We start from the raw sequence: 72,089 nt of genomic DNA, 5'->3' as shown, positions 1-72,089 counted from the left end.
AAGGAAGATCAATAAAGGCAAGAAATTATACATATTCTTCTAAATAAAGAGGTACTGTTCACTGCTGTTACATTATTGAATAATTTCATAATGCTTTGATTTTCACTGTTATGGAGATGATGATGACTCTGCCCATTTTTCTCGAACATCTGAAATGGGTAGACTTAACTCCTTGTTATTTTCTTATTATACAATTTTGTGGTTATGCATCATTGAGCAGTTGCACTTAAGAATATTTACATTGGTACCGTGATAAGAGCCTGACTTGCAAGAAGCATCTAATATCTCATCTATTCAGATTGTTAGCTGTTCTAACTAATTCAGAAGCATGTGGTTAGGTTGCCATTTGAATGGATTTTTTCAATTGCATAGTTTGTATATATCTGAGATATGATTCTAGAACAAATTACTCCATTATTTTTCCATATAACTGAAAAATTAGGTAACTTTGCTGTGACAAAAACAAGTTGGGCATATATGCCACTGTTACTTCGAGAAACTGAGATATCAGATCAATTATGCTTATTATATCTTATAGATAACTTTGCTATGACAAAAACAAGTTGGGCATATATGCCACTGTTATTGCGAGAAACTGAGATATCAGATCGATTATTCTTATTATATCTTATAGATATTGTTCCTGTTTCTTGATACCATTTTGTAGCAAAGTGATGACACTTGCACTTCTTTTATGCGAGACACTTGCACCCTTTTACAAGTTCATTTATGTCCACTGCAGGGTAACCTTGAAGAGAAGGTTGCAACTTAAGCTGTAACAAAACATTATGAAAAGAGGTCTCACGCTGTGAATATTTAGTTGATGCACTAGTGTTTTTAGATGTTGCGCCTCTGTTTTCATTGTCCTTTGATTCATGTATGCAAGTTCGATGGAATTGTATCCGAAGCATGTGAATTTGTAACTCTATGGTTGATGGAAGCTATTGATAGTGATGTTTCTCTGTTCTAAACATTCAGAGTAATGAAATGGCTATGTTAAGATTTTTCTTTGTTCATTGGATTCATTTTTTCCTGGCGGTTATGTACGACAGGGATATGCAATTTACCTGGTTTGCCAAACCTGACGACTATGTATCCCTGTGAGGCCAAAACCGTCAGGGAAACAATGAAAACCGACAGGAATAACGTTCCTGTCGGCTGGCCGACAGGCATATGAAAATTTCCCTGTCAGGCTATGCCTGACGGCTAACCCTGACGGTTGGCCGACAGGAAATACTTTCCCTGTCTGTAAGCCCTATTTTCCTGTCGGGTTTGGGCTCACAGGAATATTTCAGTTTCTGGTAGTGATGGCATGAAGATGTGGTGTGGGAGACGTTTATACCCATAGACACCGATGCAATATTGAGAATTCCACTCTGCACAAGAAATATAATGGTTTTTTGGGCTTGGCATGAAGATCCAAAAGGCCGGTTCACGGTCAGGTCGGCTTACAATCTAATTATCAACTTGAAGATGGGCCGAGAAGGCTGGCTAGAGGAGATCCAGGGTAGCTCGAACCTTGAGGGTGAGAGGAAAGGTTGGTCCTCCCCGTGGAAGAAAGATATTCCATCGAAGCTGAACTTATTCACCTTAAGGTTCGCCCGGCAGTCATTACCAATAGGTGATGTTCTCCATCATCGGAATATGGCACCTACGCATGTGTGTGCACTATGTGGTGCGGCAAATAGCTGGAGGCATTCTTTGCTTAGCTGCACTATGTCTCGCTGTGTATGGGCGTTATCAAAAGAGGACATGGTCGAACACATGTGGAAAAGCCAGAGTGAGGACGACAAAGATTGGCTCTTTTCCATGAACGAGACTTTGCCCCATGAAGACTACACTAGGATGGTGGTGACACTATGGGCGATCTGGGCAGCTCGGCTGAAGGTGAGCCATGAAGACATTTATCTAACTCCGTATGCGACAGATTGCCTCATCAACTCCTTCATGGATGAAATAAAGATCTTGCAGAAGCCAACGGTGATTTCGGCCTCTACTCAATCGACACCCAGGCCAAGCTGCTGGCAGCCTCCATGTGCGGGACATGCTAAAATAAATGTTGACACAACAGTGTTTAGAGCCGGAGGCCTTGGAGCTGTGGCAGCTATATGCCGAGACCAGGCGGGTGTATACCAGGGGTCCTATGCTATTGGGTTCAACCACTTAGATGACCCAACTACATTGGAAACTTTGGCAATAAGGGAGGCGCTTGCATTGGTTGACGATTTGTATATCCGGAGGATCACCATGGCATCAGACTATAAAGTAGCTATGGAAGCAATAAAGGATGGTAACGAAGCATCGTATGCAGCAGTAATACATGAAATAATAGATACAGCTAAAGTTTTTTTATTCTTGTATCTTTATTCATGAGTTTAAGACCTCAAATAATGTCGAGGCTCACAGTCTCGCAAAGCATCCACTTACTTCAGTGGTTGGCCACCATCTTTGTTAGGCCATCCTGGAGATCTTTTATTTGTCCGTATAAACGTTGTGACGTCTTAATAAAGCTTGTGAGTTTGCCTAAAAAAAGTAGTGTTCTATGTAACATGGGATTTTTCATCGTGCTTTCCCCTTGGAGCTATGATGAGTGTGATGGTTGGGTAATAGCATCTTTTTTTAAGGTATTTATTCTAGAAAACATGTACGTACTTTGCAACGGGAGAGAAAAGAACTTAAAACACTCTTATCCCAGTAATCATATCGCTCATGAACACCCCCTTCCCCAATTCCCCCAAGTCAGCATCCTTTATTTTGACACCGCACTCCACACATGTCGTTGCTTATCTTCTTCCCTGTGGTCGCCAATGATGGCCGCGTTGCGAACACTTGTGCTTCGCTATGGAGAAATGCCGGTTGCAACCGCTAGTAAGACAAACAGAATAGTAGGCGATCATTTTCGTATATGTCTATGTATTGTATATATTAAGAAAGTAGTATTGTATTCCTCAACAAAACAATAATAAATTTAAGAAGGAAAGAAATACAAAAATTCACTACCCACATGAGACCATGAGAAGCCATGCTTTTCTGGAACCCTAGCCGCCGCCAGGAGGCCATCTTCAGCGCCGTCCTCCGGCGGCTCCCCTCCGTCGGTGACCTCGGTCGTCAGTGGTAGGGGGGGGGGGTCACCAGATCCACGCATGTGAATCATTTTTACTCCCTTGTAGTCTAGGTATTTAGGTTGTTCATCGTCTTGGCTTCGGCGACGATGATGGTGGCGCTGAATAAAGATTCTTCGGATCCTTCCCTGACGAGGTCATCGGTTCTATGGTTGGGGATGGATTTAGAAACTAGTTTGTTCAAGCAAGGATAGCATGGCGGCGGCTGCATCCTCGTGGTGGACCCGTGTCATCGGGCTTCGCCGTTGCGACAGCGTTTGCTCCAGCGTCGGCGCGGAGCTTGGGAGGTAGTCCAGGAGCGAATGCAGATTGTGGTCATCGACGACATCTGGAAGACGGAACGTGTACTGGGTTCGTGGTTCGTGGATGGCAGGTATGGTTTCCTTCTTTGGCGTCTTAGTCGTGGTGGGGTGCCATATCTGGAGTTTGATGGGCGCATCCGGGGTGTTGCCCCGGTCTGATTAATTCAACAGCAATGGCTTCATTTTTGGGGAGCCACAGTGGAGGTCTGCAAAGTTGCATATCAGTGATGGAGCCGCGTCGAGCTGGGGTGAGGAGGTGATCCGTTATTCTTTTCTTCGGTGGCTGTAGTGATGGTGCCGGAGGCAGGTGACGGACGCTGGTGTCAAGCTCAGAGATGTTCTGTTATCTTTTCAATATTGTCATGTTGGTCCTTACGTGACTTGCACTTTGTTCTTTATCAGACTTTGTTCTTTATGATATAAATTAGACACGTATTACCATGAAAAAAAGGGCTGCGACAAATCAGCCGGATGATTTCTAATCATCCGTCTGGATAGCCGTCCAATCTAGCGCTAAGTGGCCATTTGAACCAAGCAACACAGCCTCGCCTCACTTTCCTCGTCTGATCCCATTTCATTAGAGCAACACAGCACCCATCCTCGCACATCCGTCGTGCGGCCTCGTGGCACCGGAGTCGTCGGAAGCGATGCAACGCAGTTCCAAGAGCCGCCACCAACCACTGCATCACCGTGCAGCACTCCGGGAGATCCGGCATATAGCACCGGCATGCTGCTTCATTGCAGCCATGGCCATGGCAACACCAAGCACAAAAAAGCATTGACGCCACGCCGACGACGTCTCCAACGAAGCTTCATTGAAGCCAAGGCGGCCCTCCATCGCAGCACCTAGACGGCCGCTACATGCTTCACTGCAGCTCCCCACCGCGCGGCTGCCGTCGCACCTCCCATTGCAGGATCCATGGCCGCCGGCGAAGCTTCAGTGCAGCGTCGCCATCGGCACGGCCGTGCTCCTTCATAGCACCCCGACGGCCGTGGCATATGTTTCACTGCAGCCCCCCATCGCATGGCCGCCGACTAAGCTTTAGTGCAGCACCGCCACTGGCGCGACATTGCTACATGCACCCGATGGTCGCCGCATGCTTCATTGCAGCGCCCCACCGTGCGGGTGTTCCTCCATTGCAGCACCGGCTTCCGTCACATCTCCCATCGCAGCACCTCCGATTGGCCGCCGGCGAAGCTTAGCTTCAATGTCACGCCGCCACCAGCGCAGCGGTGCTCCATCGCAGCACCGGCACTACCAGAATAAATGGCTACCCCGACGGCCTACTCTATGCCGACGGTCGCTGTCGGCATAGATGGAGCTATGCCGACGGCCTAGGGAACGTCGTAGGCGTAGAAAGGCCGTCGCCATACCTTAGACTATGCCGACGGAAGCCGTCGGCATACCTCCACCTACGCAGACGGCAGCCGTCGGTACAGTGAGGCCGTTGGCATATAGGTGGCCCTGGCGACCTGGTCTCAGACGGCAGCCTAACACCGCCAAATCTATGCTGACGGCCCTGACGGCGGCTGTCGGCATATGTTTTATCTGTTATTTTTTCCAGGAACTGCCACATGGCAATACTATGCCGACGGCCTTGCCGTAGGCATAGATATTATATGATTTTTTATTTTTTATATTTAAAAATTAAAATTTGATTAATTTAAATCTGACTTATCAAAACTATGCCGACGGCCTTGCCTTAGGCATAGATTTTTTTCTTTTAAATTATTTTTATTTGTTAAATGTTAGAATTTGATTAATTTAAATCTGACTTATCTAAACTTAAACATCCACAAATTATATATCGATTTGGGGTAGAATTTTCCATACATTATGTATATCCGGTATGTTTTTGTTTTTGAGCAAGTTGGAAATGTGACCTCATGTACTTTTGTGTGTAGGTACTTATAATAAGTAATAACAATACTAAAGGGGGAAGCATTTGATTTTTCATGTTTTTTTACACTGCCTCCTGCGCCCTCGGCGAACCCTCCTTGGAGATCAGCACATTGATCGGTATGAAATATTGGGCATATGTTTCATTTCATATGCATCAGGGCAGAAAACATGGTTTTGTTGTTGTCAATTCCAGCAGCACAGGGGGGTTTTCATGGTCTAGGTGGTGAAAGTTCAACAATTTAGTTATATAGATGTTGTATTTCTTGAAATTCCACAAATTTCGGCGCTAGTAATTTATTAAAATCACAAGTAATTGATACTTGCATCGATTTTGAATTTCATATGTTTTTTTATCAGAATCTTGAAAGGACGGCGGCTCCGAAGTGTGACCACTTCATGGACGCGCTGCCGCCAACACTTGGAGGGGGGAAATGTCCATGTCGGGTCGACGCGGAGGCAGTCTTGTGGTCGGTAGGGCGTGGACCTTGTTTTGGAGTCTTTCCAAGGGCTGACCTATCACAACAAGGTGGAGAACTCCATTGGTCAAAGCCCGTCCAGCGAAAGTCAAAGCCGTAGATCTCCTGGTCAACTGGTCCAGGGTTAGACCGGCTGGGGGCCTTAGAGGGTAGCAATGCCACCGAACCATCGCACCGGGTCCTCATACATGTCTTAAGTTGTGGTGGTATGTCTGAAGAGCCAATACGCGGCTCCGTGGTGTGGCCCCCCTCACGGACGGCGTTGACACCGAAGTAACGTTCTACAGTTTTGGTGTTGCATGAATATTTCTGAACACTCGGAGCGTGATAAACTCATGAATTTTTTACACAGTGTAGCGACATGTCATATAAGATGCATGGCAAATTCTTATATTTTTTAAAGATGCAGGTGTATGCGCAAACATCCCCCGCTATGTATTGTTCTTCGCGTGTCTACGAGTGTGGTCGGTGGCCTTTGGGGGCTAGCTATGCCACCAAATATTGTGTTGGGTCCTCTTACATGTCTGGAAGTGTGGCGGAAAGTGCAAACACCTGGCGCATGGCTCCAAAGTGTGACCCCCTTCATGGATGGCGCTGCCGCCGACACTTGGAAGGGGGAAACGTTTGCTTCGGGTCGACGCAGAGGGAATCTTGTGGTGGGTAGGCCTCGGACCTTGTTCTGGAGTCTTCCCATGGGCTGACCTATCACAACCAGGTGGAGAAGTCCATTGGTCAAAGCCCGTCCGGCGAAAACCAAATGCATAGTTCTCTTGGTCAACTAGTCCAGTGTCAGGCCGGCCGGGGGCCTTAGGGAGGGGGGTAGCAATGCCACCAAACCATCGCACCGGGTCCTCATATATGTCTTAAGTTGTGGTGGCATGTCTGAAGAGGCAATACGTGGCTCTGGGGTGTGGTGCCATGCATATCTGCAATTTCCCGCATTGAAACCCTACGAATGCAATAAATGTCTCAAATATTGCAGGCGCGCCTGAAAATGCCATATCCTGGCACGTGTCATGCAATGGACCCCTTTGAGAGGACAAGAAGTTTCGAGGTCAACGGAGCAACGTGAAGTGGACTTCCTTCACAAACCGGACAAATTCTCTCGATAGCCGGATACTACATCGGAGATGGTGCAGTTTACAAGCGGCCTTCGGCCAGGCTCCTGCGAAATGCGCTCAAACTTTTAGCACACCCTGCAAGGGCCATATGATGACACCATGCCAGGTCCCGAGGATATCCGGCATTGTAAGATTTTCTATGGATAATAACGGCTAGATCCAGCATGCCGCCGAGGTACATCCCCCCCCCCCCCCCCCGATGATGGGGCCAACCCCTCCTTTGGTTGCACTAGGTCTACACATACCCCAAAGACATCATACATGATTTTACAAACCACTTATGGACATCATTTTAGGTGACCGCCGTGCAGATCTGCAATTTATCGCACTGAACCCTACGGATGCAATAAATGTCTCAAATATTGCAGGCGGGCCCGAAAAATGCCATGTCCTGGCACGTGTTATGCAATGGCCCCCTTTGAGAGCACGAGAAGTTTCGAGGTCAACGGAGCAACGTGAAGCGCACTTTCTTCACAAACCGGACACGTTCTCTCTCGATAGCGAGATACTACCTCAGAGAAGTTGTAGTTTACAAGCAGCCTCCGATCAGGCTCCAGCGAAATGAGCTCAAACTTTTACCACACCCTACGAGGGCCATATGACGACACCATGCCTGGTCCCAAGGATTTCCGGTATCGTATGATTTTCCATGGATATTAATGGTTAGACCCAACATGCCGCCGAGGTACATTCGCCCCCTGGTGATGGGGCCTACCCCTCCTTTGGTTGCACTAGGCCTACACATATCCCAAAGATATCATATATGATTTTACAAACCATTTTACGTACAATTTCCCAAATAATTGTAGGCAAAATGAGTTTATCGTCTTTTTAATTCTAAAAATTTCTAAAAATCTTGAAAAACATGAAATTTGGCAGGATATCACTTTATGATTCATAGAGGGTGTAGAAAAAGTTTGAAAAGATTTCATAAAAAACCCTACTAAATCTAGCAAAACAAAAATGTAAAGAAGCACAAAAAAATGAAGACTTCCTATTGGATGACCACCCAGTCACGCGGATCAGTGACGTGGATGTCTGGGCGCATGCCCCACCCCACGTTCCACCGCACGTTATCCTCTCCCCTCGATCGCTCTCTCTCTCTCTCTCTCTCTCTCTCTTTCGTTCTTGTTGACACCTGATTTTGGCAAGATACAGATTGCAATGAAGATGGTCTCGAGTGAATGAGTTTTCAGCATAAAAATATTCACGTCACCGAGTGGAACCACTTTGATGTTTCGGTTATATTCATTCGACTTTATCTTACGGACCGAAACTATACTCCGAGTGGCATAGTTCAATGTTCCGAGTGGTTTTTGGCCAATCACGTCTTCAAGATGACCTCGGATGAAGGAGCACTCTTAAGAAATTGTCTTCGTCTCGTCGAAGCAATCGATTTTGATATATAAATCATCTCAATCCGAGTTCATATGCAAAAGTTAGAGGCAATATACTGCAGACTGAACCTCAACGGAAATATGGCGCGAGGTGCCAACACTTGTCTGATAGGTTGCGCGAGTAATTCGGACATCAATACGGCCTTGAATCGAAAAACCTTCAACATGGAAAAGTTTCGTCTCGTCGAGCCGATCGATTTTCATATATAATTCGTCTCAATCCGAGATCATATGAGGCCTCGAGAGACAAATCAAGATCGGGCTATGTTTTCAGTCGGAAATCCGAGTGAAAGTTTATGGTTGAGTAAAAGTTTACGGTCGAGTGAAATTGTACGGTCGAGTGAAAGTTTGCTGACCGGATGAACTTATTATTATCCAAGTGGAAATATAGTCATCCGAGTGAAAATATGATCATCCGAGTGAAATTGTCGTCCAGGTGAAAATATTCCGAGTGAAAAGATTACCATCGGGACGAAAACTTGCCGATTGAATAAGATAGTGCCTTCCGAGTGGAAATATAGTCATTCGAGTGGAAATATAGTCATCCGAGTGGAAATATAGTCATCCGAGTGAAAGATTGTCTTCCGAGTGAAAAAGTCCAATCGGACGATCCGAGTGAAAGTATCTAATATCCGAGTGGATGAGCTCAAGTCCGAGTGAAATTGAACATGTGCTCGAAAGTTTATCAAAATGACCTTGGATGAAGAAGTGTTCAATACAGAAGTTGTGCGTATCATCAAGACGGTAAATTTTGATTTTGGAGTCATCATCATCAGAGATAATATATAGCCTACAAATTCACTACGAGACTTGGATAATCCAGTCTACTGCAAAACCGAGTCCGACTGGAAGATAAAGATGACCTCGAAAAGTATTCAAGATGGCCTTATTTGAAAAAATGATCAACATGAGAGTTGTTCGTATCGTCAAGGCGCACAAGTTTGATATTTGGGCCGTCTCGATCGGAGATCATATGCAAGCCCGGTGGCCCGTGCAAGAAGGAAGACAGAGTTTGGGCCAGATTCAGACTGAATCCGAGTTGGAATAGAATTAGGACTCTAGGACGTGAATTGATGTAATTTTTCTTGTAAGGAAAGCCTAGATGAATCCTTTACTTGTACGGGAAGTCCAGCCGCCTCTTATATATGTTGGGGGTGACAGCCGATTGAACAACACACAATCGAACAAATCAATATACTACTTTTTCATCTACGTTTTATCTCGCCACCGTTTTTCTATCTCATTCTTCGCTGTTCTTCGTGTTTGAGAGCTGCGAATTCCGAGGCTCTAGGGGCGAGTGAATCGACCTAGGGCAGCCCATAGCCGCCGCACTCCCTGACGGGGTCCCTCCCAGGGGTGTGGGGTTTTTGGGTTTGCAAAAGCGCCTGTCGACTGTCTTGCGTATCACGCTGTCGGTCGGGTCTCCTTCGACGTGAGCTGCGGTGCATCACCCCCGGCGTCGAGGGTACATGTGACGTGTTCGTGTGTCAACAGTTCTCTCGTCCCTCTCTCGCTCGTCTCTCTCGCTCGTCTCTAGCTGGAGCCCCTACCGGACGAAGCCGCCGCCGCCGCTCGTCCCTGCGGATCCGCCGCCGCCTGGCCCCACCGCCATCGCGCCCCAATGGCCGCTTGCCCCCACTTGCCACACGCCTCGACCGTCGAGGGAGCCGTGGAGCCCCACCGACCGTTCGCCTTGGCCGCTCGCCTCCACCGCAGTGGGAGTCGTGGTGCCCCACCGGCCGTTCGCCTCCAGCGTCGAGGGAGCCGTGATGCCCGAGTGCCTAGCGAGCTCTGCGAGGTCTGAGACCCGCCGAACCCTAGGCCACAACGACCAAGGTCCGAGGTGGACGAGCAGCATCGCCGAGGGAGTCGTGGTGCCTCTCGCCAGAGCTCTGCTCGCAGGACGCGCTGCTCGCCGAAAACCTTGGACGCCGGAGCCGCAAAACACGCTGCTCATTGGAGCCGCAAGAAGCGCTGCTCGTCGGAGCCGCATGACGGCTGACCTCTGGACGCACACGACTTGTGCATTGCTGTCCCTGCTCGCCAGCTAACCGTGCTGACTGGCTGTCGGGCAGCCATTATTTTCATACATGTTCCAAGCTATGCCTACGGCTTTGCGGTCGGCATAGGTGGGTTACCAGGAGGCGAACCAAAGGGGGACACGTGGCTCTGATATGCCGACGGTTACGCCATCGACATATCCCTAAATCTATGCCGACAGCTTAACTATCGGCATATCAGCGCCACATGTCGTCTACTTACTGGATGGACTTAGCAACGGCGCCGTTAGCTGACGATCAAGCTATGCCGACGGTCGTACGGAGAGTTGACGGCATAGGCAGCTACGCCGATGGCTTTTCTTTGCCGACGGCTCATCCAGGATGTGCCGACGCATATGTTGCCGACGGCTCTATGCCTACGGCCGCCGTCGGCATAGGCCTATCCTGACGGGGTTTGGGCCTATGCCGACGGCCGGCATAGCTCTTGATTCCGGTAGTGCGGGTGCCTCCTCCTGTTGGGGAACGTAGCAGAAATTCAAAATTTTCTACGCAACACCAAGATCAATCTATGGAGTAATCTAGCAACGAGGGAAGGAGAGTGCATCTACATACCCTTGTAGATCGCTAAGCGGAAGCGTTCAAGAGAACGGGGTTGATGGAGTCGTACTCGTCGTGATCCAAATCACCGATGATCCTAGTGCTGAACGGACAGCACCTCCGCGTTCAACACACGTACAGCCCGGTGACGTCTCCCATGCCTTGATCCAGCAAGGAGAGAGGGAGAGGTTGAGGAAGACTCCATCCAGCAGCAGCACAACGGCGTGGTGGTGATGGAGGATCGTGGCAATCCTGCAGGGCTTCGCCAAGCACCACAGAAGAGGAGGAAGAAGAGATGCATGGCTGCACCAACGAGAGATCGAATCACGTGTGTTATGGGGCAGCCCTTGGCCTCATTTATATAGGGGAAGGGGAGGAGGCTGCGCCCCCTCTAGGGTTCCCACCCCTAGAGGGGCGGCAGCCCCAAACCCATCTAAGGGTGGCGGCCACAAGGGGGAGGAGAGGGAGGCGCAGGGTATATGGGCCTTAGGGCCCATCTGCCCTTAGGGTTTGCCCCCTCTCCTCTTCTAGGCGCATGGGCCTTAGTAGGGCTGGTGCCCTTGGCCCATGTAGGCCAAGGAACACTCCCTACAGCCCACGTGGCCCCCCCGGGCTGGTGGCCCCACTTGGTGGACCCCCGGGACCCTCCTGGTGGTCCTGGTACATTACCGATAAACCCCGAAACTCTTCCGGTGACCAAAATAGGACTTCCCATATATAAATCTTTACCTCCGAACCATTCCGGAACTCCTCGTGACGTCCGTGATCTCATCCGGGACTCCGAACAACATTCGGTTACCACATACAAACTTCCTTTATAACCCTAGCGTCATCGAACCTTAAGTGTGTAGACCCTACGGGTTCGGGAGACATGCAGACATGACCGAGACGTTCTCCGGTCAATAACCAACAGCGGGATCTGGATACCCATGTTGGCTCCCACATGTTCCACGATGATCTCATCGGATGAACCACGATGTCAAGGACTTAATCAATCCCGTATTCAATTCCCTTTGTCTATCGGTACGATACCTGCCCGAGATTCGATCGTCGGTATCCCGATACCTTGTTCAATCTCGTTACCGGCAAGTCTCTTTACTCGTTCCGTAACACATCATCCCGTGATCAACTCCTTGATCACATTGTGCACATTATGATGATGTCCTACCGAGTGGGCCCAGAGATACCTCTCCGTCACACGGAGTGACAAATCCCAGTCTCGATTCGTGCCAACCCAACAGACACTTTCGGAGATACCTCTGTAGTGCACCTTTATAGTCACCCAGTTACGTTGTGACGTTTGACACCCAAAGCACTCCTACGGTATCCGGGAGTTGCACAATCTCATGGTCTAAGGAAATGATACTTGACATTAGAAAAGCTTTAGCATACGAACTACACGATCTTGTGCTAATGCTTAGGATTGGGTCTTGTCCATCACATCATTCTCCTAATGATGTGATCCCGTTATCAACGACATCCAATGTCCATGGTCAGGAAACCATAACCATCTATTGATCAACGAGCTAGTCAACTAGAGGCTCACTAGGGACATGGTGTTGTCTATGTATCCACACATGTATCTGAGTTTCCTATCAATACAATTATAGCATGGATAATAAACGATTATCATGAACAAGGAAATATAATAATAATCAATTTATTATTGCCTCTAGGGCATATTTCCAACACCTCCGCCCTCTCCTCCGCGTGTCACAGCTCCATCACAGTACCCCCATGATGCATTGGTGACTTCACCGCAGCACTCCCCCCTCCCTGTAGCAGTTGGTTGTGTGTGACGGCGAGGCACGAGCTGCCGAAGCGAAGAAATGGCGAGATCCAGATGCGAGAGAAAAAAGGTAGGGGATGAAGCAGAGGAAAAGGCGTGGTTTGTGTGGCCTGTGGGTTGTGCGAAGGGATAAGGAGAGTGGAGAGCGGTGCGTGGGGCCAGTGTGACACGTGTCGATCAAAGAGAGCGGTTTACGGGAGGAAGAAATCACCCGGATGAAAGCAAACGTTTTCAAAAAAAAAAAAAGAAGCCATGCTTTCCTACATCAGGGACCCCAACAACTACGTGGTAAAAGGAAACCATACAATATGTTGTAAAAGTTTCTTTAAAAAAAGCTGGATCAATTAGGTTCGAAAAGGCGTCCATCATGCATGCATGTATTTTCGGACAAGGCCAATTCTTACGAAACCAAATACAGTACTATATTGCGGTGCTCGTGATCTGTGCTTATTCCACAAGAAGCCTGCTGTTAGTTAATGCTCGATCGGCTGGATCTGGAACGCGACGGATCGTGATCGATGCATGCACGTCAAAATTCCACCGCAATATCTTTGAGCAGGATGACACCCTTGCACGCCTGGGGCCATCAATCAGGCCAAGATTTCTGAGGCTATGCCATGGAATTCCAACAACAAACGCGCAGTAGCATCCAGAAGAAACACGGCTGGATTTTGCATTGGATAGAGACGGGCCGGAAACCTTGACCCGTCCCATGTGCATACAGAAGAAGATGACGGGCCTAGTGAGATCAATATCTCCTGAGCGACGTCTTGGTGCAGTCCCCCAACCACAAGCCTGCTACCAGGGATTCCACGCTTGGTGCAACCCCAACCCAGCGTCAACCTCAGGATTCCACGCTTCAGGTTTAGTTTGTTATGAAAGGAATCGGCGGTCCCTGTGAACGACTAGCGTGTGGTCTAAATAATACAGCTTCCAAACTTGACTAGAATATATAGTTGAACTGTTCCCGTTGTGATTATTCGCGTGCTTGAGTTCTGCCTAAACTTCTGAAATTTGACCAACAAGTTGTGCAATCGGTGTACTACCTAATTTGGAGGGTGAAGTGCATCTTAGGTTCTTGAACTATTTCAGAGGTGTCATGTAAATCCTTAAACTATTAAAACTATCACACAGGTCCTCGAAGGTCCCTGAAATGCAATAAGTGTGTATGTGTGACACCTCTGAAATAGTTTGAAGGCCTGGATGACACACATATTGCAATCTAAGGACTTGGATGACGATTTTCATAGTTTAAGTCCGTACATGACATCTCTGAAATAGTTCGAGGATATAGGATACACGTCACTCTAATTATAACATGCTACTAGCTACTTTTACCCGGCCGCCTGCCTATGTTTCGTAGGCATGCAGAGAAATATGAGAAATATTAAGGATGTTGCTAGCTTTCATTTAGATGAGATTTAACCGTCTCATTCAACATCTATACAATTTGGTTTTACATGAAGATTCATGCGCATTTAATATTTTTTATTAATCAATTTGGTTTTACATGAGTAGCAGTTAAATGAGACTTAGTTAGTTCCCATCTAGATAAGAATTAGCAAATTCAAAATAGTTTATGTATTAGAGGGTGATTGGATCCAAGGGACTTATTTTAGTCTAACTAAAAATAGTCTCTTTAAAAGGCTAAAGTTCCAAGCACCCCTGACTAAAGAGGGGTTAAAACTAGTCTTGAGACTAACAAAAATTTAGTCAAGGGTACCCCTACTAAAATGTGGATTAGTGTTCTCTCTCCTCATTTAACTCCTCTCTTTTAACATATACTAGTTCTGGATTGGAGGGTTTGGAGGATAATAAATGCTCATTAACTTGATTTTAGTTCTTTAGTACTTCCTCCGTCACAGTTTAGAAGACATAGTTAAATTTACGTGCGTTTCCATAATAGACAAGGTTTAGGGCGCATTGCATTTATTTCTAGTAGCTAATTAGTACTCTTATATACTATTTCTATATGCATGCGTAGTGTGAATGCTATTTTTTAGCCCATCTCACAACCAATAAATAACCACCTAGGTCCCAGAGAATTTCCAAGCGCGCCTTCTAAACCGTGACGGAGGGAGTATTTGGATCCAAGCATGGATGAGGCAAGCAAGTTTTAGTTTCACTACTTTTAGTCATGAGACTAAAACGTATCCAAGCACCCTCTTAGTAAATAGTCACTCAATAATACTAGACGTACACGCCGATTGATACAAGACTTTACTGGAAGAGAACGTGGCCCACTAGTAGAAAACAGGCCTATTGTCCCGGTTCATAAGGGCCTTTTGTCCCGGTTCCAGAACCGGGACTAAAGGGTCGTTACTAATGCCCTAACCCTTTAGTCCCGGTTCTAACCAGAACCGGGATAGATGGGCCTCCACGTGGCCTGCGCGCTGAGCCCAGGCAGGAGGCCTTTGGTCCCGGTTGGTTCCACCAACCGGGACCAATAGGCCTCCACTCGTCAGCATTTCTGTGGCTGGGGTTTTTGTTTTTTTAAGGGGGGGGTTGGGGGTTTTGGGGGGTTAATTTAGGTGTTCCATATATTGTGTTAGCTAGCTATAATTAATAGAGAGAAGTGTCCTCTCTTATGTCCGTGCTTGGTCGACGCTACGTACTATACATACGTATAGAGAGGACTAGACACGCTAGCTAGCTAGTAAGCAAACGAAGGAAACAGAAGATCGTCATGCATGAACATATATGCATACAGAGAGAAGTGATATCGACCACCTCTCCTTCTCCGAGAGATTGGTCGAACAACAAGTTCTCGTATATCTATCCGACACTACCGGCTACATATATACAATAATTATCTCTTACAAATATAATCATACGGACGCATGGTCCACATAGTATTCTCCGTCTTCAGCGATCACGTGGTCAAGAAAGAATGCTGCCAATTCCTCTTGAATTTCTCGCATGCGAGCTGGTGCTACGAGTTCATCTCGCTTCCGAAACATCTAATTTGAAGAAGAGGGTCAATACATATATATATATATGAATGAATGAAACTCAACACAAATGATGGTAATAAAATAAAATTGTGAATATTGTTATTTACGCACTTCATATTGTTCGTCAGAGTACCCGCCCCGCTCACAGGTCGTGTGGCGAATGGACTCGCAGACGTAGTATCCACAGAAATCATTCCCTTGTTCCTGCCACAACCACTTTACAAGAAATAGAGGTCAATCAAACGGATAAGCAAGAATGCTAAATGGTATTGATGAAACTAGCGCTTGAATCACTAGGAGATGCGCGGAACATGCTACTATAGTACTTACTTTCGGGTGTCTAAATTCCAACTCCTTCGGCAGTCCCGAAACTTTTCTGGTGAATTTTCTCCAAACCCTGTCGGACAAAGAAAACAATTACTTGATATTAGGAAATGAACAAAGTTGCTGATATGGTGGATAATGATCGATTTAAATTACTTCTTGAGGATTTCAGTCATGTCCGCATACTCCTGGGGATCTTTTCGTTTAGAGTCCAAGACAGTTACTACTCCCTGCTCAAGCCTAATCTCTAGGAGAATATAGTGGTACCTGCGCACGCATGCATAACTCATCAATTACATTACTATAACCTGGACTACTATATAAGGGAAACCGAATATGCACAAGACAGTAACACTCACTTGAAGTTGTAAGGAAAGAGTATTATATCTTTGTTTTCATTTATTTTGAATAATCGTAGCAAGTTGGCCTCGATATCTTTGGGACGATGTTCAACCTCAGTTGCATCTATGAGATATGTGTTAACGAACCCAATATCACCAATTTTTCTTTTCTTCAATTCGGCGATCTTCAATCTGCATAATATAGTGAGGATAATTATAAATACATGCAATGAAAGAGATGAGCTATATAGAGAGACTTAATGACAGAAGTAGTAGTACTTACAGACAGTAGCAGGTGACCGTTGTTTTATCGAGGGCCAATTGATTGAAAAACTAATAGAACTCCTCAAATGGAATAGGCAATAGTTCAATTCCAACGAGGTCATGCTCCGGTTTAATTCTCGCATACAAAGTACTCCTCCCCCCAGACTCTCTGCAGATTTTCAAGTACCAATCATGCAAACTTCGCATAATCATTGTTAAAGATTTTTCATCTTTGACGAGAGGCTTCCCGTACTCGTATCTGTGTATCTGCACCTACATGGGATCATAATGTACATCGTCGGGCAGGTAATCGTCAACATTGCAATAACCGGGCACCATCCTCAGATCGACGATGTCGCTAGGCACCTTGAGCGGGGGGCACGATTACTTCGCTTGTTCGCCGAGCTGGGCAATTTGTTTCCCAGCTGCTCGTCGTTCTTTCAGCCTTTGATCACTGACTGTACTTCCCGACCGCTCCGCTTCGGCCCATGTCTTTGCAATAATGCGCTCATAGTTGCCTTTCGGCGGAGACATGGGTGGTTTTGCCAGGGCAGCCAGAGTGCGCTTCACTTTCACCGGATCTACCTTCTCCTCTGGAGGTGGATGTCTCTTTGCTTTCAATCCTTGAAACCAGTCATCCACTTCGGTTCACGCGATCTTCGCGTTCTCCTCCGGGGTCCTCTCGTATGGTAACTTCTATGGACTCTTCAGAGAAGGACCGAATCTGTATGTCCTCCCGCCTCTGGCTGTACTGCTAGATGCCGGCCAAACAGACGGAGCGGCTGTCTTCTTTACTTGCTTACGAGGCGGAGGAGGACTACGACGCGCCGGAGCAGCTGCCGGAGCGGCGGCCGGTCTCTTCCGCCCTTGCTGACAAGGCGGAGAAGGAGGAGGCTGGCTGCTCGGGCGTGCCGGCGCAGGCGGAGAAGGAGGCGGAGTGCCGCCACGCGCCGGAGAAGGAGTCGGCCGAGGGCCCTGATCGTCACTCGCCGGAGGAGGAGGCGGTGGAGGAGGCGGAGTGCCCTAACTCACCGGAGGAGGAGGAGGAGGAGGAGGCGTCTAGTTCGGAAGGTTGATGGGCTCCTTCCGCCATAGGCATGGAGTCTTCAGAGAAGAACCCAGCCGAGTCTCCCCTTCTCCGGTAGGGTGGTCAAGCGGGAGGTCCTCAAATCCCTCCGTTATTTCATCCACCATCACCTTAGCATATCCTTCTGGAATCGGCCGGCAGTGAAAAGTTGCGCCGGGTTCATTAGGAAAAACAGAGCCAACAACCGCCTTAACCTTCATATTAATCCATTGCGTCATAAGGTGGCAATTTTGAGCCTCCGTGATAGGATCCACGGGATAGCTGGCAGGAGCCATCAAGACAAGCTCCGGCTGAAGCAGCTCGGTGGAAGCCACGCTGCTTCTCCGCTAAGATGGTGGGGTAGCTTCAGGGGGAGCTTCGGCAAGTCGTTCGCTGCGATTTGCTTCTCGTTCCTCTATCGCTTGTACCCTTGCGTGCAGCGCCTGCAGTCCGATCTGCTGCAATTTTTTCCTCCTCTCGTGGCTTTTGTAACCGCTTGCGTCCGAAAACCCAGCCTTCCACGGAATGGAGCCTGGCGTGCCTCGTGTCCGTCCAGGGTGCTCAGGATTTCCGAGGGCCTTTGTGAGCTCGTCGTTCTCTCTGTCTGGAAGGAAGGTCCCTTTCTGCGCTGCAGCGATATAGTACCGAAGCTTCTTCAAGGGTATGTCAAGTTGCTCGTCCGTCTAAATGCACTTCCCTATTATAGGGTCCAAGGTTCCGCCAGCCCCGATGAACCAAGTCCGACAACGGTATGGCCAGTTCATTGTCTCTGGTTCGATCCCTTTTTCAACCAGATCATTCTCAAGCTTGGCCCACTTAGGCCGGGCTACGAGGTAGCCACCTGACCCCGTGCGATGGTGAAGCTTCTTCTTCGCAGCATTTATCTTGTTTGTCACCGACATCTTCTTACTCTTTTTCGATGTCTTGTTGGCCACAAATGCGGGCCAGTGATCTCTGATCTTCTCATATCTGCCCTTGAATTCTGGTGTCTCTTTTTTATCGACAAACCTATTCAGCTCTTTCTTCCACCTCCTGAATAGGTCTGCCATCCTCTTAAGAGCAAAAGACTTGATTAATTGCTCTTTAACTGGCTTCTCCGGATCATCCTCTGGCGATAGGGTGAAATTTGACTTCAGCTCAGTCCAAAGATCATGTTTCTGCATATCATTGATGTAAGACACCTCAAGGTCTTCTGTAGCCGGCTTTAACCATTGCTGGATGCTGATCGGGATCTTGTCCCTAACTAGAACCCCGCATTGAGCAACAAATGCGTTCTTTGTTCGGATGGATTCAATCGGTTGGCCGTCGGGCGCGATTGCTATGATCTCAAACCTTTCATCCGAGCTCAACTTTTTCTTCGGGCCTCGTCTCTTTACCTCAGTTGTGCTCGATCCGGAGGGCTAGAAAAAAGAACAAATACTTAATTAATATGTGTACATACCAAAACAATGAATGCATCAATTAGCTAGTCAGCACAGGCTTAACTAATATATATACCTGGCCGGACTCGGCTCGGTCACCGGAGCCGTCATCACGGTCTCCTTCTTGCACCGGCATTGGGTCACCGGAGCCGTCCTCATGTTCTTCTTCTTGCACCGGCATTAGGTCACCGGAGCCAGCTTCTTCACCCTCTCATTCCAGACCATCGATGTCATTGAGAAACAACGAGACGGCATCACTTCCTTCTGCAATTATGTCCCTCAACAACGCTTCTTTTGCTTCGTCTCGGGCGGTGTCCATAGTTTCTACAAATATTTACAACATGGCAATTATTATTCAAACATGACAGATGGATATATTAGTGGCAAACGTAGAACTAGCTAGCTAATCATAGTAAGGAATCATATATATTAATTAGTGGCCTCGACGCTGCTTCTCTAGGGTTTGGGGTGGCCTCGACAACGCTTCGAGGGTTTGGGGTGGCCTCAAGAACGCTTCAAGGAGGGGGTAATATCGACCCCCCCCCCCACGTGTTGAAGCTATCGGGAGGGGGTATATCAACAACGACGACACTACATCTATGTCCCTCGACGACCCTCGTTCCCGATAAAAAAAAGAGGAAGAAGAAGAAAAAAAAAGAGGAGAAGAAAGAATAGAGGAGAAGATCTCCTCTATTCTTTCTTCTCCTCTTTTTTTTTTTCTTCTCTATTCTTTCTTCTCCTCTTTTTTTTTCTTCTTCCTCTTCTTTTTTTATCCTCTTCTTCCTCTCATGTTCGAGAGGATCGCCGAGGGGTCGGGAGGTTTCCTAGTGTCAAAGGATTCAACAAAACCATGTCTTCATCATTAGGCGAAAGTAACAGGTGCATGATGGTACGAAGCTCTCCAAAGTTATTTTGGAATGGAGTCCCAGATAGGATAATTCGCTTTTTGGTACAAAGTTCAGCAAGAACCTTCCAAATATCGTTATTTGGAAGGCCTTTGCTGAAATTCATACAAAAAGGCAAATTATCCTATCCGGGACACCATTCCAAAATAACTTTGGAGGACTTCGTCATGCCCTGATTACTTCCGGCTAATGATGAAGCCATGGATTTCTTCAATACTTTGACACTAGGAAACCTCTCTCGACCCCTTGGCGATCCTCGACCCCTCGAACCCTCGACGACCCTGGAACCCTCGACCACTAGACGACCCTGGAACCCTCGACCCTCGATCCCTCGACCCTATAGAACCCTCGAACCCTCGACCCTGAAACCCTCGACCCTTGACCCCTTAACGACCCTCGACCCTCTACCCTAGTTCCCGAAGAAGAAGAAGAAGAAGAAGAAGAAGAAGAAGAAGAAAGAGGAGAAGAAGAAAGGAATAGCTAGAGGAGAAGATCGAAGAAAAAAAAGAAGAAAAAAAAGAGGAGAAGAAGAAAGGAATAGTGGAGAGGAAGAGAAAATAGAATATTCTTTTTTCTCTTCCTCTCCACTATTCCTTTCTTCTTCTCCTCTTTTTTTTCTACTTTTTTCTTCTTCTTATTTATTTCTCCTTTTCTTTTCCTCTCCTCTTCTTCTTTCTTTCCTCTTCTTATTTTCTTCTTTCCTATCCTTCTTTTTCTAAAATTGTAACTTTTGCATATATAAAACTTTTCTAAAATTGTAACTTTCTATATATGACCAAAAGACTTTCTATGAACAAAGAAACATTTTTAACATATATATTTAGCAAATTCTAGCCACATACATCACATACACATATACATTATAGCCACATACACATATACATCACATATGAACAAAAAAATAAACTAATAAAAATAAAAAAACATATTGCAACATATGAACAAAAACATATAGCCACATACATACACATACATTATATATATATGAAAAAAATTTAAACTAATAAAAAAGTGGTGGCGCCGGCGGGGCAGAGGGGCATGGAGGCAGCGGTGGCGCCGGCGGGGCAGGGCAGGGCAGGGGCGCGGGAGCGAGGCAAGGCAGGGGCGCGAGGCAGGTGCTCACAGAGGGGTGGCGGAGCACGGCGGGCGGCGTCGGGGCGCGGGAAGCGGTGCCGGCGTCGGGGCAGATGGCGTCGAGGGCGGCGGCGACGACAAAGTTGAGCAGCCTGACGGCGTCGGTGGCGGCGACGACGGTGAGGTGGACCAGCCTGACGGCGTCGGAGGCGGCGGCGACGACGAGGTGGAGTAGCCTGACGGCTCGGCGGCGACGGCGACGAGGCAGAGCAGCGGGCGTCGGGCGGAGAAGAAAGGGATGGATTTTGGAGAAACTGCTAAGTGCTGCTTATATAGCAAAGCCTTTAGTCCCGGTTCATGGCACAAACCGGGACTAATGCCCCCCTTTAGTCCCGGTTGGTGCCACCAACCGGGACCAAAGGCCTTGTGCTGCCCCGCGCCCAAATGTTTAGTCCCACCTCGCTAGTTGAGAGGGAGCCACACCTGTTTATAAGGTGCGATGCGCCTTCCCTCTCGAGCTCCTCTCTAAAGCAGGCTTTCGGGCCTAACCGTGCAATGTGTGCCTGTGGGCCTACTGGGCCTCCCGCGGGCCTGAATCCTGGCCCATGGTAGGGTTTCTAGTCGTATTCAGGCCGTGGGTGCCCAGTAGGTGGCACTTTTTTTGTTTTTTTGTTTTTCTTGTTTCTACTTACAACAAAATACTTATTGTTGCTATATTTATTTATTTATTCAGTTTTTTTTGTTTTGTTTTCTGCATTATTTATTTTCTTTTGTTTTTTGCTTTATTTTTTAATTCTTTTTGCTTTTAGTTTTAGAAAAATTATAAACTTTTTGTTAGTGCCATTAGTTTTCAAATTTGAAAACACTTTTTTTTGTTTTTTTGTTTTCTTTGTTGCTTTATTTATTTTATTTTGTTTCTACTTACAACAAAATACTTATTGTTGCTATTTTTTTCTCCAGTTTTTTTGTTTTGTTTTCTGTATTATTTATTTTGTTTTGTTTTTTGCTTTATTTTTTAATTCTTTTTGCTTTTAGGTCAGCAAAATTATAAACTTTCTGTTAGTGCCATTAGTTTTAGAAAAATTATAAACTTTCTGTTAGTGCCATTAGTTTTCAAATTTGAAAACACTTTTTTTGTTTTTTTTATTTTATTTGTTGCTTTATTTATTTTATTTTATTTCTACTTACAACAAAATACTTATTGTTGCTATTTTTATTTTTTTCCCAGTTTTTTTGTTTTGTTTTCTGTATTATTTATTTTGTTTTGTTTTTTGCTTTATTTTTTAATTCTTTTTGCTTTTAGGTCAGCAAAATTATAAACTTTCTGTTAGTGCCATTAGTTTTAAAAAAATTATAAACTTTCTGTTAGTGCCATTAGTTTTCAAATTTGAATAGTTAAAATTTGAACATAGTTGCACCTATAGAGAAAATTCGACCTAAATTCATAGTTTTCAAATGAACTCTGAAAAAGTTGGCATAGCATACTCGTCTGTTACAAATTTGGCATGGTATCATCATAATAGTTGCGGGAGAAAGTCTTCACTTTTTCTTCGCTTGTGTCATTTGCTTATTGCGCCGTAACCGTGGATAATCTTCAGCGTTTATCAGGATGCTTGGGTCAGCCTTGACATTGAAGGGAGGAATTTCATGAAACCTTTCATAATCTTCAGACATGTCCCTTTTTCCTGAAAGAACTATGTGCCGCTTTGGCTCATCGTATGATGTATTCGCTTCCTTATCTTTTCTTTTTCTCGGTCTGGTAGACATGTCCTTCACATAGATAACCTGTGCCACATCATTGGCTAGGACGAATGGTTCGTCAGTGTACCCAAGATTTTTCAGATCCACTGTTGTCATTCCGTACTGTGGGTCTACATGTACCCCGCCTCCTGATAGATTGACCCATTTGCACTATGTCCGTAGTCAAGTTCCCATATGTCCACTATGTAACCATAATATGTGTCCTTTCCCTTCTCGGTTGTTGCATCAAAGCGGACACCGCTGTTTTGGTCGGTGCTCTTTTGATCTTGGTCAATCATGTAAAATGTATTCCCATTTATCTCGTATCCTTTGTAAATCAATACAGTCAAAGATGGTCCCCTGGACAACAAGTACAACTCATCACAAACAGTGTTGTCACCTCTGAGACGTGCTTCCAACCAACTGCTGAAAGTCCTAATGTGTTCACATGTAATCCAGTCGTCGCACTGCTCCGGGTGTTTGGAGCGCAGACTGTTCTTGTGTTCATCGACATACGGGGTCACCAAGGTAGAGTTCTGTAGAACTGTGTAGTGTGCTTGAGACCAAGAATGCCCGTCCCTGCATATTATTGAGTCCGCTCCTAGCGTGCCTTTTCCAGTCAATCTCCCCTCATACCGCGATTTAGGGAGACCTATCTTTTTAAGGCCAGGAATGAAGTCAACACAAAACCCGATGACATCCTCTATTTGATGGCCCATGGAGATGCTTCCTTCTGGCCTAGCGCGGTTACGGACATATTTCTTTAGGACTCCCATGAACCTCTCAAAGGGGAACATATTGTGTAGAAATACGGGCCCCAGAATGACAGTCTCGTCGACTAGATGAACTAGGACATGCGTCATGATATTGAAGAAGGATGGTGGGAACACCAGCTCGAAACTGACAAGACATTGCACCACATCACTCCTTAGCCTTGGTATGATTTCTGGATCGATCACCTTCTGAGAGATTGCATTGAGGAATGCACATAGCTTCACAATGGCTAATCGAACGTTTTCCGGTAGAAGCCCCCTCAATGCAACCGAAAGCAGTTGCGTCATAATCACGTGGCAGTCATGAGACTTTAGGTTCTGGAACTTTTTATTTGGCATATTTATTATTCCTTTTATATTCGACGAGAAGCCAGTCGGGACCTTCATACTGAGCAGGCATTCAAAGAAGATTTCTTTCTCTTCTTTCGTAAGAGCGTAGCTGGCAGGACCTTCATACTGCTTCGGAGGCATGCTGTCTTTTTCGTGCAAACGTTGCAGGTCCTCCCGTGCCTCAGGTGTATCTTTTGTCTTTCCATACACGCCCAAGAAGCCTAGCAGGTTCACGCAAAGGTTCTTCATCACGTGCATCACGTCGATTGAAGAGCGGACCTCTAGGTCTTTCCAGTAGGGTAGGTCCCAAAATATAGATTTCTTCTTCCACATGGGTGCGTGTCCCTCAGCGTCATTCGGAACAGCTAGTGTGCCGGGACCCTTTCCAAAGATTACGTGTAAATCATTGACCATAGCAAGTACGTGATCACCGGTACGCATGGCGGGCTTCTTCCGGTGATCTGCCTCGCATTTGAAATGATTGCCTTTCTTTCGACATTGATGGTTGGTCGGAAGAAATCGACGATGGCCCAGGTACACATTCTTCCTGCATTTGTCCAGGTATATACTTTCAGTGTCATCTAAACAATGTGTGCATGCGTGGTATCCTTTGTTTGTCTGTCCTGAAAGGTTACTGAGAGCGGGCCAATCGTTGATGGTCACGAACAGCAACGCCTTTAGGTTAAATTCCTCTTGTCTGTGCTCATCCCACGTACGTACACCGTTTCCATTCCACAGCTGTAAAAGTTCTTCAACTAATGGCCTTAGGTACACATCAATGTCGTTACCGGGTTGCTTAGGGCCTTGGATGAGAACTGGCATCATAATGAACTTCCGCTTCATGCACATCCAAGGAGGAAGGTTATACATACATAGAGTCACAGGCCAGGTGCTGTGATTGCTGCTCTGCTCCCCGAAAGGATTAATGCCATCCGCGCTTAAAGCAAACCATACGTTCCTTGGGTCCTTTGCAAACTCATCTCAGTACTTTCTCACGATTTTTCTCCACTGCGACCCGTCAGCGGGTGCTCTCAACTTCCCGTCTTTCTTATGGTCCTCACTGTGCCATCGCATCGACTTGGCATGCTTTCCGTTTCTGAACAGACATTTCAACCGTGGTATTATAGGAGCATACCACATCACCTTCGCAGGAACCCTCTTCCTGTGGGGCTCGCCGTGAACATCACCAGGGTCATCTCGTCTAATCTTATACCGCAATGCACCGCATACCGGGCATGCGGTCAGATCCTTGTATGCACCGCGGTATAGGATGCAGTCATTAGGGCATGCATGTGTCTTCTCCACCTCCAATCCTAGAGGGAATACGACCTTCTTTACTGCGTATGTACTGTCGGGCAATTCGTTATCCTTTGGAAGCTTCTTCTTCAATATTTTCAGTAGCTTCTCAAATCCTTTGTCAGGCACAGCATTATCTGCCTTCCACTGCAGCAATTCCAGTACGGTACCGAGCTTTGTGTTGCCATCTTCGCAATTGGAGTACAACCCTTTTTTTTGATCCTCTAACATGCGATCGAACTTCAGCTTCTCCTTTTGACTTTCGCATTGCGTCCTTGCATCGACAATGACCCGGCGGAGATCATCATCATCGGGCACATCGTTTGGTTCCTCTTAATCTTCAGCAGCTTCACCCGTTGCAGCATCATTGGGCACATCTTCTGGTTCCTCTTGATCTTCACCAGCTCCCCCCGTTGCAGCATCACGGTATTTAGGGGGCACATAGTTGTCATCGTACTCTTCTTCTTCGTCGTCTTCCATCATAACCCCTATTTCTCCGTGCCTCATCCAAACATTATAGTGTGGCATGAAACCCTTGTAAAGCAGGTGGGTGTGAAGGATTTTCCGGTTAGAGTAAGACACCGTATTCCCACATTTAGTGCATGGACAATACATAAAACCATTCTGCTTGTTTGCCTCAGCCGCATCGAGAAACTCATGCACGCCCTTAATGTACTCGGAGGTGTGTCTGTCACCGTACATCCATTGCCGGTTCATCTGCGTGCATTATATATAATTAAGTGTTCAAATTAATAGAAGTTCATCATCACATTAAAACCAAAGTACATACATAGTTCTCATCTAACAACATATAGCTCTCCAGAGCATCTAATTAATTAAACCATACATTGAAACTATGTAAAATATTTAAATGCAAAAACAAAGGCGATCATAATCGCAACCAAGGTAACAATTGATCCAACGGCATAATGATACCAAGCCTCGGTATGAATGGCATATTTTCTAATCTTTCTAATCTTCAAGCGCATTGCATCCATCTTTATCTTGTGATCATCGACGACATCCGCAACATGCAACTCCAATATCATCTTCTCCTCCTCAATTTTTTTTATTTTTTCCTTCAAGAAATTGTTTTCTTCTTCAACTAAATTTAACCTCTCGACAATAGGGTCGGTTGGAATTTCCGATTCACATACATCCTAAATAAATAAAATATATGTCACGTTGGTCCGCATAATTTTCATAAACAATAAATGAACCAATAGTTATAAAGATAATATATATACCACATCCGAATCATAGACAGGACGAGGGCCGACGGGGGCGGATACCAAAACCATCGCACTATATAAGATGCAATAATAAAAGTAAGAAAATGATACAAGTATCTATCTAAACATACAAGTAAGAATATTTTTCCTTTCAGAAAGAAGATAAGAACAAGAGGCTCACCACGGTGGTGTCGGTGATGAGATCGGCGCGGGTGATCGACGACGGTGAAGACAGGGGTGGGGCGTGACGGACCGCTAAATCTAGACAAATCTCGAGGAAAATGGAGCTTTGAGGTCGAGCTTCGAGAGGAGAAAGCTTAACTAGTGTGGCTCGGCATTTCATCGAACACCTCATGTGCATAGGAGGTGAGCTAGAGCACCACACAAACCCCTCCCCTCGCCGGCCAGAAAAAAACAGAGCACTGAAGTGCTCTGCTCACGGGCGAGGGTATATATAGGCACCTCATTGGTCCCGGTTCGTCCCACCAACCGGGACTAAAAGGTCCAGACGAACTGGGACCAATGGCCCATGTGGCCCGGCCGGCCCCCTGGGCTCACGAACCGGGTCCAATGCCCCCATTGGTTCCGGTTCTGGACTGAACCGGGACTAATGGGCTGACCCGGTCTAGACCATTGCCCCCTTTTCTACTAGTGGCCTCATCTAATTGGCCCCTCCTGATTTTCACTGGTGGACCCGCCCTCCTAATTAAATCTCTGCCAATCACAGCCCATCAGCCCTGTAAGCTCCCTGTAACTTCCCGTACATCTAGCATTGCTCATAGTCACTTTATAGCAGAACTAGGGCAAAATATATCCCGTAAACGTGCACATTTTTACGAGGTTTCATAATTTCTCTCAAAGTTTCCCTCCATCAATAGGAAGACGAGGTGTCTCATAAAAGTTACACGTCAGCTAGCTAACCACCACCGGAGGCCGCCGCGCTGCCGCCCACCAACCCACCACCATCGACCTCTGCTGTCCGCTATCAGCCACCGCCGCCGGAGTATGCCATCGCCATCGCGCCACTGCCAAAACCATTTTTAGGGAAAGTTTTACAGGAACCGAGAAAATACCTCAACCGTCAACTTCCACTAAATTTTGCGGAAACCCGTAAAAATGGTTTTACCAGGAGTTATTTACGGGAGCTGTTGGAGAAGCTTCAGTAAACTGGTAGTAGTACAATACAATCCATACATGAATAGATAACCCGTTTGGTCTGTTCCACTTTATTTCGTTCCATGTACGTACTGTATACACGTAACACGTATACAATGCAGCATCACGTGCTAGCTTTTATTTAACAGCATGGATCAGTCTCAGCTTACTTTTAGCTAGCCTTTTATTCTTATCATAGCTAGCTAGCCCTTTGATCGATCGACGGAGAACGTAATCTAGTCGCGGCAGTCGACGAACTGGTAGTTGACGTTGAGGTGGCCCTGCTGGTACCCGATCCCGTTGGTGTCGATCTTGGTGAAGACGGTGTCCCAGTCCAGGTCCAGCCCGCCGTTGGCGCACTGGTCCACGATCCTCGCCGTGATCTGCGCCCCCGTCGCCGGGTTGGTCACCTGGAGGCACTTGCCGCAGGACGCCTGCCCGTGGGCGCCGGCGGGGCCGCAGAACGCCGTCCACCCGTACTTGGACCGCCACGACAGCGGCTTGCTGGCGTCCCAGGTCGCGCAGTAGGCGCTCACCGCGGGCGCGCCCAGGTCCCAGTTGTTCTGCGCCGGCCGGTAGTAGTGGTACGTCGCCCGCACGTTGGTCGCCTGCTGCGCCGTGGCCGCCGCCGCCGCCGCGCACAGCAGCGCCACCACCAGCATCAGGCGTGCGGCCATCGTCGTCTCGTCGACCACGGTGATCAGTCACAACCTGCTAGCTAGTTTGTGTGGGTGTGTGTATTGGACTTGCTGCTGGCTGAAGCTGGATGGGATGGGAACTGCTCTTTCGCCGATGAGTTTATATAGAGGTGGGAGGGACGGACGCGGCGTCTCACATGTTATGTTGGCATGACTTTTCTTCTCTTCCTTGTGGAAATCTACAAGCTTCTATGCATTTTCCACAGACCGGAAGTCAGTTGCATGCACTACTCACAACCACGTGGGCACTCTTTAACTAGTTCTGCCACCTAGCTTGTCAGCTCTCGCAAGTGTCACTTTCCACAAATCTGTGCGGTTGCAGTTGCAAGCCACATGAATGGTAGAAGAGAAATATCTCAGTCATCGACCAAGTTTTCATTTTTCGGGAAAGAAAAGGACCCGATTTATTAAAAAAGAATCATCAAAAATACAAAACATCTCAAACATAACAAAAAATACATTGAGATTCCGAGACCATCAACAACCACTATTGCCTTCAGAACGAGCAGGTGATGTGCCGCTGTCGTTGCTCCCCTACCTGAGCTGGCTTGACCTTCTGAGGACAACCGGAAGTCTTCGTGCACGTGCCTCTAAGGACCAACGCCCTGGAACCGCAATTATTGCCGTTGAACTCCTCATAGATCTGAAGCACCTGATGACAGTGTCCTGGATTAGTGGGTCTACACCACATCAGCCCGCCATTGTTGGGCCGAGCCGAGGACCCACCGACAACCGAAGAATGGGCCACACATGCCCTGGCCCGCAGCGTATGATGGAATCCTCCGAAGACTTGTCGTACACTTCAAGGCGTTTTTGAATGATCAGCATGTTATCCCTAGAGGCCTTGCATCTTCAGGCACTGAGGATCACAATAACCATCACGCAAGGTCCCAGCCCCCGCGTCGTCCCCGCTAGGGCGGCTCGGGCGGCTCCCTACCCAGCCGCCGGGGCGCATACTCCTTCCTCCCCACCCTCCGCCGCCGCCGGGGGACGCCGCCGGTCTAAGCCCGGGGGCCGACGACGGTGGCGGAAGACATCACCTCTCTCCCGTGGATCTGGGGTTGTGCGGATCCCCGAATCATGTGGAGGCGCCTCAGATCCGATAGGCAACGGTGATGGCTGTGGCGCGGCGGCGTCGGAGGCGGCGCGGGTTGTGGGCGCGGCGACCAGCCCTGTTCGGGCGGCGGCGGCACTGCGGTCGGCGACGGCGGCGGCGCGCCATCTGCCTTTGGATCGGCGGCGGCGGCGTGGAGGGCCTGGTGGTCGCGTAGGCGGCACCTCCGTCAGATCTGTTCTGACCGGTGCAGTCGGCGGCGGTGGTCATCTCTTCCGTCAGAGGTGATCGGCCTGCGGCTGGGTGATCAGATCTAAAGATCCGTCAGCTAGTCCCGGCTACGAGTCGGGGAGACATAGTTGCCGGTGAAAACCGAGCCGTTGGCGGGCGATGGCGGCGTTTTGCGTCGTTACCTTGATGAAGGCATCGTCATGTAACTGTTGTCAACCCACTCGTGCTGCTTCGGGGGAAACCCTAGGATCTGGTCTTCCAGATCGAACGATGGTGGTACTACGGTGCCGTCTCTCTTTTGGGAGCATCGTTTGTGGAGCAGCGCTGGAAGACAGAGGCGGGAGGTGGAGCGGCTTCATCTTGCACGGAGCTTCGGTGGAGCTGTCAAGTCATGCCTGGCCGACAGGTGCTACGCTGAGTCATGCCTGGTCGGCAGGTGCTACGCACGACAGATCTTCCAAAGACTTCAAGCTGTGTCGGCTGGTGGTACTTGGCAGCATGGTGCTGAGGTGTATCAGCGGCGACCGCGACGTGCTCAGCTGTTTGCGCGCAGGGAGGAGGTACCGTTGGGCGCTGTGGTGGCGTCGACGATAGCTAGACCGAGCAAGGTTGATGCATCAGTACAGTTCTGAAGATGGAGCGATGGCAGGTGGCGGCGGCGGCCTCTGAGAGCACGCCGGACCGGCGAGACCCATGCCCGGCAGGCATCCTGGATGGGTCCTTAGGTCTTAGATGTTAGGTTTGGCTGCGATGTCTGTTTGGTATTAGGCCCAGGCTATCTGCGCCCCTTCATCAACTAGATAGGTGTAGCGACAGTTTGTTGCTTAGACGACGGCTTTAGTCTTACTGTTGTATTACTTTGTAAAGTCTTGTGAGAATAATTAATAAAGTGGTTGTATGCATCGCCCAGATGCAGAGATCGGGGGTCATCCTCCTTTTCTAAAAAAAAATGTTATCCCTAGTTGTAGTCATCATAGTTGTAAGCCTAGAAACCCCCTGGTGCCTACATAAGCAGAGGCTTTTAGTATGTAGAGGCAAGATTTTTAGACTAGAGCTTATTTATACGATCTTGAGGTAGATCATCCTGTACTTTGTACCACATCCATAATCAATACAAAACAAGCAGGACATAGAGTTTTACCTCTTAGAGAGGGTCCGAACCTGGATAAACTATCGTGTCCCCATTTGTTTTGTTACCATCGTGCCAAGATCACTAGCTCGGGACCCCTATCCAAGATCCGCCGGTTTTAGCACCGACATTTGTGACCCATGCAGGTATTGATGTGTGGTCACAGAGGAGCGATGAGATGTCGCTTGACGATCAGATCCATGACGACGTACCCCTTACGTCGGAAACACAAGGCCTCGGTTCAACCGAAGCCCAGGAGCACCTGCTCGTCGTCAGGACTGAAAATTTGACGAAATAGATCTGGTGATTGGACCCTTGGCGGAGACTTTGGATGTAGCCGAAGCCACCCATATGGTCTCCGCCAAGAAACGGTTCAACACTTGAATAGATTACGATTTTGATCAAATGGGCCAAGCCTGGAGCTTAGATACAAACTCGCGTCCAGATAACACGGTTAACCCAATCACCCAGCCTTGCGAGGATCTTCCCAGGAAACCGACATTGAATCAGCTGGAATCAAAATTCCTATCTCACCCACCGCCCACGTTGCGTATCGCCCCAATAGTTTAGGGTCGATGCGAGAGTTGGTTAGGTGGACAGTGGTATCCCTAACCCATCAGGGTTTAAATCCTGGTGCTCGCATTATTTCTGGATTTATTTCAGGATTTCTGGCGATGCGCTTTCAGTGGGAGGAGACGTTCCCGTCGACGACGAGACGCCTACGGTGACTTTGTAAATCTCAAGATGATATGCCGGCTCAGGTGAATGTATGCGCGTGTATATGAGCGCTTGTGTCTGTACTGGTGCTCAAAAAAAATAGTTTAGGGTCGATAAATGCCTGGGGATCTCGATCATGTCATGCAAAAGCCCAACGAAACGGTTCCACAGTTTAGGATGCGATTTTCATTTTTTTTTTGTTGATAGCTTACCAAGCTGATCATTTGGTTTGGATGCAATTTTCGTTTATTAAGAACAAGATCCTGAATTGCTGTGACACGGAAGCACTGGGGCTTTCCGCTTCAATTGCCAAGACGAAGGCATCTCTAACGTTTTAGCACGGAGACGTGTCAGAACGTTCCAAAAGCTATCATACATCGAATCAAGATATTGCATAATGAAATAGCCCTGATAGTAGAGAAGGAACAAAAGGATTAAATCCAAAGACTTTTCAAAAATCCTTATAGACCACGATGCGACAGAATAAGCGTGGTGCGGGTTAGGAAGACACCTAACCCTCACGCATTTCCTATTCGCTCCTTCAGCGTACATTAACGTGCATTTTGTTAACTAGCCCTGAAGGCGCTCTTACTTGGGCCGGCCCATTTTATTTCTATAAACTCTCGCAAAAAAAGGTGTAGGCGGCAAGCTTTGACCTTGCCATTAACCATTGGAGGGGAAGCCCGCTAACCACTAGGACAAATGTCCCATTTGGATTTTTTTTCTATATGAGCACGATGTTTTTTCCAGATGTTTTTATTCAGTTTTTCTTTTTCTTTTTTTCCTTTTTTTCCTTTTTCTTCAATGCGCGGATTCTTTTCAAATTAAAGATTTTTCTTCAACATTGATGAACCTTTTTCAAAATTTGTGAACTTTTTTTCAAATTAGTGAACTTTTAAAAAAATTGATGTTTTTTCAGATTTGTAGACATTTTTTAATAAATTTGATGAAATAATTTTCAAATTTGATGAACATTTTTCCAAATTCGATGAACTTTTTTCAAATCAATGATTTTTTTTAATTTGATGCACTTTTTTAAAATTCGATGATTTTTTTTCAAATAAATGAACTTTTCTTTAAATAAATGAACATTTTCCGAAATTTATGAACTTTTTTTCAATTCATGAACTTTTCTTAGAATAATTTATACTGGTCAAGTGGTTTTGGTGCCACGCTGTCTTCCATGCAACAATCAGAATTGCTATTTTTATACGAGGGCCACCAACCTTAACCGGTGCTTAAAGCGCCCGATAGGAGGTCCCCAACCCTCAACCCCCAGTTGGGAACCCAACCGAGGGTTTTTTACGCTACTAGGCATACGATCGAGACCAACAAGGCTCCGCGGAACAGAAGGAGACCTGTCGGTGGTAGGGTGTTGCCGCGGGGCTTTTAACTATCATATATATATTAGGTGATACCCCGTGCGTTGCGGCGGGACTTTTAACTACCATATTTTTATAAACTACTCAAAAGAAGAATAAAATGCTTGAAACGGAAAGAAGCGAAGTTGGCATCAAATAAAAACTTGATGGAATATTGATATTTCCATTTGAACTGCATGAATACATGTAGATACAGTCATGTATTTTAGTTACTACTTGGTTGTTAGGTTGGTGAGCATTGAAACAATTGTTGTCATAAAGGTATTGTTAGCTTAGACCGAGTTCAGAAAGGGCACTGTGTTGGGGAACGTTGCATGGGAAAAAAAATCTACGCTCACCAAGACCAATCAGGAGATGAACATCTACGAGGGGAGAGATTGGATCCATATACCCTTGTAGATTGCTAAGCGGAAGCATTAAGAAACGCAGTTGATGTCGTCGTACTCTTCGCGATCCGATCACGATCCAATCCGATCTAGCGCCGAACGGACGACACCTCCGCGTTCAGCACACGTACGGCTCGATGACTTCTCCTCATTCTTAATCCAACAAGCGAGGGAGGAGAAGTAGATGGGATCTCAACCAGCACGGCGGCGTGGTGGTGGAGCAATCCCAGCAGGGCTTCCCCAAGCGCCTCCGGAACTATAAACGAGAAAGAATGGGAGAGAGAGGAGGCCATAGGGCATGGGAATTGTTGTGTCCAGCCCTTGCGCCTCCTCCCCATTATATATAGGGGTGTTGGAGGGCTGGGGGCGCAGCCCTAGCCCCTCCTCCAAGGAGTGAAGGCGGCCAAAGGGGGAGGAGTGCCCTCCAAGCCAAGTGGAGGGCCCTCCCCCTTAGGATTTTCCTTCCCCTAGGCGGATGGGCCTTAGGGGGGTTGGTACGCCTGGCCCATTAAGGCTAGGACGCCCCCCTACAGCCCATGCACGCCCTAGGTGCTGGAGGGACCCTTCCGAACTCCTTCATAACCTTCTAGAACCTTCCGGAACCTTCCGAAAGCTTCCTGGTACAATACAGATAAAACCCGAAACTTTTCTGATAGCCAACATATGACTTTCCATATATAAATCTTTACCTCCGGACCATTCCAGAGCTCATCGTGACGTCTGCGATCTCATCTGGGACTCCAAACAACATTCGGTCACCAACATGAATATCCCAATACTACTCTACCGTCACCGAACGTTAAGCGTGTGGACCCTATGTACGGGTTCGAGAATAATGTAGACATGACCAAGACACCTCTCCGGTCATAACCAATAGCGGAACCTAGATGCCCATATTGGTTCCTACATATTCCATGAAGATCTTTCATCGGTTGAACCACGATGTCAAGGATTCAGCTAATCCCATACGTAGTTCCCTTTGTCCATCGGTATGTTACTTGCCCGAGATTCGATCGTCGGTATCTCCATACCTAGTTCAATCTCGTTACCGGCAAGTCTCTTTACTCGTTTCATAATACGACATCCCATGACTAACTCTCTAGTCACATTGCTTGCAAGCTCATTGTGATGTTGTATTGCCGAGTGGGCCCTAAGATACCTCTCCATCATATGAAGTGACAAATCTCATTCTCGATCCATGCCAACTCAACAGACACCCTTGGAGATACCTGTAGAGCATCTTTATAGTCACCCAATTACGTTGCGAAGTTTGATACACACAAGGTACTCCTTCGGTGTCAGTGAGTTGCATGATCTCATGGTCATAGGAACAGATACTTGACATACAGAAAACAATAGCAATAAGCTTGATACGGTCATATGCTACATTCATAGTTTGGGTCTTCTCCATCACATCATTATCCTAACGATGTAATCTCGTTATCAAATGACAACTCATGTCTATGGCTACGAAACTATAGTCATCTTTGATCAACGAGCTAGTCCGATAGAGGCTCACTAGGAAGATGTTGTTGTCTATATATCCACACATGTATTTGAGTTTCCAATCAATACAATTATAGCATGGATAATAAATGATTATCATGAACAAGGAGATATAATAATAATTATTTTATTATTGCCTCTAAGACATATTTCCAACACACAGAAACTCACTCGTACTCAAACGTTGAATCTTATAGAGTTAACAATGTTGAACTGAAGAATAAAATAGGGCCACATGGAAGTGGAGATTGCTTTTCGCTCGAGGGAAGAAGGATTGGAATAAAAAATCAAAATAGTTCGCACATGAATATATTGTAATACTATGTTTAGGTTTAACTGCAAATTGTAATGATAAGACATGAGCACTGATATTTGGTATTTAACTCACTCACCTTTTTTCCAGTCAACAAAAGAATATATATATATATATATATATACTTACTTAACAAAAAGATATAAACATGTTTTCCGTTAGGAAGTGTATTGTGCAGCATAAAGGAATTATAAATGTAGATGTTCTATCTTGCCTACAGAATTTGCCGACTGAGATTGTTAATTGTCTTATTTATTATATAAAAAACAACAACTATAAATTAGAATCAAGAAACTATGAAAGTTGGTATGTATTTCGAATCCAGTTAGCTAATCTAAAATTATGCTTTATAACATGAGGCTTCCATATGAAGTTAATAGTGGCTTAAAACATATATATTAGTATATTACATACTTGGTTTGTTGTTAATACTTGTGCATAAATTGTAGGTGCACCTTGAAACAGAAATAAGAGTGTACTCCAAATGTCAAAAAAGAGGGGATATACCAATATGAAAGAAAAAGATAAAAGAACAATGAGATACTGATGTCAAATATGAATTGCAACAGAACCTGCATTAGCATATGCAACATCCGACTTTCCCTACAGTGTCGATTAAAATAACTCCATGGGTGTACAGATGTACACCCATTATTTTATACTAAAATATTATACTTGTCATCCTACCATGTTAAGGATTATAGTTTTATTATTTATTTGGCATACTTAACAACATAACAAAGTTAACTATTAGTTGTATTATTTATTTTATTATATATTTGTAATATATATTACTGAAAAATACTAATGTGTTGCGCTGAATTCAATTTGTACTTTGTAACAAAAATGGTTTTTCTCAATAGTGTTTGATACTTATGTAAATTATATAGTTTACAACTATCTATGTTAGATATATCTCTAGAACATATGGTTTGACAAATATTGTAATAGTGGTTGTACTATATGATTAGGAAAGCATATATGTAGAAAATTCTAGAGTACAAATTTTATCGTAACTAAGGAATTGCTTCAGATATATTCGTTTTTTACCGAAAAAGGCTTTCGCCCCGCTTTATAAATAAAGCAACCGATATATGATTAGGAATTGCTTCAGATATATTCATTTTTGGAGCATCCATGTACAAGTTAAATCATATATTTGCTAGACCATATGGTTTAACAGATGGACCTATATACTCTCTTTAAAATAGAAATAATGGGTGTACATCTGTACACCCACATACTCATCTAGCTCCGCCCATGTATATGTATCAGAATCATATGTGATATGATTAAGCCTCGCAAAAAATGATACTATGGTTATAACATTGTTAATAGTCCATTTGTGCTGAAAGTATTGTTCTAGGTGGTTAGTCAAATATTATCTAGCGAGGAAGAAAAGACTGGGGGAAATGAAGAAGAGAGCAAAATGTTGGCTGCCATGCTATCCGTCATAGTGGCGATATGAAAGAAGATCAGTGTAGAGGATTTTAGTGGTGCCATCTCTGATCATGTGCATGCAGCAGTGGTGAACAAACTAAAGAAGATAGTAGAAAAGAGCAAGCAGTGGCGGAGCTTGATGAATATTCTTGAGGGGGCTAATCAGGGTTGAGGGGGCGAAGAAGGTAAGTTATGCATGAATTTCAAGAAATAATTGATATTCAACCCTAATAATTAGAAGTAGTTTTCTTAGAGTAGGGGGCAATGGCCCCTTTGCCCCCCATGAAGCTCCGCCACTGTGAGCAAGGATGCTACCACTCAAGGCTGGATAATTTCAAAGCTTGTAGTTCATGTGTTCATATCAATGGTTCACCTCAAGCCGAGCTCTACCACTGAGTTCAACAAAATAACTTCCACAAGGTACTCTCCAAGGCTCTTGAGACCATGTCGGGTGTGGATGAACGCATGTTCATGAGTGGCAACCATGGCGAGATGCCTGCCAGGCCTCTAGCTTCTCTTGTGAAAGAGACACAGAAGGAGCTCGTGTGGCACAAGGCTAGACGTGATGCACTAAGAAGTGGGTGCTGGTTGTTTTAGTCCCCAAAAAATCTTGTTTCTTGCAAATGGTGTGCTTTGGAGTTTGTGACCGTGCATCTACATTGAACAAGTCGACATCAGCAAGGATTCCAGTTATCCTTTTTTTTACAGGGATTCTAGTTATCCCGATCTCTGTCCAGTGACAAGTACGTTTGAATTCCCTACTCATTTCGGTCGTTCACGTGGCCTGGCCCCTTCCAAGCCCTGTGTGTATGCGGGTTGGGCAGGCCGCAAACGGCCCAACCCTCGACCCCCACTTGTGAGCCCAACCGAGATTACTGACGCAACTGCGCATACGACCGAGACTAACACGAACCACAACGAGACCAACATGGTAGCAAGGGGAAGCTCCTAAGTGGCGCCTTAAGCGCCACTTGGAGAAACCGGCGCCTACAACGCCTCCTTCACGGGCCAGCCCATTTAATTTTTTTTCTGTTAAACATCAAAAAAAGGTGAAAAAGAAACGCCCGCCGGTTTCAAACTATAGACCTCTCGTGTCCGAGCATATGGCTGTAACCACTAGGCCACCCTCGGTAATATGTGTCAACATACTTCCTTTTCTCCATTTATTCTCTTTAGTTCACGGATTTTTTTTATATTCCTGTTATTTTTCTTAAATGCACGAATCTAAAAAAATGGTGAACTTTTTCAGATTTGATGAACTTTATTTTAAAATTGTGATTTTTTTAATTCGATGAACTCTTTTTCAAATCAATGTACTTTTTTCAAATTTGATGAGATCAATAAAAAATCCAAATTCAATGAACTTTTTTCAAATTCGATGAAGTTTTTGCAAAAAAAAGTTCCTCAATTTTTGAAAAAAAGTTCATTGAATTTGAAAGAAAGATCATCAAATTTTAAAAAAAGTTCATAATTTTTTGTAAAAAAAGTTCATTGACTTTTGAAAAACAGTTCGTCGAATTTGAAAAAAGTCCATGAATTCAAAAAATGTTCATAAAAATGAAAAAAAACCATGAACTCGAGAAAAGTTCAAAAATGTAATAAAGAAAATAAAAAATTGAATATAAAATAAGAACAAAAAACAAAGTAGAAAATGGAGAATAGAAAAAAGGAGAAAAGACATAAGAAGGTAGAGAGTAGAGAAATGTAACTAAGCACATAAGGCATCTTCCAATGCACAGGTGCTTAGATGAGGTTCTAATCACATTAAAGGCCTTACCAGTTAAAGCTCCCAATGCATAGGTGCTTAATTTATTGCTGCTAAGCTCCCTTCATTTTCATTTAATAATTTAACAACGAAACTTCTTCATGAATTGGTGGATTTCTTTTATTTAATTGTTTTGCCTTGGTTCACGTGCTTAGCATTGTTTCTTACTGGGGTTGCCTCACTCATTTCTCTCCTCTTAATTACTTTGCCACATTAGTTTTTTCGTCTACATGGCAGCCTTAGCACTTGTACCACGTGGAGCACCGGGAAGGGGTGAAGGTGGTCTGGTGGTTAGTGCAGCGTGCCCTCCACCAGTAGGTCGCCGGTTCGAATCCTTGCGGCTTCAGGCGCTGGTTTGCTGAAATAGTACTAACCGATGCCTGCAGCGTCAAATAGGATTCGCCAATAGCAGGGTATGACGTGTGTCTATATATTGCTTGTAGCAAGTCTTGTCATCGACTCACTCACATGGGCTGGCCCAGGAAGCATTCATTTTCCTCAACATGCGTTCAGCTCGTCTGTTCAATTTCCACTCGAAAAAAAAACTCGTCCGTTTAATCAGGTAACAACGAGTGTCCACGTTTAGCAAAAACAACATGCACTTCACGTTTGTTTTTTTTCTTTTAACACATACAATCATCGATGCTGACATACACGCAAATACACTTACGTTCATAAACGCATACACGCACACCCTACTCATATAAGCACTTCATAGAAATTGCGAACACCAGTGCCAAGTTAAGGACATGAACCTTAGTGGCTGGTTTCACCACATTCAACCTAACCATCCGAGCTACACTTAACAAAGGGTGAATATACCCCATAAGTAGAAAATATGCTATGGAGATACATAAACACTTGTTTTCTGTTCAAGTATTATTTTTTATGAACTATTCATGTGTTTAAAAGTTGTTCAGATAATTTATCAACGTGTCTGTGCATTATACAAAAATGTTCAAATAATTTGAAAAGGTGTTCATGTATTTAAAAATGTTAACGGGGTTTCAAAAAGTGTTCACACTGTTAAGGAAATGTTAAGATGTTTTTAAAATTATTTATACATGTTCAAAAAAGTTCATATTATTAAAGGTGTTGGCGTGTTTAAAACTCCTCATTGAATTTAAAAAAAACATCATGCATAAAAATGTACATGTTTTTTGTAAAAAGTTGCATTCACGTTTTAAAAACTTTTCATACAATTAAAAAATTATGCAATTTAAATTGAGCTTTGTGAAAGGAAAAAACAACAGCAGGGGTAATCTTGTTATAATGATGGGTTTATTTATTTGTATATATCTCCTTAGTGCAACAACAACTGCCCTATTTCAGAAGAAGAAAAATAGTCTTAAAGCTTAAGGCCGGTCAATTGCTTTTGACGTATCGGGTGGGAAAGGGAGAGCCTCTTTTCTTTCCGCAATGGAATCGGCTTAAGCTCGATCTTGTCTTTCATTTCCTATCATAGGGATATAAAAATAAATCAAATTGCGTTCTTAAAGATTTTAGGAATTAAAAACAAAGCGAAATGCATGTGTCATACGCAAAGGTAATTCAAGAAGGGGCATTCAAATTGAGCTTTGTGAAAGTAAAAAAAAGACGCATATGTAATCATGTTATAATGACGTGTTTATTTATGCGTATATATCTCCTTGGTGCAACAACTACCCTTTTTCCAAAAATATAATCTTATAAAGCTTTAGGAATTAAAATTCTGCAATGGAACCGGCTTAAGGTCGATCTTGTCTTTCATTTCCTATCATAGGGATATAAAAATAAATCAAATTGCGTTCTTAAAGATTTTAGGAATTAAAAACAAAGCGAAATGCATGTGTCATACGCAAAGGTAATTCAAGAAGGGGCATTCAAATTGAGCTTTGTGAAAGGAAAAAAAAGACGCATAGGTAATCATGTTATAATGACGTGTTTATTTATGCGTATATATCTCCTTGGTGCAACAACTACCCTTTTTCCAAAAATATAATCTTATAAAGCTTTAGGAATTAAAATTCTGCAATGGAACCGGCTTAAGCTCGATCTTTTCTTTCATTTCCTACCGTAGGGATATAAAATTTGGGTTAAACATATGGGGCATTCAAATTGAGCTTTGTAAAAAGGGTTAAAAAGCGGAGCGCATGTGTCATACACTGAGGTAATCTGATGATGACAATGATTTTAACCTTGATCATTTGTTTTGTTAGTTGCTAATTGTGCAGTGCCGCACAATTGGTCACCATCTCACCTATTGGTGTGCTATATATATAGAAGGACACGTATGGACGGTCACGTTCCTCCCTTGTAAACAAGGCCTGGTATTCTCAACTCACCGATGTGGGACTAATCACGTCCACCTTTGTGTCCGAACGTACTTTTTTTTAGCTGGCCCGTAGGTCCTGATACTCGCGAATGAAGTCATCCACAATGGTGGCACTTGTGAAATGGGTGGTCAACCTTCGGTCGACTGGTCTGATCCTGGCACAGTCGGCTCACCAAGGTTGTTCTTCAGCCACCTAGGTTCCAAGACAGCAGGCAGATGGCCTCATGGACCATGATCCAACGGAATAAGCACAATGGCGATGTTGAACAAGTTGATGTCATACATGGTTCCACCGGACTCGATCTCCATCCAATGATGGGAACATTTGAATTCCGTCCTCGTTTCGGTCGGGTACACGGGTCGACCACTCCTAGCTCCGTGGATACACAGGTTCGGCAGATGGCCAAACCCTTGATGCCACTTGCGGCCAAAACAAAATTGTCGTTGCGACTGGGCATACAAGCGAGCCCAACATGGCTCTGCCAACCACAAGGAGACCCGGCGGCCGCCGTATGGCGCAGAAGTTATGTCTCGCTTGGGCATTGGCCACACTCGCATTAGGGGTGGTCCAGTAAAGTGGTTTTGGAAAGGTTTTGTAGAGTGGTTTTAGAACCTCCCGTGCGTTTTTTTATTTTTGTTTTCTATGTTTCTTATTCTGTTTTCTTCATTTTTATTTTCTGTTATCTACCTTTCCTTTTTTCTTTTGTCCAAATACATGTCAACATTTTGAATACAAGTTATACGTTGTTTGTATACACGTGAAACATTTTTTGATACAGTTGATTTTTTGTCAAATACGTGTTTGATACTTCTTCCAACACATACTAAGCAATTTCAAACACACATTTAATTTTTCTTGAACCATAACAAACATTCTTTTCACAATTTTTATAAATTTCAGGAGCATATTTTTGAAATGAGTGAACATTTTCCAAATGTGATGACAAAAAGTTATGAATAGTACAAAACATTTTCCTTTCAATATGTCATTTTTTTACATTTTATAATAAGGCCATGTTCGGGACGAAGGATTTATCACAGGAATCGTACAACTTTCCTTTCCTATGGATATTTTCCTTTGGAGGCGTTCGGGACAAAGGAAAGAGCACTACACTTCCCTTAGGAAAGGCAACTTTCCAGCGATTTTCACGGGAAACAGAACATCTACCCAGACCTAATGGAAACGCACAGGAAACAGAGTCGCCGCCCCTCCTTTCTATCTCGTACTGCTGTCTCCTATCTCTAGCACTCCCGCCGCTCCCCCCAAATCCCCCATGGAGAAGGACGAACCCTAGATTATTTTGGCGCGGAATCAACATGGAGCACCAACGGAGCACTGTAGGCTGGCGAATCCACCCTCCTCCGCCTCCACATCTCCCCCCTCCATCCACACAAGGGCTTGACGACCATAAATTTGGGGGAAGTCAAGAAATCTCCCTAGGAGGTAACCATCCAACCCTTTTTGATTTCTTCTCCTAAAAATTATGAGTACTTATTGATTTCTTCTCCTAGAAATTATTTCTACTTCAGATCTATAGGCTTAAAACGAAAATAGGTCACACAGATTGAGAATGTTTAGATGCGTAAATGAATAGACATTTTTTGTGCTGAAGTTGTTACACAGGGAAAGATCTACTTCTACTTGTTCGTCTATGATATATACTAGGAGGAAGTGCTGCTAACTTGCTAGATGACTTCCTGCATAGCTAAACTTCCTGGTAGCATATGCTACTACAGGATATCCATTTTCTGATTTAGTTTTTTTTTCTATATGTGCTTATCTTGAAAAAATACAGTTAAGAACCTATCCTGAAGCTTAGTAGTTCTGTGGTGTTGCTCTGAATAAAAAAGGCTTGGCTGTGTGCTTGTAGTAAAGAGATAAAACAGAGTCATGGTATTTTTAGGATTTAAGGAATAGACCTAATATATTACCTGCCTTCAATACCACAAACAAGATTACACTTGATTGTTATTATATTCAGAGAAGTAACTATACTCACGATATCTACTTTCTGGAGCCCTAATATGCACTTTTCATGTTGGTAGGTATGTCTAAGAATTCTAGTAGAGCCAAGTGGAATCATCAGATCTATGAAGGCATATCTCATTGAACTGTTAAGAGATCATGATGTTCCCAAATACCGCACACAAAATGCATGGAGTAAAGAGGCCTGGACAAATATTGTTGCTAAATTCAATCAAAGATTTGATGTATCCTTCATGGTAGTTCAAGTGAAGCAAAATGAGCAGGATCTAAAGAGAGATTTCAAAACTGTAAAAGACTTAATATCTGAAAGTGGTTTTGGCTGGGATCGTGACAGAAAGATGGTGGTGGCGCCCGATAATGTTTGGGCTGCACTAGAGGCACGTAAAAACAAGGATGCACTCTTCTGGCGAGGAAAGTCATTTCCATATTATGAAGATCTTTTTGCTCTATATGATGGTGAGCTTTAAATCGTTGGCTTAATTGGCCCAAATTTTGTTTTGCTGATTCTTATAAATGTTCCTTTTCTTTTACTTAATTCATCTAGGACGCTATGCTCAGGGAAGGAGTTGCCATGGCATGGATTATTATGCGAACAAAGCAACTCAGCTCTCACAGTTACCAACATCACATTCACCACAACAGCAAGGGCTAGAGGCGCATCTGCACACACCTACACCAACCATACATGCTCCTGGTGATTCATCCATGCAATTTGACATTGAAGAGGATAGTGAAAACACAAACTGGTTTTCTAGCAATAATACATTCAGTCAAGTGGAGGCAAACCCGACTCAAGGAAATGACTTGACATTACATGCTCCATCCCAAGTTGAAACAGTACCAATTTCCTCACAGCGCGTTGGACAGACTTTGCATGAAATTCCACAAGTTGTACATCGCAATCCTCGACCAGCTAGCTCAGCTCCTGAGGTTACTAGCACCAAGAGAGCGAGAAAGCAAAAGACGACCAGTATTGACGATTTTCATGAGAGATACCTGAAACTGAGAAGGGAAGAAATAGATAGGTATGCATCCATTGAGGAGAGGAAATTAAGGGACCCGTTCAGCATCAAGAAATGCATCAAAGCACTTGAAAGGTTGGAGGGTCTTTCGATGGCAGATATGCTAAAAGCAGCGGACATCTTTACTGCCAACAAGGAGAACAGGGAGGTATTTCTATCATTTTCAAGTAACGAATTACGGTTGGGTTGGTTGACTGAAAAAATTCGGAATACCTAATCAGATGGAACTAATATTTCGTACTAGGTGAGTGCTACCTTTAAAACAATGATATATTTTGTTCATGTGCATTTATAGGCACATGATTATGATCCTTGGCGTAGTTAACTTGTAATAGGATGTGATATATTTTGTTCATGTGCATTTCTGGACACATGGTTATGATCCTTGTCATAGTTAACTTGTAGTAGGCTGTGCATGTGCATTACTGGGCACATGATTATGGAAGTGTCAAACTTATTCGACTATTAATGCAATGTTAAATGGCTCTTAAAGCAATGTCTTTCTGCAGTGTTTGACAAAAATAATCATATTAAGTGGAGTACAGTACAACCAAATAATTACATAACATATGAGAAAATTACACAATACATATGCTTATCTTCTGGCAATGTAATCTGCCCACATTTGCATTGCCATTGCATCTCGCATCTCATTTCCAGCTTGTCTCAAGTTGTTAAATATCATCACATCTTTTTTGTATTTGGCATCTTCATCTGGTACATCATGCATATTGCTTTCATTAATATCCATTGTAGCTCTGTCAGGCAATGTCATATCTCCATTGTGTAGTCTTATGAAATTGTGCAAAACACAACAAGCTACAACTGTATCAACTTGTGTGTCAATATCAAACATTGTAGCTGCCTTTAGTATGGGATACCTTGCTTTCAGTATGCCAATAATTCTTTCAACATGATTTCGTAGTTGAGCATGTCGAAGGTTAAATAACTCCTTGTAGCATTGTGGCCTTTGCTGAACTCTTCCTTGTTCTTGTAAATGATATCTAGTTCCTCAGTATGGAGCAATGAATTGGGGTGTATTTGCATAACCCGCATCTACAAGATAAAATTTTCCAGGCGGTACATTGAATCCATGTTCTAGTGCATCTTGCAAAACCCTTGCATCTGATGCAGATCCCTCCCATCCAGCATGTACATGCACAAACTTCATGTCAAAGTCACATGCAACCATTACATTTTGTGAAAGACCTTGTTTTCTATTTCTGTATGGATCTTGTTGCCCAGGCGGAATAGTCATGGGAAAGTGAGTACCATCAATAGCTCCAATACAGTTCTGCGGATTTAATTAAATAGTTAGATATATAAATATAAGCTAGATTTAATCAATACCAATTCACCATGATAGGACTTGAAAAACAATTACCTTAAAGTATGAAAACTTCTGTTGTCTTAATATGGGATGCTGGTGTACAGAAGGTTGTATGTAGTTGCATGTGAGTCGTGTAATCGCGTTGAGCACGGCGTGGAAATAAGTACTAATTGAATCAGCGCCATGCTGGAATCTGTCTTGCAATGTTCTGTTGGTTGCATTCTTTGATACTGCATATAAAAATATGGCTACTTGCTCTTGCACAGAGATGTACTTTGCATCCTGGAGAAGGTGATTCTCACGCAGTTTTTGTGCTAAAGCTTGAAAGATTGATCTCTCCATATGGAACCTCCATTCACATAGAACCTCATGGCCAGTAAGAGCTTCATGCACATAAGTAGCTCCATTCAGGATGGATGTATGTATTGCTCTCCTCTGAGATGATTGGGATGAGCTACCTTGTAATGTAGGGAGTATGAAATGTACAAAATCATCTTCGTTTCTTGACCGTCGGCTGTACTTTGGATCCATTCAGCTTTAGGAATGAATGGATTTTGAGGTTATATAGCAAGAGAAAGAATGGACTATGTGTTCCTAGAGAAGTTCTTACAGGGGAGGAGGAGAAGAAATGACAAGCAAGTTGCTAGCAGTGCATTGTATGTGCTTATATAGCAAGAGAAAGAAGAAGCAACGGCTAGAGAAATCAACGGCAAGAATGCAGTGACAAGTCACATAACGGCTAGTTCTATTTCCTAGAGAAGTGTGCAGATTCCAAAACTTGTTTCCTTTGTTCAGAACACCCCATAGGTTCCCATTCCTTTTTTTGGAAGCGTGTAGGTTTCCACTTGGCACTCCATCCCATACCTATGCATTTTTCAAATTCTTTGTTTTGTGAACCCACGTCCCGAACAGGGCCTAAGCTATGCCACCCTGACCATGGTCTTGCCACGGTTGAAGGCATACATGTGGTGTGGGCCCTACCACAAGTGCCACGAGATAGACTCTGACCATGAAGACCTGCCACGGCCTCCAGAGCTCTCTACAGCCTACCGATCAATCTGCAAGGCGGCATCTATTTTCCATCCTAATATGAAATGCATGAAGTTAATATAGGGGAAATGAAAAACGCCTTCAAACTCACCATAATAGTCCGTCTCAGCAAAAAACTGTGCAAATAAAAGATAATTTTTAGTTTTCATTCGTCAACATGAGAATCACAAAACAATATATCTAATCTAGCACAAAATTAAATAAAAGTTGTAAAATGTAGTACTCCCTCCGTCCGGAAATACTTGTCGGACAAATAAATGTAGCTAGATGTATTTTAGTTGTAGATACATCTATTTTTATCCATTTCTCCGACAAGCATTTTGGGACGGAGGGAGTACATTGATAGCGCAGGTCAAGGAACACAAGCAGCTAATTTTGCTTCCCATTGAGTTTCCTTTTATTGCTCATAAATGGGAGCAAAAAAATCAGGAAAATGAAAGTGTGCTAAAGATTAAAAGCACCCAGTCAACTTAGAACCGCTCAGCTATGTAAATCATCACTTCAACTCTTCACATTAACTAGTGTTGTGGCACTACTAGTTGGCAACACCACATCCACGAGTGGTTAATGATAAAATCACAAGTTATTATTCAACAAAAAAGTTTCTCTTATAATGATTTGGTTGGGGTGCGCCAGGCCTAGGCAATAGTGCAACGCCTAGGCGACACATGAGCGCCCTGATAGCAAGCTATTGTATTGGACCCTACCCCATAAAAAATAAATTTAATACCGTTGTGGGCACATAGCCCACATATCAGATATTAAACTGATAAGAACAGATACTACACTTAATCTTAGCCAAAAGGCCGAGAAAGGTATACTTTGAAAAGAGATTCGCCACATTGTTTTATAACTCTCTCCACGGGCTCCACGCTGTGCTTAGGCGAGGTAGTACTAATAATCCTGTTGTGATTACCTCGGTAAACCTCTCCCTTACCAGCGTTTTGGGCTGGAAAGCTACACGAGACTATGGCAGTCCAGGATCATGTGACGTGTAGTAGTACTTCCCCACGAGGAGCCCATTTAATTTTACTGGCACCTCAAAAAAAATTACTGGCCATTCCATTTCCGTAAAAAAAAAGACGTTGCAGGTTGGTTCCCAGTTACACCCAGCATGTAGGCTGTAGCAGAAATCCATCGAAAACAAAAATTAGGGCATAAAATGTGCCAATAATTTAAAATTGAGTAAATATTGTCACGAGCTATTACTATAAGTATATCTCATTCGCTGCAAAATTACTTGCCATTTTCTCCCTTAAATTGTGACATGTACACCACACAACAAAGCAATAGCTAGCCGCTGATCTCATCCCTAAGTACATGTCATTGATAGAATCATGAGAGACTCAAAGGGCAACAGATCAATATGTGAAACTGACTTAGGTTTGTCCCCGCAAGAAAAAAAAACTGACATAGGTCTGGACCAAATGAGATTGATTTGTTACACCGTCATGATTGTAATCCCCAAGGTTAAGCAATAAAAAGCTCATCTACTCGCGAAAGAAAAGTGTGAAACTGATGCAGGAGCTGTCCTGAAGCCATATCGTTCATATGATCCGCAATGAGCAGTAGTGCAGATCTTACATTCTCACAAGCAAAAGGACATTTCCTATCAGGGATTCTCTCTTGAGCTCTCTGACATGCACAAGCTCGTGGTACTATTTATTACCTTTTGTAACTCTGAATCGTTTCACAACGGTAATGCCGATGCTGACAACACGCATCATGTTTCCTTACCAATTGCCAACTACCACTACTTTAAAACAGTAATATTTTTCCTTCTTTGTGACCAAGTATCGGTAGACTATAATACATGAATCCTAGAGGTCAAGGAAATGAGCAGCTAATATCTTTCCTGTTGAATTTCCTTTTATTTCTACCTACTAGAAGTGCTCATGAATGGGAATAATTTGTTTTTTTTTCAAAATAGTGAAGTGTGCTAAACAAGTGATCAAATCGATCCAGTCCTCCAATCACAAGTCAATTAGAATTGCTCTGCTTTGTTAACCATCATCACTCCATCCCTTTCACATTCACTTGTGCTCTCCTCATGCTCCAGGCCCTGAGCTGTGGCACCCTGACCGTGGCACTGCCGTTGTTGAAGGCATACATGTGGGCCACGCCGTCGACAACCGCCACGGGGTACACTCTGGCCATGATGCAGACCCTGCCGCTACCGCCGAAGCTCTCCACCGCCGACCGATCAATCTGCACGGCACATCATCCATTTTCAGTTCTGACACAAAGCGCGTGAAGTGAGCAACATGAGAAATGAAAAGGCCTTCCAAGCTCACCAGAGTTCTCAGAGATATCTTCTTTTCTTTTTCAAGGTCATATTCAAAGAAGCCTCCATAGGCTGGTGTGTACAGTCCTGGTCTCAATGAAGAACTGTGCAAAAAAAGAAAATAATTGCTTTTAGTTTTCAGACATTTGTAGAGATAAATAAAACATTAAGGCAAGAACCATAAACATTAACCTTCTTAGATCAGAGCACATGAGTATCATGTACTTCTGCTCTGACTTGTACACCCGGAAGTGCACAGCAGTGTGCTCCTCCATGTTGTCAGAGGCCAGGACAACAAGTCCAAATGGCCCTATGCCACCATTGACTGATGCACCCGCTTCCCGGCAATGCTTCTCGACGTCCAAAAGCCAGGAGGGATCGAAAGGATCGGCTTTATCGATGGACGTCAGCTCAAAGTCTATCTCCACATCAGCCTGTTTCAAGAGAATGACGTGCCGGATCAGCTACAGTTGCTCTGAAAAATACAGAACACCTAAGCTGAAGAATATATGCTAGTGTTTTTGTTGCCAAATATGTAACTATCAGTTTATTGGCGTGGGACTTTTTGAGGGATTTTTTCTCTGGATGACAAAGGCAAGCCTGTTTGTGTACAGGAAACTACCTGGAAACTGTCAGTTCCCTTAATCTCAAACAGACCACCCTTCTTCAGCTCTAGTCCTTGATGGTTGATTTCATTTCCTCGAAGGGACTCGACCTCTTCAACTGGCCATTGCAGCAACTGCTTGCCATGGCTGTCTAACCAAATTGTCCTGGGAATTGCCTAAAAGTAATAGCAAAAATGTTAAAGTTGCTACACTGATTTGGTAAATCAATATTTCAATACGAAGCAGTTATAGCGAATGAGAGGCAGATTTTCTTACATGGATTCCTGCCCAACCTTTTGCAACATCGTCCGAAGAACTGTCTGTCTCGTTAGTCCAACCCCATATGATCCTCCTGCTCTTCTTCGAGTCGAAAAATGACTTTGAGGCATAGAAATTACCATAATCGATCCTCAACCATAGCCGGCGGTCATCTAGGACAGTATCTGGAATAAAGGTGTCACTTTTCAGATCATAAACCCCAATCATGTACTTGTCACAGGAATCCAGGCTCATCTTGAGGACATGCTTGGCACCATTTGGGATCGCTGCAGACAGGTCCAGTCCACCGCTATTGCCTGGCAATACCGCGAAGAAATCCGGGCACTCCCACATAGAGGAGGAATTGGATGAATACAGTGGGTGGTCAACTCTAGTCCAGTTCAGAAAGTCTTTGCTCTTGTACAAAAGTGCAGCACTGTCGCCGTTGAGCTCAGCACCAACTGCTATCCTCCACAGTCCATCAGGTCCAACCCAACCGGTTGTCGGATCCCTGAACTGGCCCGAGTTCAAGCCTGGACCGACCGGCTGGATCACCGGGTTATTGCCGGCTTTGGTCCATTCCCTCAGGTACGGGTCAGACATGTTTTTCGGAACCACAATGTTTTGGACCTGACGCTTTTCCGGGTCGGCACCGGTGTATATGATGACCAGTCGGTTACCGGGGAGGATTGTGGCTGAGCCGGTCCAGCAACCGTTTATGTCGCTCGGGGTGTCCCGCGCTATTGCGGTTTCAAGTGGAATCCAGTTGATGAGGTCTGTAGAAACTGAGTGGCCCCAAACTATGTTACCCCAGACGGAGCCATTGGGGTTGTACTGGTAGAACTCATGGTATATGCCATTGTAGTACATTGGCCCTGAAATGTTTAAGAAGGCAGTGTAAGATGTAGGGTGCTGCAATTCAAAAGTGCTTTGTGCCTGAAATATTCATACCGTTTGGATCTTTTGTGTTTTCGTAGATTTCCAAGGATCGCCAATCCATCGGATACATGAAAAAGGTGAGAGAATGTCAACGATTTGCAGTAACATATGCACACAGCTAATAGGATTTGATAATTGGCAATAGTAACAGGAGAAAACATATTCTGGATTCCAAAACAGGCCAGTACTTCATTACTTGCAGCAACAGATCTGTCTAATATTTCCCAGACACCTGATGTTAAGTGGATGCTTTCTGACAAAAAGCAGCACTAACGGTGGAGCAAATTTGGACATCTTCAGAGAATACTATGGATGTGGGCAAGCATTCTTGGGAAAGCAAATCACTATACAGTGAACACGTCCGTTTTGGGCAAGAATCTAGAAAACATGGCTATCATCATACTATAGTGGTGTCACTGAAAATCCAACTGCAGGTACAGAGAGCACCTAATGTGTGCAACATTCAGAAACAGAGTGGCACAAGTAATGAGTTGGCCACCTACCGTCCCCCTCACCATGTAATAACTACTTTCTGACAGCAAAAACAGTATGCAATATTAACAACACTGCCTCAAAAAATTTACTACAACATGTATATTTATATTTAGCAAGTAAATTATTCAATAATACTAGCACAAACAGAATTAACTCGGCTTCTACAGCTGAACAGAACAACCAGCCAATCAGATCACTAGCTTTTCCAGCAACACCCAAGAACAAGCAAAGCAAACCAAATCACACCTTCTGATTGGCCACAGCCAAAAAGTCAACAGATGGCCCAGGAAGCAAGCAATCAGAGAGAGGGAGGCGTATGAACATACCGTTGATCCAGTTCTTGGGGGGCTGGAAGTGGTAGGCGGTCCGGTACCTCTGGCTGACGATGGACGAGACCTTCTGGGACTGCGGGTAGAGGAAGACTCGCTCCCCATTGCTGCCGCAGATGAGGTCGGACACACAGCAGAAGCAGAGGACGACGAGGAGGAAGAAGGCCCAGGATTGGGCCATGGGAGAGGGGGACAGGAGGAGGAACCGAGGAAGGGGACTAGTAGTTCTTCAGATGGGGATGTGAAATGAGGCGAGAAGACTTTGTTAACCCGTTGTTTACGACCCCTGGGCGAGCAGAGGCACGCAAGTCATGACTGGTCCAGGCAGGATTTAAAATGCCAGCCAGCATTGCATTGTTTCTGCTGGAAGAAATGGGTCTCTTTCAGAGATTTCAGAGGGGGTTTCAAAGGTCTCTTTCAGAGACGAGACGATTTTTCTGATGGAGGAAATGGGGTTCGGATGGGTGTGCAGTTTTCTATTGCCACTTGCACTTGGTGCTCCTTTTTCAGTCTGAACCTTGCTCTTTAGGAGTATCATGGAAGCAGAGAGCCACTGTCAGTTCCATGTGATGAAGGGGTTAAAATAAAGCATGTGTTCCTAGGCTACAAGACATGCTACAAAGTACTACTGCAGAAGAGGATGGTACCACAAAATAACATTTGATCCAGCTTCTTTTCTGCCTAGAGATAACGATTTTTCTTTCTCCCTCGGCATATAATTGGGCTCTCTTGAAAATCCTCACTTGTCACTGAGAGTAGAGTTAATTGCACAGAAGTACCACAATTCGGACATCACATGCAGATTGGTACCATGATTGCTAATTTTTGCATGTCAGTACCAACATTGGTCTAAGTTTTTGCAAATTAGGCTAAAACGCGTATTTATACGTATTGACGCCCGATCCGACAGCTCGGGCCCACCCGTCAGGTGCCACGCTGGCCAATCGGCGTGTGCCCGCGCGCTGACTAGGACGAGCCGGTGCGCTGCTGCTCTCCAACCTGGTCCGGTCGCACCAGCTCCAGCCCGGCCGCACCATTCCCCTCCCCTCCTCCTCCTCGCTCGTTTCCTCCGTCGCCGCCGCCCGCGTCCCGACTGCCGGCCGCCGCACCGCCCCGCCGACGCCATGGTTTTGGAGGACGAAAGCAGCGACGACCATTCTAGCCTCCCGTACATGCAGTCTTCCTCCACAGACGGTCTCAACGAGGTCAGTACAGGGTTAGGGTTAGGGTTTCAGATTTGGGATTTCTTGATTTGGTTGATATCGCTAGGTTTTGATTTGGCCATTGTCTTTGTGCGAGTTTCTGCGGGTCCCTTTCAGCATTGAAGATCCAGATTACAAGGGGCTTGAGCTGGATGTGATGTCTCCATGTGAGAAGCACGGCATGGCATCTGAGAGGCTTGTTGCCTTTGAAGGAACAGACACGGGCAGGAGGTTTTTAGCATGTGCACAGCCGGTATGGATTGTAGGATTGTAGGCATACTGATTTTTTTTCTTACTTGGTCAGTGCCATATTGAGCTCTGTTTGCTGGAGTACTCTGCTTGCTGTCAACATTTTGGTTCATAGTGGTTAGAGTAGGTTATTTAGGTCAAGCATGAGTATATTTTGCTGGAGTACAATGGCATAGTAATTTATGTTAATAGTGGTAGTAGAGTAGCTTACAAATGTTTGAACACTCCTTAATATGAACAGTACAGTAACTAAACTAGTCAATCAGCTACTCAAGTGGCTGCTCCTCTTGTTAAATGTAGTGGTCTGGTGCTAACATAGTAATTTATGTTAATAGTGGTAGTAGAGTAGCTTACAAATATTTGAACACTCCTTGATATGAACAGTACAGTAACTAAACTAGTCAGTCAGCTACTCAAGTGGCTGCTCCTCTTGTTAAATGTAGTGGTTTGATGCTAAATTTAGACATTCTTTTTGGCAACTGCAGTGATTTTGTGTAATTACTTGATGTATGAACTGTTTTGTTGTTGTTGTTGTTGTTTTTGCAGGAAGGTAGCAATTGTGGCTTTGTTGAATGGGTTGATCACCAGTGGCCCCCAACAATGCAGAATGCATTGTTGAAGCTATGGGCAATGGTTGAAGATGCCAAAAGTGCTAGGGTGAATGACAATCTTGAAAGTTCTTTCACTATCCACCATCTAACAGAAGAGAAGAACAACATGGAGGCCAACTATGACAAGCTAGTCCAAGATGTGCATCAGCTTATGAGCTTCCAGGAGGATAGGGTGGTGGATTTCAGACATCTGCAGTCTGCCATTACATATCAGCATGAATGCAGAAGTGAACTGGTGGCTGATATGAATGCACAGATGGCAAAGAAAGATGCAGAGTTTGAGAAGTTTAAGCAGAATTATGATGTGCTACTGAACCTGACAAGAGCTCAAGCTAACAGTCATTCAGAACTTGAAGTTGAACAAAATGTATTGCTCTGTATGGATCAGTTTCTTATTATGTATGGATATGCTGATTATGCAGATGGATATGTTGATGATGGTACATTATGACAATGTTGTAGCAAACCAGACAGTACATTGCAATAAAAGAGGAACAAGATCACTAAATCTCATTGCATCATAAGATAACTTCACTGATCCATTACAACTTGATCATTACAACTTGGCTACAACTCAACTAACTAACTTAATATCTTGCCTGCAACTAAGCCAAGCACAAATATAGTGAAAAGAAACAGCACATTGTGAAATTTGGCCCTAATCCCTGCAATCTCTGCATTCTTCTCTCTGAGTTGAGTTTGCAGAGACAGAAACATGGCCTCCCTTGTGCCATCATCTTCACTTGGAGTTAGGATTGGAAATTGATCTTCAGATCTAGCAACAGTTGCACCTTTAAGCCTCCAAACTTCATCACACAAATCCCCAATGAGCTCACTCCAAAATTTGGGCAATGGATCATCATGCCATTGCACAAATCCACATCCACCATGCTATTAAGATGCACAAACAAATTTCCAAATATATATCATTTCACATACTATTGCACAGAAGAAAAAGGAAGAAAATTAGGGAAAAAACCACACTCACCAGAGCATCCACGCAGCTATAGTACCTCCTACCAGGGTTCTGCCTGCTCCAGGAGATCCATCTTGGCTCCTTCCTCGGAGTTGAGCAGTGGCACATCACTGGAGGCTCGTATGCCATTGGGTTCTCGCGGTAGCGCACCGGCGAGCGCGACTCCCCTCCTTCTGCAGCTCGACGGAATCCGGGAGCGGACCCGGCACTGGACGACCACGAATCTCTCTCCACCGCCGGCCCCAGTCAGCGCTCTGAGATTTCTCCTTGGCTGCGCTCCAAATGGCCACTGTGGATGAACCCTAGTTTCGTTCCCCACTCGCTGAATTGTGCTGTCACTTTAATAGTAGAGAGGTATCGGTCCCACCTGTCAGAATCCCCAAATGTGGTACTGCATGTTATGTGATGCCCCAATATTGGTACTGACATGCAAAGATAGAGCAGTATTAGAACTTTGCACAAGTAACTGCAAATTGTGTCTTGCTTTGCAATGCTGGTAGTTAGAAACCACTAAAGTCAACATTCAGAAAACCACCTAAAGTTCAACATTCAGAAAACCACCTAAAGGTGAACATTCAGATAACCACCTAAAGTTCAACATTCAGATAATCACCTAAAGTTCAACCACATATCTAGTAGCAAGTTCTACATATCCAATACTCCACCTCAAGTTCAACATTACAAGCATCAAGTTCAACATTACTAGAGTACTCCACCAGTACTCCACCTCAAGCATCAAGTTCAACCAAAATAACACCACAGTATTTCACATTACATGGCTCCTCCTCCTCCCAGGCTAGCATTGAAGTAGGACATCCATCCAGTGTGTGTGCCATCAGTAGGAATGCCAGCATATTGCCTGGGAGCACCTCTTCCAGCTCTTCCTCTGCCTCTGCCAGCTCCTCTTCCAGATGGTGGTGGTGTAGTAGAAGTAGCAACCAGCTCCTCTGCCAGCTCCCCTTCCTCTTCCAGATGGTGGTGTTGTAGTAGAAGTAACACCAGCTCCTCTGCCAGCTCCTCTTCTTCCAGATGATGGTGGTGTAGGAGCAGAAGCAGCAGGTCTTGGCTGTCTTGCTGTTGGTGCAGTAGAAGGACCAGCAGCTCTTGGCTGTGAGGTACTTGGAGTAGCCTTGCAAAGAAAAGGAAACAATTAATAATGCTAGAAAGAAATGTACAAGAAAGAAAACATTAGTATATTTCAAGGTGAAAAATTATTACCACATGCTTATTCTTCCTCAAAGCTAGCTCAGGCGTCAACTGTTTAAGACAGTTTGTGTACCTATGCCCTTGGAGACCACAAGTGCCACATGTTATGGTCCCCATTCTTGAAGTTTCTTTTGGCTTTGGTACTTCAAATTTGCCCTTGATCCTCTTTTCTTTCCTTCTTCCTCTCTTGATTTTGAATGCAGGTGGGTCTATGTCTGGACCAGGGGTCCTTGTCCAATCATGCTCACCAGGCACAGGAAAGATCATTGGTTCATAAGCTGCAGCATAAAAATCTTTCTTGAAGAATTTGCTGACATAATCCTCTGGTTTCCTTTTAGCCTTATTTATTGCAGAGATGGCATGGTTGCAAGGTATGCCACTAAGGTCCCACTTCCTGCATCCACATGTCTGAAGTTCCAGGTTGACAGCATGTGTTTGTTGCCCACTTGTAACTTGCCATAAGTTGACCCCTGCCTGTATTGGCTTGCAGTATCTGGCCCTCTCCTTCTCAGCCTCTAGCTTCTCACTGTAATGAGGTGTTATCTCCCATCTTGCTTCCTTAACACTCTCTCTCTCTTCATGTGCCACCTCACCATCTGCTTATCTTTTATCCCATCACACATTGTCCTTATAGGTTTTCTCCTAACATCTAGAATGTACTTGTTGAACACCTCAGACAAGTTGTTCACTACCAAGTCAGTCTTGCAGTTTGTGTCAAATGCATGCCTTGTCCATGTCTTTTTTGGTATTGCAGTAAGCCACTCCCAAGCTTCCTCACTTTCAGCTCTAAGATCATTCATTGCAATATTAAATTTGTGTTCATTGTAGGCATAGCTAGCATTATCCATGCACTTCTTAAGATCTTCACCCCTAAACCCAGCATTTTGGAAATTTGCATATATATGTCTAAGGCAGAACCTTTGGTTGCAATTTGGAAACACAGCATTCACTGCATATAGTAACCCCTGACACAAACAATATAACAAGTCTAAGCTACATCCTAAAGAAATATGCACCAATGAATTAAATATGCATTCTAATCTACTATAAACACTTGTGCAAAACATAATGAAACTCTAAGCTAATGTAAACACTTCTGCAAAACACATACCTTTTGTCTATCTGACATTATAGTATAAGGTCCAAACTTGCCCACTTCTCCCCCTAGGCAAATTTTCAGTTGGTGTAGAAACCAACACCAACTAGCTTTGTCCTCTTGTCCAACTATGCCAAATGCCAGTGGATATATGTTGTTGTTGCCATCTCTACCAGTGGCAGCAAGGAGTTGAGCACCTGTAGTGAGCTTAATGAAGCACCCATCAACACCTGCATAATCAACATTTCCAAATATTAAATACATTCAAGTGAGAAACAAAATGTAGTACTCTACAATATGTAAATGGTGCACAAGGTTTAGGAACTAACCAATGAATGGCCACCCATTGAGAAACCCCTCCCTTGCTCCATTCATGCAAAAGAACATGGCATGGAATCTTGGGCCTGGGTGGGGTATTCTTGTAGTTGGTGTTGGAGTAACAGTAGTGACTATTACTCTGCTCCCAGGGTTTGTGTCCATGACAGTCTGAGCATAGTCTTTAAGCCTAGGATATTGCTTCTTGTGATCTCCTAACACAGCTTCAATAGCTATGTTCTTTGCCCTATATGCCATGCACTTGGGCACATCTACACCATATTTTTCATTGCATGCATCAATTATAGTCTGAATACCAGTAGTTATATCAGATCTAAAGAGATGCTCATATTTCTGTGCTAGCCACTTAGCACTAACCCTGGTGGTCTCTGTGGTACTAGGGCAAGTGTGTTCTAGTCTCATCTTCTTAATTACAAAGGTTTTCTCCCCTTTTATAACTGCTGCCACCATTAAGAAGTGGCATTGTTTATCTGTACACTCAACAATTATCCTCTGATCTGAATTCCTGTGATACCTGAAATTCCTGGCCTGGGTGATGTGCAAATTCAACAAAGCATCTCTGAATTGATGCTGATCCCTAAAACACAACTTCATACACAGTTGCTCATGTGGTTGCTCCAATTTCTCATTATACCACTTCCTAGCAGGCATTTTCTTTGCCCTACTCTTCCTTTTATTTGGTAGGACAAAAGAGAGTGTCTCAAAACCATCATCATCACTCTCCCTCAACAACCCCTTCTCTTCTTCATCTGATGATGGTCTGAAATCAGGTTCAACCTCTGGTAGCTCACTACAATGTGACCTAGTGGTTGGGCTCTTCTAACTAGCAGCTTCTGCTTCTTCTTTACAGGTTCAACTATAGTTTCTTCTTCTTGTTCAAAAGTCCTATCTTGTTCTACCTCAAATGGGTCCTCAACTTCAGTGTCACCCTCATAATGCAGCATTTCTTCCTCTTCTGATTGATCATCATCTGATTCTTCCTCTTGTGCTTCTAGCTCTCTCTGTCTCTTTCCCTCTTCCACCTCTACATCTTCATCATCAACCATGTAATTAGGGTCACTTCCAATTTGACCATCCTCATCAGAGGCATCACTGTCCTCATAAGCCTCAAATCCTTGATATCCCTCTTCTTCTTCTTCTTCTTCTTCCAAAACTGCTTTCAACTTGTCTGTTGCATTTTTGCTTTCTTGTGTGCAAACACCAGCAGGACCAGCAGGGTGATGTGTGATACATTGACTGTCAAAGACTACTCCTTCCTTATCAACAACTAAGATAGGAGGCTCACTAAGATCATAAACAAGAGGCTCTTGGTACACCACAGTGGACAAGTCTGGCTTTTCAAAATGCTGCCTCTCAAAATCAGTATCAGGGGGTGGACAAGCCCTGACTAGCAAATTAAGCACCAATTTGTCCTGGATCTTCCTCTTTATCATCTGTAATTCTGCATGACTGTCTACCAAATCCAGCCCTTTCTCTCCTAAAGATGGATTTTCAATGTGAAACAAACAATCATATGCATTAAATCCTTGGGTTTCCATCACTGCAACCAAATTCAGATAAGTAATATCTGAACCACACAGCTTCATCTACAATGGCTCTCTTGCATCAAAATGGATCCTTACTTCCCAAATGTCTTCATCCAAACTACAGAACAAATTAAATTTCATGTATTCATTATAATTACTCTTAATTTGCAGAGCAACAGTACAGTACAGTGCAATTTAAAGTAACCTGTAAGTCTATTATTTACTAATTGAGCACAATAGCAAAATTTGGAGAGCAACAGTACAGTACAAAACAATTTAAAGTAACAGTACCAAACAGTACAGAACAATTTGGAGAGCCACAATAATCCCAAATTTTTACTGTCATTGAACTAATTTGAGAGTGCAATACACTATGTTACTAGGTTAGTTTAATTGTCCTATACTAGTCACTTTAATTGGATAAAACCTAATCCCCAACTGGATAAAGCAGAAGATGAACAAACCCTAAAAATGCCCAATTGGATAAATCAGAGGAGGAAGAGGACAAGGGTACTTACAGCACGCCGCCAAGTCCATGCGTCAACTCATGGCTGCTGCTAGGGTTCGCCACCCACTGATGCGCCAACCGCAACCGCTGCTCCATGGTGAGTAACATCGACTCCTCGTCGTCGGTCGAGTACGCGGAGCTGGAGTCGTCGCCGCCATCCCAGTCGACGCCAGCCGTTCCGCTAGGAGGCCAAAACGGCATCTCACCGCCGCCGTGGACGCCCTCGCCGCCGCCTGGCGGAATCGCCGACGCCATGGACTAGGGTTCGAGCGAGGAGGAGGAGGGGAGGGGAATGGTGCGGCCGGGCTGGAGCTTGTGCGACCGGACCAGGTTGGAGAGCAGCAGCGCACCGGCTCGTCCTAGTTAGCGCGCGGGCACATGCCGATTGGCCAGCGTGGCACCTGACGGGTGGGCCCGAGCTGTCGGATCGGGCGTCAATACGTATAAATACGCGTTTTAGCCTAATTTGCAAAAACTTAGACCAATGTTGGTACTGACACGCAAAAATTAGCAATCATGGTACCAATCTGCATGTAATGCCCGAATTGTGATACTTCTGTGCAATTAACTCCTGAGAGTAGGTTGCTTCTGTGATCCAGGCACTTGTATCGTCGTATAGGCGATTAACATTATGGTATGAGGAATCACAAATGATCATAATTAATCAGGAAATTTTGATTTGCCTCCGTGGCTTCACAGCACCCTCAGGAGTCAGGATCCAGCAGCAAACTCTCCACACAATGTCATGATTCCTGTGTGAATAACATGCAACATGATGCCACACTTGTGCCTGAGCTAGAAACAGAGCGCCATTTTTCATTTCAGAAATAAAAGAAATCTAACCACTATGAAAAGGCGAGCAAGTAACAATTCCAGTATATCAGTACGTATTATAGGTAGTTAAATGCAGACCGCATCATGTCAGAAATCAGCAATTTAATTGTCATATCACAAAATTAAAGCATCATGTGATTCAGCAACACCAGAAGAAGAAAATAGTACGAGGAGAGGATCATGTGATGAGGAGCCGTCCCTCACGCAGCGGCACCTCCGGCAGAAGCCGCTCGTCGGTGGCAGGCAAAGGGGGGACGGCGACCCACCTGCCAAGGGAGAGGCAGGGTACGGTCGACACCAGAGGCCGGACACCGCACTGCACGGAGCTGGAGATGGGGATACAGCAGAGACGCAGTGACCGAAGCCTCGCTGGTGATGGAGCGGCGCGGCGATGCGCATCGCTCCGCTCCGGGAACCTCCACGCCGTGGCCTCCCCGCGCCGTCTCAAGGAGAGGACGAGCGGCGGCGCGGCCTGGCAATCTCCCAGAGCATCGCGGACCGCGGAGTCGGGCGTGGGGGCCATTCGCGTCACGGATGGACGATCCAGATGGCTATCATCTGAGATCCGACGGTCGCCGGCGCTCGCTACGGTAGTGGGCTGAGGAGCCCCGGGTGTGATTAAAGGTTAATTTTTGTGGACCTAAAATATTGCTGGAGAAACATTTTTCTTCTCTTAAAAAATGAGATTGTCAAGCTAAAAAAAATGAGATTGGTGTGAAATGGTTGACAGCAAAAGAAGAAAGTGGGCAAACAAGAAAGGTTGTGGTCCAAGAATTTCCTTGAGCCAATTTAAGCATGGTTTACTGCAGTTTTGCATGAGAGTTTCCATGCGAATTCTCGGCTCCATGGACTTATGAATGAAGAAGCAAAAATGAAAGGTCGGAAAATAATAAAGATAGAGTCGATTACACGAAACCACTTTATTAACGTCGGCAAAACCCCTTAGTACTCCTTCCAGTCCTTCTTACTCTGCATATTAGATTTCCTCCAAGTCAAACTTCGTGAAGTTTCACCAAATTTATATTAAAAATCGTCAACATTCACTATACAAAATAAATATAATATGAAAAATATATTTTATGATGGATCCAATGATATAGGAAATGATTAGAATCATCCGGCCGATCTATGCATCATGATCCGTCACATCGAGAGCTAGCCACGTGTCGAACGGTCCCACACACCACAAGTCTTAGGATTTTGCAACATCGTCTATGTTTCCGAAAACATGGGGAATGTTGCAGTGGCAACGGAACAGTGTGATGATGCAGACAAAAATTCTGCAATATAATCTTTGTTGCAAAAACATTCTGCAATATACATCCTAGGCTAGAAGACATGCTACAGAGGGCTGCAAAAGAGGATGGTACCACAAAAATAACATTTGATCCAGCTTTTTTTTTCTTCTGCTTAGAGATAATGATTTGTTTTCTTTGCATTGGCCGGTAATGCTTCTATGATCCAGGCACTTGTATGATTGTATCATGGTATAGCCGATTAATATTACGGTATAAGGAATCACAAAGAAAAAGATGATGATGATTAATCAGGAAATTTTGATCTGCTGCCTCTGTGGCTTCACAGCAACACACACTTTTACCCTTGGGATCCAGCAGCAAACTCTTCACGCATGGTCATGATTCCTGTGTGAATAATATGCAACATGATGCCACACTTGTTGTGCCTGAATTAAAGAAAAAAAAACACCATTTTCATTAGAAATGGAAGAAAGCTAAAAGCATCTCCAGCCGCGCCCCCAACAGCCCCCCCCCCCCAAGGCATTTTTTTAGCGTCGGCGCTAAAAAACGGCCCAGTTGCGTCTCCAGAAGCCTAATTTTCGCCGGTAAGGCCCAAATTTGGCGCTGGTTGACCCAGACCGAACCCGGCGCGCTGGGGGGGGGGGGGGGCGCCTGGGGGCGCCGGGGGAATATTTTTGGCGTGAAAGCACGGTGGGCCCGCCGAGTCAGCGAGCCCGACGCATCATCGTCCTCATCTCCTCGGTTCCCGCGGGGAATCAATAGCAAGGCTGCCACGCTGCCGCGCCGGTCAGCCACCATTGATGCCTCACTGGCGGTGCAATGAAGGCGCGGCGACGCGCGTCCCGCCCGAGCCCGCCACACGTACACACGTCGGCCGCCCTCCCACCGTCCCAAGCCCGGCTATAAAAGCCGTCCCTCGCCGGGAGCACACACTCCATTCGCCACAGCTCCTCCTCTCCCCGCTGATGCCCCTCTCGACCGAGCTCATCTCTCCTCTTCCTTTCTCCCCGCCGACGAGCATGACCGAGCGCTACCCAGGCGACGACGCGGCAGCGAATGGCTTCGGCCGCTGTCATCTGCACGAGGACAAGGCACAGCTCCTCTACGAGGCCGACTACCCGGCACCGCCGGACATGCGGGTGCCAGTCACGTGGAAGCTGAGCACCGGCGGAGTCCCAGTGCCACCACTCACCCACCGGCGCTTCCCGCCACGCCGAGATCGCGTGCATCCGGTCCTCGCTGACGGAGGAGGTGCGTAATCAGCTGAGGTACGCCCCGACAGCAACACGCTGTGGACTATGTATTTCGAACGCCGCCACACCGACCAGCTCGCCTCCTCGAACGGCGTCGAGCCCCGCGGCTGCCACAACTCCGAGGAGTGGCGCCGATGGTGGGGCGTCCCCGGCCGCACCCTCAAAGCCGTCCTCGAGCAAATCGAGGCCGGCAACACGGCGCGCCTGGAGTACCCGGCGCCCCCAGCTTCTCGCGCCGCCGCGGCAGCTCCTGGACGCCGCGGCGGATGGAGATGGCGACCTCCTCCTCGTCGAGCTCTGGTTCCCTTTCCTCGGGTTCGCCGGCATTCCACCCCATCAAGACGGGTCATCCGCGAGGGCGGCCATCCCTTTCCTTCTTCTTCCCGGCTCGTCAGGCCGAAGACCGAGCCGGGGTTGCTCCCCGTGAAGAAGGAGCCTGCGAACATGGCCGCCCACGAGACCACCGTCAAATGGGCGAGGGCGGAGTATGCCCGCGAGCAGCTGGAGCGCTAGCGCCACGCCTTCGAGGAGATCGCCGCTCGTTACCGCGGACGTGAGGAAGGCGGCGTCGTCGTCCTCGACAGCGACGACGAGGACGCGCCCGGGCCGTCCAACCCCCCACGCATCGACGACGCTGGTCAGGGATGTAGTAGGGATGACAGCGACGGCGACTACACCTGGTTCTACAAGCTCCTCGGCATATAGAAGGCGGGCGGCGGCGGACGACGACAGTGGCGTAGTAGTGCTAGGCGTAGTTGTAGTTTTTAGTTTATGTTTTTAAGTTTTTGTACAAATATCAATGTAATCATGTAGGTTGGATGAATTTGTGGCGTGTTTGGCCGATTTTCTATTTCAAAAACCAGCGCGGTGGGGGGGGGGGGGGGGGGGGGGGGGGGGGGGGGGCTTGGGGCGACGGAAACCGCCCCACGCCAAAATTATCGTCGGCGCGCCCCAGGCGGCGCTATTTCAAGCCGGGGGACGGGGGACGGCTGGAGATGCTCTAACCACTATAAAATGGGGAACATAAACAATTCCAAGATGTCAATGTGGGTTCTAAATGGTTTAAGTGCAGAATGTATCATGCCAGAAATCAGAAATTTACTTGCCGTGTCACACATTAAGTAAGTAAAATGTGATTCAACTGGCTGCCGCCTTCTCACGCCGCGACATCTCCCACTGGCGTTCCTCCCTCCGCGTCTCACGCCGCCGGCTGCGCAACGGCACCTCCGGTAGAAGCCGCTCGTCGGTGGCAGGCAAAGAGGGAACGCCGACCCACCGGCCAAGACAGATCAGGGTACTGTCGACGCCACGCCAAAGGAGCAACCCTTGCTGGTGATGGAGCGGCGCGGCGATGCACATCGCTCAGTGAACCTCGACGCCATGGCCTCCCCGCGCCGTCTGAACGAGAGGACGAGCGGCGGCGCGTCAGCAATCACCCAGAGCATCGCAACGCGCGGAGTCGGGCGTGGGGCCCATTGGTGTCACGGATGGAAGATCCAGATGACTTCTGAAATCCGACGGCCGTGGGCGCTCGCTACGGTAGTGGGCCGAGGAGCCCCGGATGTGATTAAAGGTTAAATTTTTGGGGACCTAAAATATTGCTGGAGAAACATTTGTGTTCCCTCAAAAAAAAAAGAGAGATTTGTGTGAAATGGTTGAGAGTAAAAGAAGGAAGTGGGCAAAAAAGAAAGATTGTGGTGGAAGAATTTCCTTGAGCCAATCTAAGCATGGTTTACTGCAGTTTTGCATGAGAGTTTCCATGCAAATTCTCGGCTCCATGAACTTATGAATGAAGAAGCAAAAATGAAAGGTCGGAAAATAACAAAAATAGAGTCAATTACACGAAACCACTTTATTTACGTCGGTAAAACCGCTTAGTACTCCTCCCGGTCATTTTTAATCCACATATTAAATTTCTTCAGCTCTGACCAAATTTATAATTAGAAATTATCGACATTCACTATACAAAACAAATATAATATGAAAATATATTTTATGATGGATCTAATGATATTGGTTTAGTTTTATGAATGATAATATTTTCTTCTATAAATATGGTCAAACTTCAAAGACTTTTGACTTTGGAAAAATGTAATATGTGGAGTAAAAAGTACCGGGGGGAGTATGTCTGTAATTTCCTTCCATAAAGTTTATGCGATTACATTAGTGTTCCATGCGCAAACCACCTTTGACTGATTTCCGTTTCTTCTTAATAGTTTTGACTAATTTTGTTTTAGATGCTTTTTTCGTCATAGTTTCTAGCTATGATTGACATTTTCTTTCACGCAAGATCAAGTGCATTATTTTCCCAATTGGCCACGTGACCAAGTGATTTCTGCAATGTTTGGCACTAGTGTTGTACTAGCTTCGTGGAATACTTGTGCCATGATTGACGAGCTCGATGGACTAATTAATATCCAATAGACCAACTTACCAACAAATAAAAACGTTATTGGTTCAAAAGAATTAAATAAAGGTGTGGCTACGTCTCAGTTGACTATGATTTAATCAAGTCTCAGTCAAGTGACATAGTAGTATATAAGAAGAAGAAGAAGAAAAAAACGCTAAAATTTTCTTACACGGTTCTCCATGCAAGATCGAACGAATATAGCATCGACTGAGACATAACAGTCTCAGTGGAATGAGACTTAGCAAAACTGATTAAGTGAAGATACTCCCGCAACGTAAGAAATTATATAAAAATGGTATTGATCCTGTGTCTGTTTGGGAAGTAGGTAGGAGGCAACCCACAGCAACTTTTTCACGACCATACAAACAAGCTTATGTTAACTGGTTAATACAGCTGATATTATGGAACAAAAATAATAAGATTTCGGCACGTTTCTAACAATCTGATTTGTGCTCATCGTAGCTATGGCTTTGTTGTGATACACGGAAGCGACGGTCATCGCCATCCCGCTCCATTACATTTATCTTGTGGACTGTGGTGTTGGTCGTATATCTGTCCTGGTATTGACGGTTGGACACAACGCGGCTGACAACCTATGTAGTCGCATATTTGTCATGGTGTTGGTTCTCGGACATGCGGGCGCGCCGGCCGTTGCCATCCCACTCGGCCAGAATTTTGTTGTAGTATTGTGGATCGATCGGACATGCGGACGCGATAACCATGGTCATCATCCCACCCAGTCGGACATATGTGGTGGTATTGGCGACTCAATAGTTTGACGCGATCGCAATCGCTATGCAACCCAGCAGCATATGTGGCGCAGTTTTGGCGGCGGCGGAGGTAGGCTGCTTGGCCATCTCTCGCAACCACGTTTTGGTTGTTGTATCGGCGGTTGGATAGGGGGATGTAACCTTCTTCGATGCTCGTCCAGGACACGTTTTGATCGTAGTTGAGGCGGTCGTATCGGCCGTCGCGTGCAACGGCTCGGGAACAACAGTCTTCGCCGCACCTGATCCTGGGCGTGTAGAGGCCGCGGCGGTTGGACCCAACGGGAGCACGCGGCGGCTGGCCGTCGATAATGGAGGTAGCCGTCGGTGTGCTCGGACTTGGGATGCGGCGCGCGGCGGAAGCCTGTCCTGGCGGGAGGCGCCGAAGGGCTGCCAGCTCCCCAGCCGTCGGATGCGACGCCCGCACACCGTCGTCTGACGGATCATGTTTGTCTCCCCTCTCCGTGGCAGCACCGCCCGCGGCGCGAACGCAGCATCCTCGCAGCGCTCGCCGCTGGCACGCACGAACAGCCGCTCGCGCGAGGCGGATTCCCTCTCGCCGCACTCGCCGTCCGGCTTGCAGCAGCCAACATCCACCGCCGGCGAGCCGCATCGCCAGTCCGCTCGTTGAAGGAAGCCCTTGCAGCACCGCTGGGCACGTTCGGTTTCCTTTGTATCTATGGACTGTACTTCCTCACACGAGAGGTCCTTTTTTCTGTGCCCATGGGACGTACTCCCTCACGTATATATGATGCTGCATTGCCAGCTGCGAGACACGATCCGGACGCGATGACGCGTCAAACTCATCTACTCGAAAACGAGCCGGATCGGGCGCGCGTGATCGGCCGCTCCCACCCGGCACACGCTTCTCCATGTGGGCCGCAACCGCCTCCGCCTCCTTATCCACACTCGCCACCGCTGCGTCTTCCTCGCCCGCTCCTCCGACGCGCGCGGTACCTCGGCTCTCAGTGCCGCACGCAGCAACGTCTTCTGCCCTCGTCCCATCTAGCTCCCGCAACACTAGTAAAAAAAGAGCCTTTATCCCGGTTCTAGAACCGGGACTAAAGAGTCGATACTAAAGCCTCCCCCTTTAGTCCCGGTTCTTATTGGAACCGGGACTAAAGGCCCTCCACGTGGCTGCTGCCTGGAGGTCCACCTTTAGTCCTGATTAGTAACACCAACCGGTACTAAAGAAAATTTTATAATTTTTTTGATTTTTTTTGAATTTTAAATTTTTGAATTATTTTAACCTCTAATATCTAATCATCTCTCATCACTGCTCAATTTAACCTTTAATCTTCAATCACCCCTCATCATTTCAAATTATCTAACTTCCCGAACGGTCACCCATCCTCTCACTACTCCAGACTGAGCACGCTTAACTTCCGGGTTCTATTCTCCCTCGTTTCAAGTCTGCACTTATTGTTTTCCTGACAATAGTAAGATGTCAATCCTATTAATCCTCAAGAATTTAGCTTGAGCATGAAGTCACACATTTCACTGTTTGAGTTTGAAACTATTGTTCTAAAAATCAATAATTATTTAGTAACACTAATATTTCTTGAATAAGTAGTTTGACCCTAGTCTGACCACAGTTTGACCATAGTTTGACCAGATTTGACCAAAATTCAAAAAATAAAATAATTATTTAGTAACACTAATATTTCTTGAATAAGTAGTTTGACCATTGTTTGACCACAGTTTGACCATAGTTGACCAAAATTCAAAAAAACTGAAATAATTATTTAGTAACATTAATATTCTTGAATAACTATTTAGTAACACTAATACTTCTTGAATAAGTAGTTTGACCATAGTTTGACCAGATTTAACAAAAATTCAAAAAAAAACTGAAATTTGAGCATAACTTTTTTTCCTTTTAGAATTTGAGGATTCTAAAAATTTGCAAACAGGCCATAGGCTGTTAAAATCGGAAGCAGATTTTCGTTCTGAACATTTTGATATATTATACGTTTTTTTCCGACATTGTATGCAAAAGTTATAGCCGTTTTACATTTTCCCTACATTTTTTGCAAAACATGTCCAAATTTAAGTTTTTAAATTTTCCTAACTAGTAGATGTAGTAATATAACTACCTCTCGAAGGATTTTGTTTTTTGAAGTTTTTATCATTTTCTTTTATTTTTTTCGAAACAAAAAAGGCGATAGGGGGGGGGGGGAGAGTTTGAAAATGGAACCTTTAGTCCCGGTTTGAGACACAAACCGGGACTAAAGGGCTCAGGTGAACCGGGACTAATGCCTTAGCCGCACGAACCGGGACCAATGCTCACATTAGTTCCGGTTCGTAACTGAACCGGAACTAATGGGCTGACCCGGGCTGGACCTTTACCCCCTTTTCTACTAGTGTTAGCCGCCCCTCTATCTTCTGCTCACTCACACTATGACGCACCGGACTGCGTCGGGGAGGCCACCGATGCTGGCGACGTCGACCAGCCATGTTGCACCCACGGGCCGCGGCCACCCGGTGCTGCGACGTCAATGTGGCCGGGATTGGATCTCCTTGTCCAACCTTCGCCTTCTTCCCCATACCCCCAGATTGTGCTTCAAATCGTCGTTTTGGTGTCTCCTGGCAAGCAACCTCCGGTGATTTCCCGACCATAGTTACGACGACTCCATAACTCTAGATGGGCGTGTTGAGGTCCACACGCCATGGCACGTGTGGGGCAGAGGTGGTCGGAGACTACTGCTTGACGACGTAGTAGTACAACATTTGCAGCTACTCCGGCCAGGCTGGAGAGTGCATCGGGTAGTGACACCTGATGGGTCGTCGTAGTTGCTAGCTCCATGCTCCTCTGTCTGTGGCGGTGCGCGTTGTGTTTCACTGAGTTGATCTTGCGGGCAGCCACCACCTTTGGATCCTTCGCCTTCGGCGGAACTTCAAACATCTTGATCGGGTCCATGCGGCGGTGGACCGCGAAAGGTGGGGTAAATGACGGTGGCAATCAGAGATAGAGGGAGTGAAAGAACAGGAGAGTACTACCTCAGATAGTGCGGGAGAAAATAATTCTAGACATGAACGGTCCAAAAATTTGGAGATATGTACATATCTTTATTTTTTATGAGAAACTCGTACCTCTCTTTATTTGTAGGTATAGATATAGATGAAAACATAAGAACATTATTTTTTGAGAGGCTGAGAGGCTGCTTCATGGATCTACAAAAACAGGAAAAATGAAAGGACGTTAAAATAAAAGGTTTGGAAAAATGGCACCTATTAATTAGTACTAACAATTACTAAAAATTCACAAAGGGTAGTTTAGCTTTTTTCTTAATTAATTAGTACTCACAAAATAAGAAATGAAGGATGTCTTGAAGAATTTCCATGAGCCGATGTAAGCATGACTTAGTGCAGTTTACCAAAATACTGCTCATTGCCTCCATAACAAAAGAGAAAAGAGGGGGGCAGGGGGGAATACTGCTCCTTGCCTCCATAACAAAAGAGAAAAGAGGGGGGTGGGGGGGAATACTGCTCCTTGCCTCCATAACAAAAGAGAAAAGAGGGGGGTGGGGGGGGTGGCAGCTAAAAATAAAATAAAAAAGTATGACAGCTGTAGGTATAGATATAGATGAAAACATAAGAACATTATTTTTTGAGAGGCTGAGAGGCTGCTTCATGGATCTACAAAAACAGGAAAAATGAAAGGACGTTAAAATAAAAGGTTTGGAAAAATGGCACCTATTAATTAGTACTAACAATTACTAAAAATTCACAAAGGGTAGTTTAGCTTTTTTCTTAATTAATTAGTACTCACAAAATAAGAAATGAAGGATGTCTTGAAGAATTTCCATGAGCCGATGTAAGCATGACTTAGTGCAGTTTACCAAAATACTGCTCATTGCCTCCATAACAAAAGAGAAAAGAGGGGGGCGGGGGGGAATACTGCTCCTTGCCTCCATAACAAAAGAGAAAAGAGGGGGGTGGGGGGGAATACTGCTCCTTGCCTCCATAACAAAAGAGAAAAGAGGGGGGTGGGGGGGGTGGCAGCTAAAAATAAAATAAAAAAGTATGACAGCTGTAGGTATAGATATAGATGAAAACATAAGAACATTATTTTTTGAGAGGCTGAGAGGCTGCTTCATGGATCTACAAAAACAGGAAAAATGAAAGGACGTTAAAATAAAAGGTTTGGAAAAATGGCACCTATTAATTAGTACTAACAATTACTAAAAATTCACAAAGGGTAGTTTAGCTTTTTTCTTAATTAATTAGTACTCACAAAATAAGAAATGAAGGATGTCTTGAAGAATTTCCATGAGCCGATGTAAGCATGACTTAGTGCAGTTTACCAAAATACTGCTCATTGCCTCCATAACAAAAGAGAAAAGAGGGGGGCAGGGGGGAATACTGCTCCTTGCCTCCATAACAAAAGAGAAAAGAGGGGGGTGGGGGGGAATACTGCTCCTTGCCTCCATAACAAAAGAGAAAAGAGGGGGGTGGGGGGGTGGCAGCTAAAAATAAAATAAAAAAGTATGACAGCTGTGGGGTTTGAACCCACGCCCTTTCGGACCAGAGCCTAAATCTGGCGCCTTAGACCACTCGGCCAAACTGTCTTGGTTTATAATGTTGCACATTCTATTTTATATACTCAGCATGATTTGTACTCTGTTTATCATTTTAGTGCACCACACAGCTTTCCAAACGATGAGAGCAACTACAGGGTAGGGTAATGTCTCAAAGTAAATTGATAAGTGAGTCATCTGACTTGGGCTGTTTTGGTGGTTATGATTTGAAGTACTTATATTCTGCGGTTAACACCTGAAAGATGCGCTGACGTCGATTTCATCATTCTCGTCCTCCTGCCTGGTGCATCTTCTATATCTAAATAGCTAGCCCCACTAAATATTTTTCTCAACATGCAAGCATGCCACACCATGCCATAGTATGCATGAGAAAAGGCCCACCTCCACTATCATATGTCTCCTAACATGCAAGCATGGCACTTCATCATTTAACATGCATGAAAAAAAGACTCATCTCAACATGCAAATATCCAAGAAAATTTTCATTCTACTATGCTATTTAGATTTAATAAAAAATTACAATTATATAGTAATCAATATAATAAATTATATCTAAATAGCTAGCCCCCACTAACTATTTTTCTCAACATGCAAGTATGCCACATCATCCCATAGCATGCATGAGAAAAGGGCCACCTCCACTATCATATGTCTCCTAACATGCAAGCATGGCACTTCATCATTAAACATGCATGAAAAAAGACTCATCTCAACATGCAAACATCCAAGAGAATTTTCATTCTACTATGCTATTTAGATTTAATAAAATATTACAATTATATAGTAATCAACATAATAAATTATATGTATTTTCAGTTTTAGCTTTTTATATTATTACTTCACTTATTCATTATTCATACAACGAATCACATTGAAATATGTTGTAAAATATTCCCGCAACAACGTGCGGGGTATCATCTAGTTCTCCTAGATGCTAGCTCCTGGTACATCTTGCCTGATGTGTCCTGACGTGGATTTCTATTGAGTGAGAGGGCGACCTCTGCTGCCGTTCCTCACGACGCTCTGACCTCGTCGGTGTGATCTCGCTCCTCCCGCGCCCAGTGCTTGGATCCAAATCTAGGGTCGGAATGGAGTAAGAGTAGCTCCAACCGGACGATCAATTTCGTTTGCTCATCCTTTTGGATCGCTGCAGACAAAAACGGTGGTCCAACACAGAGACCCAAACTTAAATCATGTCTGCTTCGTGCCCGCGCCGACTCATTTCATGCCTAAATTTGAGCCGGATGTGTTCTCGCGGACACGAAAAAACAGCGCCCCGCGTCCACTCCGTGTCCGTCGCAGGCCCACTAGTCCGCCGCTCAACCACCGCACGCGTCTTATTACATGTCAGCACCTACCTTGGGGTCCGCCTGATAGTGGGTGGAAGGTCCGCGTGCTCGTCCTTTTTAATGGAAGCGTGCGGCGGGGCCGGTCTCATCCACTTCCAACACCTGTCCACATCTTGCCACGCGGTGCTCCCTCACCGACCACTAGAAACGCTAGCAAGCCCAAACCCTAGCCACCATGGGGTTTTTCAATGGAAAGGGGAAGGGGAAGCTCAGCGCCGTATCGTAAAACGCGATGAATCATTCTATCTGATTTTTTTCTTGGTGAATAGGTACTTACGGAGTCGGAATTGTTGGGGAACGTTGCATGGAAAACAAAAAAATTCTACGGACACACAAGATCTATCCATGGAGATGCATAGCAACGAGAGGGGAGAGTGTGTCTACGTACCCTCGTAGACCGTAAGCGGAAGCGTTTAACAATGCGGTTGATGTAGCCAAACTTCTTCGTGCTCCAACCGATCAAGTACCGAACGTACGACACCTCTGCGTTCTGCACACGTTCAGCTCGGTGACATCCTCCGCCTTCTTGATCCAGCAAGACGGCGAGGTAGTAAATGAGTTCCGGCAGCACGACGGCGTGGTGACAGTGATGGTGATGTGATCTCCATAGGGCTTTGCCTAAGCACTACGAAAATATGACCGAGGGAGTAAATGGTGGACGGGGGCGCCGCACACGGCTAAGACAATATTGTGGTTGATATATAGGTGGGGGAGGGAGGAGACAGCCTGGAGGCGCCCCAAGTTGGTCCGAATCCCACTTGGGGTCCTGCCCCAAGCTGCACCCCCTGCCATGTATGAGTGCAGGAGAAAGGCAGGGGAGGGTGGCGCCCCACCCCCTCCTTTCCTTTCTCACTTGAGGAGTGAAAGGAAGGAGGGGCCACCCCTCCCCTTTCCTTCCCCCTAAGGCCGGTTGTCCAAGGAAGGGGTGCACCAGGGGCTAGTCTGCCCCCCCTTTTGGCCCATTAGGCCCATACACTCACCGGGGGTATTCAGAACCTGAACCCCTTCCGGTGACCCGATGACTATTAGGTGCACTCCAAAACTCTTCCGTTGTCCGAATACCATTGTCCTATATATTGATATGTCTCCATCGTATCTACTTTTCTAAACACTTTTGATCTTGTTTTGGACTCTAACTTGCATGATTTGA

The 72,089-nt window shown here is 45.3% G+C and overlaps 2 protein-coding genes, 1 long non-coding RNA gene and 2 other non-coding genes across 8 annotated transcripts in view; 1 reads left to right on the top strand and 4 right to left on the bottom strand.

Moving 5' to 3' along the window:
- Positions 1-971, top strand: part of LOC125549489 — a 2,825-nt gene extending 1,854 nt beyond the window's left edge. For all 4 annotated transcript variants that reach the window (XR_007301352.1, XR_007301353.1, XR_007301350.1 and 1 more), the window contains 2 exons: positions 1-51; positions 743-971. The exon at positions 1-51 is cut by the window's left edge and continues 50 nt beyond it. This is a non-coding gene — a long non-coding RNA (uncharacterized LOC125549489). The remainder of the gene's footprint in view (positions 52-742) is intronic.
- Positions 972-27,622: 26,651 nt separating this feature from the next.
- LOC125546279 (wheatwin-1) lies at positions 27,623-28,367 on the bottom strand. The gene has a single exon (XM_048710493.1). It carries the CDS (start codon positions 28,257-28,259, stop codon positions 27,819-27,821), a length of 441 nt encoding a protein of 146 aa, XP_048566450.1. The 5' UTR covers positions 28,260-28,367; the 3' UTR covers positions 27,623-27,818.
- An 18,161-nt stretch (positions 28,368-46,528) lies between these two features.
- LOC125549788 lies at positions 46,529-46,725 on the bottom strand. The gene has a single exon (XR_007301507.1). It is a non-coding gene; the product is annotated as a U2 spliceosomal RNA (small nuclear RNA).
- An 892-nt stretch (positions 46,726-47,617) lies between these two features.
- Positions 47,618-51,146, bottom strand: LOC125546275 (beta-fructofuranosidase, insoluble isoenzyme 4-like). The gene is made up of 7 exons (XM_048710488.1): positions 50,814-51,146; positions 50,005-50,013; positions 49,072-49,928; positions 48,813-48,971; positions 48,383-48,624; positions 48,201-48,294; positions 47,618-48,114 (listed from the first exon to the last, which is right to left on the bottom strand). Exons 1-7 carry the CDS (start codon positions 50,995-50,997, stop codon positions 47,920-47,922), a joined length of 1,740 nt encoding a protein of 579 aa, XP_048566445.1. The 5' UTR covers positions 50,998-51,146; the 3' UTR covers positions 47,618-47,919.
- Positions 51,147-69,540: 18,394 nt separating this feature from the next.
- Positions 69,541-69,620, bottom strand: TRNAL-UAG. The gene has a single exon. It is a non-coding gene; the product is annotated as a tRNA-Leu (tRNA).
- Positions 69,621-72,089: the final 2,469 nt, after the last annotated feature.

The sequence above is a fragment of the Triticum urartu genome, chromosome 3 (genome assembly GCF_003073215.2).
Source record: "Triticum urartu cultivar G1812 chromosome 3, Tu2.1, whole genome shotgun sequence".
Classification (NCBI taxonomy): Eukaryota; Viridiplantae; Streptophyta; class Magnoliopsida; order Poales; family Poaceae; genus Triticum; species Triticum urartu.
Note: the sequence above shows the minus strand (reverse complement) of the source record. Positions and strands in the feature narration are given on the sequence as shown.

Excerpts from the sequence above, each read along its gene's own strand:
- LOC125546279 (XM_048710493.1), bottom strand. The coding sequence starts at position 28,259 with ATGGCCGCACGCCTGATGCTGGTGGTGGCGCTGCTGTGCGCGGCGGCG.
- LOC125546275 (XM_048710488.1), bottom strand. The coding sequence starts at position 50,997 with ATGGCCCAATCCTGGGCCTTCTTCCTCCTCGTCGTCCTCTGCTTCTGC. Across the intron at positions 48,625-48,812 it reads AGGGAACTGACAGTTTCCAG|GCTGATGTGGAGATAGACTT; the intron begins GTAGTTTCCTGT and ends CTCTTGAAACAG. Across the intron at positions 48,295-48,382 it reads ATGTGCTCTGATCTAAGAAG|TTCTTCATTGAGACCAGGAC; the intron begins GTTAATGTTTAT and ends TTTTTTGCACAG.